General features: G+C 40.5%; 2 protein-coding genes and 2 pseudogenes across 2 annotated transcripts; 1 reads left to right on the top strand and 3 right to left on the bottom strand.

The window, feature by feature from the left end:
* Positions 1-11,443: 11,443 nt before the first annotated feature.
* Positions 11,444-12,991, bottom strand: DEFB132 (defensin beta 132). The gene is made up of 2 exons (XM_035005619.1): positions 12,940-12,991; positions 11,444-11,721 (listed from the first exon to the last, which is right to left on the bottom strand). Exons 1-2 carry the CDS (start codon positions 12,989-12,991, stop codon positions 11,444-11,446), a joined length of 330 nt encoding a protein of 109 aa, XP_034861510.1.
* Positions 12,992-37,568: 24,577 nt separating this feature from the next.
* LOC118011041 lies at positions 37,569-40,240 on the bottom strand (annotated as a pseudogene).
* Positions 40,241-43,540: 3,300 nt separating this feature from the next.
* On the bottom strand, positions 43,541-45,989 carry DEFB129 (defensin beta 129). The gene is made up of 2 exons (XM_035005678.1): positions 45,932-45,989; positions 43,541-44,004 (listed from the first exon to the last, which is right to left on the bottom strand). The coding sequence occupies exons 1-2, from the start codon at positions 45,987-45,989 to the stop codon at positions 43,541-43,543; spliced, it is 522 nt and encodes a 173-aa protein (XP_034861569.1).
* Positions 45,990-68,542: 22,553 nt separating this feature from the next.
* LOC118011122 lies at positions 68,543-70,556 on the top strand (annotated as a pseudogene).
* The last annotated feature ends 1,533 nt before the right edge of the window (positions 70,557-72,089 follow it).

Genomic DNA, 72,089 nt, shown 5'->3' with positions numbered 1-72,089 from the left:
CTGCTCGGCGGGAAGCCTGCTTCTCCCTCTCCCACTCCCCCTGCTTGTGTTCCTGCTCTCGCTATGCCTCTCTCTGTCAAAAAAATAAATAAAATCTTAAAAAAAAAATCCAAATATTAAAGCTTTTCAATTACTTCTTTTCTCACTTTTGATTTTTTTCATTCTTCCTTTCACTTATAATTTGTTACTTTTTTTTTTTTTTTAAGTATTATCCCCAACATGGGGCTTGAACTCACAATTGGAGATCGAGTTGCAGGTTTTGCTTACTGAGCCAGCCAGGCCCCCCATTTCTGTTACTATCTTAAATCTTAGTTACTATCCTGTTACCATCTTAATGTTATCAACATTGTCCTATCAAACTATGTTTAAATTGTAACATTATTTAAAACTTGAAAACAATATTCATTAAAAACACAATGAGGTCTAATTTAAACACATTATTAAGATAATACCTACAATGCACTATTTTAATTTGGACTTTAGAAAAGTCAAGGCGTTTATATTTAGACTATTTGTACCGATAAAGCTTACACAGAGACTATGGGGTGACAGTATATCCTTTTAACTTTTTCTAATTTGATAGCTTTAGAATTAAAAACCAATTATAAAAAGTCTTTAGATATACATGGATACTTATCAATGTATTAACATTCCAAAAGGCATTTGAAAATAGTGGACACTGTAACATCTCAATGCAAATAATATTAATGCTAAATATTACTATAGAAATTTTATTTTGTTAAATCTACTCAGAAAATTTTAGTGGAATTTTAGTTCACATAATTTTATAGTATAACCTGGGTATTTTTATATGTGAACCAAGTTGTAAGTCATTAGTTCATTATTCATACCAGCCAGAGAAAACTGCTTCTGAAGGCCTCACCTGATTGGGTCAGGTCTTTATGGTTAATCTCCATAAATTAAGGCCACTTTGACCTAAGTCTTTAATTATATCTGCACAATCCCTTCATAGCTGTAATTAGATCAGTATTTGATTGAATTACCAGGGGACAGAAATCTTGGGGTGGGAGTAAGGTTAAAATTTTGCCTTCTGCAAAACCCATGTTGTTATTACATTTGCATATCCTCAAGTGTCATCATAGGTAATGAAAGATCTAATGTTGTATAGAAAGGTAAAGGAAATTAAAAGGTTATCGGCAGTTTGCTTTAGTATAAAAGTCTAATTTAAAAAAACAGAATAAAACGTGCCATCTCTGTATTTTCAAGACTTTTGACATTCTGTAATCAATGCATCATTATAAAAGAATTGAAGCATGTCTACATTCATCTTCTCAAAAACAATTACAACTATTTGTCAACTTTTCTTTTTGCTAATTGGTAAAATTAAGTATTGAAAGCCCCAAAACTGAGTGTCGTGGGCTGAAAGTTTGTGTCCCGCTCCAAGATTCATAGGTGTTGGTTTCCAAACCGGGGAATTCCCGGGGCAAGGGAGGGGAGGACCTGGAACCCGCCCCCAACCCAGAGGGCAGGGAGAGACTCCGAAAAAGAGGCAGACCCCCCCAGATGGGTAGGTGGCAGGTTCAGTAAGCGAGGGAACTTACCTCCAACGCTTGTCCTGAGCCTCGCGGGGTCCGCAAGGCTCCGAGTCCAGATGGTCTCATCAATGGAATGCTGTCAAAGGTGTGCCCTTGAAAATGGCTCCGGCTGTGGAGCTGGTGGGCGGAACGAACGTTCCAAGCCCCGGGCAGGGGGTGAGGGACCTCCAAGCGCCCGGGCTCAGCTCCCGGGTCAACCGGCCATCGTGGCCTCTCGATGATCCCCTCCAACGGCACGTCGCAGTCCCAGCCCCCAGTGTGGCTGTACTTGAAGGTGGGGCCTCTGAGGACGTGATGAAGGACAAACGAGGCCGTCAGGGTGGGGTTCTGATCCTTCAGGATTAGTGTCCTGGTAAGAAGAGACCGCAGAGCCAAGCTCGCTGTGCGCCCTGTGAGGACACAGCGGAAGGATTGCCAGCCGCAAGCCCCGAGAGCTCTTCCAGAAACCCGCCCTGCCAGCCCAGGATCGGCGCCTTCCAGCCTCCGGAACTGTGAGCAAATAGACCTCTGTCGTTTAAGCCACGCAGTCTATGGGATTTTGTTAGGGTGGCCTGAGCAGACTAATGCCCTGAGAAATACCAACATTTGCAGCGTGATTATTTCGCACATTTTATTATTTGCCTTTACATTTGGAAATAAGATGATAAGTATTAAAATGTGAAAATCGGCGCTTAGCTGGCTCAGTCCGTAGAGCATGCAACTCTTGATTTCCAGGTTGCAAATTTAGAGCCTGATGGTGGGGGTAGAGATTACTTAAAAATAAAAACCTTAAAAATATTTAAAAATCAATCCCTACATAGGCTATATTAGAAGAGTGGTGGTTCATTCTTTTCTCTGCAGCTTACAAACCAGGGCCACAGAATATAGTCTTTTTAAAAGGAAAATAAACATTTTTTTTTTAAGATTTTATTTATTTATTCATGAGAGACAGAGAGAGAGAGAGAGACAGAGACAGAGGCAGAGGGAGAGGCAGGCTCCCAAGGAGCAGGGAGCCCGATGCGGGACTCAATCCCAGGACCCTGGGATCATGACCTGAGCCGAAGGCAGACGCTTAACCGACTGAGCCACCCAGGCGTCCCGAAAATAAACATTTTATTTTCAAAAACCTCAGTATTTCAGCTTTAGAAGAGAATGCCTTGAAAGTAGCTACTGTGCCATTTGTCTGGGCTTAATGCCGTGTTATATACGTTATTAGTTTCATGACTTGCTGCCAATTTGTAGTTTGATAACTCGTAAGTTCAGTTTCTTCTGTGAATACGATTATACTGAAAGATGGAGTATTAAGGACAATTCAGTTTCATAAGAGCATTTTGGTTTTATTGATTAAAATTCGTCTTGAAGTGGATTAATAGTACAGTCTCTTAACATATTTTCCCTCCTCCTTCTCCCTTCCCTCCCTCTCTCCTTTCCTTCCTGGCCAAGAATACAATCATCATACGGTTACCCTTGAAACAAGATTCAGAATTATTTTTCTTCTTTGCAAGGAAAAAAAAAACCTGGCAAAGAAATGGGGGTAAGCTAAGCACATACCTATTAAAATAGTGATTGAGACCGAGCATATTTAGAGCTCTGGGTTCATCTTTCCGAGCATTCCTGCTCCTCACAATTACTGTTTCAGTTCCATGTAGCAAAATGACAGAGAGGAAAAGGGAAGGCAAGAACCCTTGTCTTTTCGTAGGAGAATTGTTTGCTTAAGGTATATGTTTAAGTTATACCTCTTGGGTACTTACATTTTAATATTTTATATTGAGATTTTATTTTATAAGAAGTCCATATTGATATAAATTAAAAGTTCTCGGGGCGCCTGGGTGGCTCAGTCGGTTGGGCTTCTGCCCCGGGGTCCTGGGATTGAGCCCCATGCCGGGATCCCTGCTCAGTGGGGAGCTTGCTTCTCCCTCTGCTCCTTCCCCTGCTTGTGCTCTCTTGCTCTCTCTCTCTCAAATAAATAAAATCTTTTAAAAAAAAGTTCTTTATTGTCTCCTCCCCCATATGACATTTTTGTAATTGTGTATTTTACTTTTTAATTTCAAAAATTACCATATAGTAAAATGGACCCTTTTGGGTATACAGTTGTCTGAGTGTTAACTACCACCAAAATCAGGATGCAGAACAGTCCTCCCACCTCCCCAGATTCCCTTGGTATCCTTGACTACCACAGGAAGGAATTCTTTCATTTTCTGCCCAGGAAATCAAAGCCTGGCTGGCAGGCCAATTGAAGCGGAGAGGGGAAAAGGAACCAGGTGTCTTCTAGCCAGTTAGGTGCTCTTTTCAATCCTTCTAGAGTGGCTTTCAGCTCCTCCGGAGTCCTTGAATCCAGCAGCTCTTTGTTCATACTCTCTCCAGAGCAGACATTTGGCTTTCTCTTGATACTAATTTCTCATTTTATTTTGCTTTGAGTAAAGACTGTGAAGTGTCTAATTTCTGCTTTTAATTTTTTTAAAAAATTTTTGATTGCAATTTAAAAAGACTTTGCCAAATTTTGTGAATCTCCACAGGTTTTTGGAAAGAAATGTTTATTTTTTTTTTTCTAGTCATGCAGAATGTTCTGTATTTTAGTTACTAGCTTGTTAATTGATTGGTAAAAATTTTCCATGTCCTTATTTTTTTTGCTTTCTGTACTTGATATATTGATTTCTAATAAAATTGGAGGTCGTTTACCTAGAAGAAATTTTAGGAGAGACATTCTGGAAGGGAGAAACTTTATAAGTAGAAATGTTATATACAGGGGTGCCTGGGTGCCTGGGTCAATCATTAAGCATCTGCCTTTGGCTCAGGTCATGGTCCCAGGGTCCTGGGATCGAGCCCCACATCAGGCTCCCTGCTCAGCAGGAAGCCTGCTTCTCCCTCTCCCACTCCCCCTGCTTGTGTTTCCTCTCTCGCTGTGTCTCTCTCTGTCAAATAAATAAATAAAATCTTTAAAAAAAAAAAAGAAATGTTATATACAGCATCTTCTCTAGGATCCCCTCCATGCACTGTGGGTGAAGGGGGTAGACAGGGGTTGTGGCTCATCCTTTGATGGTTCACCGTTAGTAACACCATAAGTAATTTTGGGATTGTGCCTTAGGGAAGCAATTTACCTAAATTTTGTGTATCAGTGGAAGTGTTCTTTTTTATAATTATATATATATATATTTAAAAATTGAGGTATAAATGACATATATTAGTTTCTAGCATACTTTAAAGCAACTTTCAAATATATAATACAATATTATTAATTGTAGTCACCATGGTATACATAACATCTGTGGACTTATTTATTTTATAATTGAAAGTTTGTACCTTTGATCCCCTTCACCCCTCCCTCCCAACCACCAATTTGTTATCTGTATCTCAGTTATTTATTTTTTTAAGATTCCACATTATTATAGTTACATTCTTAATTATTTGGGATGACAAGGATAATAAATAAAACATTTATATATAATTTATATATTATATACATATAATATAAATATAAAAAATATTTTTGACCATTTCTAGTTATTGTGCCACATGGATCCCTGTGAATCCTTGACAGAGAGTGAGGAAATGAGTAGGAAACTGGAAAATGTTATTATTATTTTTTAAAAGATTTTATTTATTTATCTGACAGAGAGAGACAGCGAGAGAGGGAACACAAGCAGGGGGAGTGGGAAAGGGAGAAGCAGGCTTCCCGCCTAGCAGAGAGCCCAGTGCAGGGCTCGATCCCAATCCCGGGATCATGACCTGAGCCGAAGGCAGATGCATAACGACTGAGCCACCCAAGCGCCCTGGAAACTGGAAAATGTTTTGCCAGTTTGAGTCGTGATATGCTTTATAATTATCATGATTCCATTAGGATATTACTTTTTCTTGGTATTGTGTTTACTGTAGAAAAATTAGAAAGTAGAAAAATTACATGTATAAATAATAGAAAACATTGTCCATGATCCCATATCTTTGTATATCCATTTAGGGCCTCTTGCTATCAGAAATGTTTTTATGATGATAGAGAAATAATTTACTTGCAATCCCATGCTATTTTCTAAAGAGATTAAGTGCTAAGGAAGGTCATTATCTGCTGACTTGGTTAGGGAGGGAAGGACGTGAAGGGAAGAAGAAGCGAGAGGGCAAGATGGCCTTCACATAGGGAGCGGGGTTTGTGGGAGAATTATAGGGAGCGGGTTGAATCCAAGGTGTGGGAAAGAGCTGTGATGAATGGAGGAGTGGAGTGACTGCCAAGACCCAAGGCCTGTGGGCTGAGGTGTCAGTGACTGAAAAAGAACTTGGAAAAAAAACCAAGGATTTTTAAAGGGAGGGGTTGTGAAGATTTGTTGGATAGGATGATGGAAAAGGTCTTCTGTATTTCCCCATGAAATCTTCGGTAAAACATTTTTTTCTCATGACTGCGTTGTGGAGCTGAATCTACTTTGGGACGTGTTGCATTTCTTCTTTGAGGAAGTCATGGAACAAAAATAATAGCTGTTGATAGAACCCCATCCAGCATTTTGGGTACCTGTTTGTACGTGTGCATGTGTCTTTGCTATAAAATGGGATCAGTGTGATTTTTATAGTGCTCTTTGAATTAATAACACAGTTGGATTCATTCTGTATGACTGAAGAAAGCTCTAAATTTATCCTTTTTAAAGGATGCATAGCATTACACGTTATGTATATATCTACTTTATTTAATACCTCTCATTCCTGGATATTTAGGTAGTTTCTAGTTTTTCACTCTTCTAATCTATGCTGTTGGGATTATGTTTGTACAATACATTTAAAAAAACATGGATTCTTGGGGTGCCTGGGTGGCTCAGTTGTTAAGCGTCTGCCTTTGGCTCAGGTCATGATCCCACGGTCCTGGGATCGAGCCCGGCATCAGGCTCCCTGCTCCGCGGGAAGCCTGCTTCTCCCTCTCCCACTCCCCCTGCTTGTGTTCCCTCTCTCGCTGTGTCTCTCTCTGTCAAATAAATAAATAAAATCTTTAAAAAAAACAACAATATAGATTCTTAAAAACAAACAAACAAACATGGGTTCTTGTTATTTCCTTGGAATATAGTCATTCCTAAAATCAGAGTCTCTGAGGGGGAACGCCTGGGTGGCTCAGTTTGTTAAGCGTCTGCCTTTGGCTCAGGTCATGATCTCAGGGTCCTGGGATCAGGCCCTGCATGGGGCTCTCTGCCCAGTGGGGAGCCTGCTTCTCCCTCTCCCTCTGCCGCTCTCCCTGTTGTGCTCTCTCTCTCTCTCAAATAAATAAATAAAATCTTAAAAAAAAAAATCAGAGTCTCTGAGCCAAAAAGCATGAACATTTCTGGGGTTTTTGAAAAGGATAGCTAAAATGTCTTCCAGATTTACCCATTTAGTCCTAAATAGGAGTGTCTGATGACAAGACTTGTTTCTGTCTATACCTTGACAAACTTGGGTTTGCAAATCTTGAATATCTGACAATCCCATAGATAAGAAAATGAGATCTCATTGTAGTTTTAATTTGCACTTACTTGTTTTAAAATTTTTTATACTTTATTTTATTTTTAAAATTATTATTTATTGGGGCACCTGGGTGGCTCAGTCATTGAGCGTCTGCCTTTGGCTCAGGTCATGATCCCAGGGTCCTGGGATTGAGCCCTGCATCGGGCTCCCTGCTCTGCAGGAGGCCTGCTTCTTCCTCTCCCACTCCCCCTGCTTGTGTCCCCTCTCTAACTGTGTCTCTCTGTCAAATAAATAAATAAAATCTTAAAAAAAAAATAAAATTGAGAATGCATGAGCCAGTTGAAGGGCAGAGGGAGAGAGAGAGAGAGAGAGAATCTCAATCAGGCTCCGTGCTCAGCACAGAGCCTGATGTGGGGCTCCATCCCAGGACCCTGAGATCATGACCTGAAATGAAATCAGGAGTCAGACACGTAACCAACTGAACCACCCAGGCGCCCCTCTATTTTATTTTTAACTGAAGTATACTTGACATATATCATATTAGTTTCAGGGGTACAACATACTGGTTGGACAGTTATATGCATTACTCAGTGCTCACCATGAGAAGTGTAGTTACTATCTGTCATAAGTTATAATAGCATTGTACCACTATTACAATATTATTGACTATATTCCCTATGCTATACTTTTCATCGTGGAAGTTTATTTTATAACTGGAAGTCTGTAACTTCTAATCCCCTTCCGTATTTTGCTTCCCTACCCCACAACTACCAGTTTATTTTCTGTATTTATGACTGTTTCTCTCTGTTCTTGTTCTTTGTTTATGCATTTGTTTTGTTTTCTAGATTCAACGTATAAGTGAAATCATATGGTCCTTCTCTGACTTATTTCACTTAGCATAATACCCTCTAGTCCATTCATGTTGTTGCAGATGACAAGATGTCATTCTTTTTATGGTTGAGTAATATTTCATTATGTACATATAATATTTGTTTAATTTGCATTTATTTGATTCCAAGTAAGATACTGTTTTCCTCATGTTCTTTGGCCATTTTAGACAGTTAAGTTGCTAGTTCATGTCACTTATCCATTTTTCTACTGGGGGTTTCATATTTTCCTTCTCTTTAAAATTTTGTTTTTTCCTTTTTTTCTTTAAAGATTTTATTTATTTATTTGACAGAGAGAGACAGAGTGAGAGAGAGTGCGTGCACAAGCAGGGAGATCAGTGGGTAGAGGGAGAGGGAGAAGCAGACTCCCCGAGAAGCAGGGAGACCGATGCAGGGCTCGATCCCAGGACTCTGGGATCATGACCTGAGCTGAAGGCAGACACTTAACCGACTGAGCCACCCAGGCGCCCCTCATGTTTTCCTTCTTACTTTATGTTAACTTACTATATTTTTAGGGTATCAGCACTTCATCATATATGTCTCACTTTGTCATTTGCCTTTTAAGTATTTATGATACTTTAATTTTTCTGTTTCACTTTGACATTTATTTTATTTTAATAGCTTTTTTTGAGGTATAATTGACATACAATAAACTGTATACATTTAAAGTGTCCCAAGTTGGTAGGGTTTTGCCTTATGTACACCCTGCTAAGCCATCACCACAGTCAAGGTAATGACCACATTCATCACTTCAGAGTATCCTCATGGCCCTTTGTAATTCCTCTCTCCAGTCCGCCCCACCCACCCTCCCTATTCCTGGGCAACCACTGGTCTGCTTTCTGTCATTAGCACTTACTTTGAATTTTGGAGAATTTTATATAAATGGAATAATACAGAATACACTTTTTGGGTAATTAATTATTAAAGAAATACAAATTAAAACCACAATGAGATACCACTACACACCTATTAGAGAGGTTAAAATTAAAAAGACTGACTATATACCAAGTGCTGGTGAGGATGAGGGGCAAGTGGACCTATACTGATGGTGGGAATGTATAATGACACATCTTGGGGAACAGTTTGGTATTTCTTTAAAAGTTAAGCATTCACCTACCATGTGATCCAGCCATTCCACTCCTAGGTATTTACCTAAGAGAAATGAAAGCATAGGTCCATACAAATACTTGTACATGAATGTTCATAGAAGCTTTATTTGTAAATAACTCCAAACTGGGAACAACCCAAATGTCTATCAGCAAATCTGGATAAATAAATTGTGGTATATTCATACTATGGAATAGTACTCATAAATCAAAAGAAGTGAACTATTGATACATGCAACAATGTGGATAGGTTTCAAAATGATATTTTTTGACATGGAAGTTAATATTTTATGCTATATAATCAACTTAATTTTACATGAATTTTTCCTTTATTGCCATACTTAGAGCTTCCTTGTTCCCAAATTAAGTATTTGACTATATAATCTTTTTTTTTTTTTAAGAGAGAGAGTGTGTGTGCATACATGTGAGCAGCGGAGGGTGCGGGGGTGCAGAGGGAGAGGGAGAATCCCAAACAGGCTCCACACCCAGTGCGGAACCCAAGGCAGGGCTGGATCACACAACCCTGAGATCATGACCCAAGCCAAAAATCAAGAGTCAGATGCTTAACCAACTGAGCCACCCAGGCGCCCCTCACTATATAATTTTTTATTTTTATTTTATTTTTTTAAAAGATTTTATTTATTTATTTGAGAGATTGAGAGAGGGAGAGCACATGAGAGGGGAGAGGATCAGAGGGAGAAGCAGACTCCCTGCTGAGCAGGGAGCCTGGTGTGGGAATTGATCCAGGGACTCCAGGATCATGGCCTGAGCCGAAGGCAGTCGCTCAACCAACTGACCCACCCAGGCGCCCTATATAATTTTTTAATACTTTATTTTTCACGCTGTCATTTTTAAACCATCTGGACTTAATTCTGGTTTGAGGTATGAGGTAGGGAATTGGCATATAAGTTTTTTGTATGGTTAGCTAGTTTCCAGGGTTGCTTGGAATTGTTTGGGCCTGAGTGTCCTGGTTTGTTTCTCTTGGGTGGAATTTGGCATCTGTCACATAAATGTTATACAAAATTAATGGACATCAAATGTAAGAGGAAACTTATGTATAATCCTGCTTTCCAACCAAAAAAAAAAAAGTCATAATTTTCATGGGTTTCATTGTATCATTTGAAGAGATAGTTTGACGTAATGGCAACCATAGCATAAGTGGTATTTTGGTTTTTTGTTTTTGTTTTTTTATAAGTGGTATTTTGGATACTGTTATTAGTGTGTACTGTATTTTATAAGTATTTTCATTTGTCCATAATTATACATATACATATTTATATACATAATTATACATATACATAATCATTCGTATATAATATTTCATCATTTAGAGTTTTCTCATTTTCTTGCCATTTTATTTTATTTTATTTTTTTTAAAGATTTTATTTATTTATTTGAGAGAGAGAATGAGAGAGAGCAAGCACATGAGAGTGGGGAGGGTCAGAGGGAGAAGCAGACTCCCTGCCGAGCAGGGAGCCTGATGTGGGACTCGATCCTGGGACTCAAGGATCGTGACCTGAACCGAAGGCAGTCGCCTAACCAACTGAGCCACCCAGGCGCCCATTTTCTTGCCATTTTAAATAACATTGCATTGCACACCCTTGTGCCTTTTTGCTTCTTTTGAATTAACTTAACAAATGGATAGATTCCTAGAAGTTATGTTTACTGGGTTAAACAAATAGAAGTTCTGTTTCTTTGTTCTTATTTCCACCTGGCTTTGCAACAGGGTTATGCCAATTTTATATTGTGGGTGGGCACGTTGGAGTCACAAGCATCATTGCAGAGCGTGTTACCATGTTGGATCTATGTATTTTGTCTATTTTATTACACAAATGAGTAAGTGAATGCCTCATCAGTCAGTCTACATGGCTGACCCGAACATACACTTTTAGCCCTTTCCTTTCTCACCTCATGCTCTGTGGCGGCCGTGGAGGAGCACCTCTCGGACCTCCGTTCCCGAGAAGCTGCTGAGAGTGCGGTTGGTGGATGGCCTCCAGCTACCACACTGCCAGGTCCACAGTAACATTCACCTCCAGGCCACGTTCTCCAGGGGCCGCTCCCAGCCATGACTTTGCTCCATGGGGTACCAGAGCTTGGTGATCTCTGCCCTGGGCGGGCCTCCTCTGAGGGGGCGATCCTTGCTTTGAGCCTTTCCGTTAGCCTTAGATCTGTAAACTCAGGCTCCTCCTGGGCAGTCCTCCTGTTGCCCTCCTTTTACAGGTCCCAGACCCGCATTGTGGTCTGAAGGCTCTCCTGCCTCCTTATGCCCCTCACCTTCCTCCATCACAGGCCTTTCCCCCACAGTGAGTCTTTTCATGTCCAATTCCACCTTGACTTCCGCTCTTGGAGGCCCCAGACTGACACATGCCGGGTGGATGAGCGCGTAGGGCAGTCATTTGCATAGGATAGATACAAACTCCAGTGTTTATTAAGTGAATGACGGAGTGATGTAGAAGACAGGAGCTTTGAGATGGGTCATAAATTGGAGCCGCAGAAGGAAGGAGCCTCAACCTTTTATAGGGGTACGGTAGTTATGTTGAATACTTGGAAATGACAGTGGTTTTGGTGGTATACCCATTTGATGCTCCTCATTTTGTCTTTTTGTAGTTTTTCTGCAGCGGTTCTGAGCTTTGTGGACAGGAGGTGGTGCGATGGTCCTTAAGGGGTCTTTGACACAGCACAGTTTGTACCTGTCGCACATGAATATGGATCTTTCCAGGGAGTTGCAGGACATCTTGCAGCGCCCCGGGAACTTGTGCATGCACCTTGCCCCGCCCCCGCTGGCTGCAGAGGAGAGGACAGGAGTGGAGGTTAAGGGTAGAAGCAGCCCAGGGACTTCCCAGGGGCCGGGGCTGTGTAGGAGTGTTGGGCGTTTTATTCTGAGATGTATGCTTGAGATAGCTGGCAATTGAGAGGTGGGGAGGCAGGGAAGAGGAGACAGAACTTGCCTTGACTGCTGGCCTTTGGGAACTCTAAGGAGCTCTCCCTCTGCCAGTCTTCGTGGCTTCGCCTCTGTAGTTAAAGCCCGCACTTTTCGCTGTCACTGCTACCACAGAATGTATGCGTGAAACCAGGTCTTCACGTCAGGGAGGAACTTGAACACTTGAAAGGGGGAATTAGGGCTATTCTTACCCCACAGCCCCACTTTATATGATGTTTCTGCCTCATTTGTTCTCAGGGAATATGAAACTAAATATCAGTCAACCCAGGGCAAAGGAAAAAAAAAAGTCGCATCATTCCCTAAGGCATTAAAGGGAAAGTGACTGTTGCTACTGACGGGGTATTTGCGCATTCATACACTGCCTGACACCAGGGGCCACTTTCTGGTTAAATCTGAGCGCTTTATCTCCGCTCTGTCTGCCATCACCTCAGCACAGGCATTTTCTGAGAACCCTCCTCCTCTGGCTTTCTACACACCCATTGCCTGGCTCTCTGCTTTCTCTCTCTTTCTCTCTGGCTCTGCATGCTCTCCTCACCCCAGGGTTCAAGTTGAGCACCTTGTTTACCATCCTGTGTGAACTTGCCCTCTGAGAGGTCTCTTTGCCCTGCCTGCCAGCACTCTGTTGGACACAGGGATGGGACCCCTGTCTTCCTCCCAGGCGTGGTCTTTCCTCCAAGCACTAACCCTGGGGCTGATCTTAAAGGATGAAAATGGCAGAGAGAGATGCCTTCTCAGCATCTTAGGAGTTTAGTAGATATAGGGAGCTCACGAAAAGTGAAAGAAAGATATTTTGGACCAGGTTGAGGCTGACTCTTGTTTTAGAACAGGAAAAAAGTTTGGGGGACTGGTTTTTGTATAAGGTCATATATAGGGTGGTGGCTGGGTCCAGGGTATTGAGGCTGGTGGTGAATATTGAGAGGTCCCCCACCTTAGGTTGGAACTCAGTAGGGTGAGTCCTGCCTCCAAGCCTCAGACTGACTTGTCTGTCACCAGGTCTGTCAACCAGATCTGCTAGTGTTCCTGGCCCCCAGCCCTCCTCCCTCTTCCTCCATCCATTTTACCTGGAATCGCCAGGAATCCAAAGGATGCAAAGACCAGGAGCAGGAGCTTCATGGCTGAAGGGGTGGTTTGGGGAGCAGGTGGTGGTTTAATGGAGTCTGGGCCCTGTTTGTGATATGCTTGGAGCTACTGCCTTTATAGGAGCCACATAATGCCAGGATACTGGGCAGTGAGCCAGGGAAGAGTTCTTTGCCACCCAGAACAGTCAGAGTAGATCATGATGTCTACTAGTCTGGAGCTTTGATTGATTTATTGAGCACCTGTATTCTAGGCTGTTGGGAGGGGAAGAGGCAGAATAAAGAGAACATCAGTTCCACAGCACCCATCTTTCAAACTCTGCTTTCTAGCCAGTGTTGGTGAGAATGAGTACTCTCTTTCACTGTTGCTGGGCGTGCTGATTAGTATTGTTTTGCTTTTGGAGAGCAATTTGGCAATATACATCAGAAGTCTTGAAAAATGCCTGTATTTTGCCTCAGGAACTATTCTTGGACTTTTGTCTAATGGAAATAATTGAACAAGTAAGTACACTAAGAGGTTTATCTCGACATTGTTTGCAATAGCAGAAAAACTGCAAGCGATCTAAATGATGGTAAAACATGAATGCAATTGAATATAAAATATAATCAAACACCATGCAGTGATTAGACCTATAGGAGAGACTCATTCACTAGGAGGGCAGCTCAGTAAGGACACTCCAGCACTCTTCATGTTTCAGTTAGAAATGTGTGAGGTTGCAAGAGACCGGCAACTCAGCTAGCAGTGGCCTACCTCATAGAAGTATCTAGTATTTATCCAACAAGAAGAAGGCGGGGATTTGGTGGTGGTATGAAGTCGTTCTTGGATCCTCCTTCTCTGCTCTCCTCAGCGTGTAGATGTGCTGATAACCAGTTTATTCTCTCCTATCTCCAAATCCACCCTTCTTTGTCCTGCTCTGCAATACTGGATTTGGGTCCTGGAAACATGCCTCTTTTGCCAACTGGCCCTGTGTTAGGTTTTGACAATAGAGGGTGTTGGAGGAATACCACAAAGCGATAATTCCCTTCTGGGTTCCGGTTTTCCGTCTTCAAATTCAGCCAAGGAGCCCTGTGGCTCTCAGCCGAGGCCCAGCCTTGCCCAGGCCAGACTCTTTCCACCTGGTGGCCAGTCCAGTAGCAGCGCTGGCTGTGTCCTCAGGCAACTGTCTGCCCAGTGACCATGTCTGCAGATCAGCTCTGGCCTGCTCCCTTGTCACTGCTCTGTGGCAGCCACATCCTCTTTGAAGAGAATGCGTGAGGTGTATGGGGCTCTTCTAAGCCCTTAGTTCCTCCACTGGAAATCAGAAGTAGGGAAATGTGTTCTTCCTCTGACATTAATATTGCTACTACTTCAGGTCCACAAGCATTTACCTTTTTTTTGTTGATTAGGCCATTTAGCAGTTTTTATTTAATTGTCTTTTTGGGGGAGTAAAGCAATAGACCCTTGAAGTAGTTTGACCCAGATGTACACTTTGTCCATTTCCATACCATGTATATACCCACCAATAGGAATAATAGCCATTAACTGATTGACCCTTATGACTAAATGGGACATTTTCCAGACTGGTCACTATATCCCTCCTGGGATGTTCTTCCAATTTGTAAAAATGACTTTTCTTGTTTGCCCTATGGGTACACGACTTGCACCCTAGAGGAGTCAGCAACCATTCCAAAATTTCTGGGACTCACCTCAGTGCTTCCACAGCTACTCTCAGGAGTGGGTCTGAAGGAGTGACTGTCTTGGGGAGGGTAAGAGATATCACCTTATTCATGGGGAGTGGGCATTTAAACTCTAAACAATAGTATGAAATCTGTTAGTCATGCTAGACAAAAATCACCAAGGAGGGGCGCCTGGGTGGCTCAGTCGTTAGGTGTCTGCCTTCGGCTCAGGTCATGATCTCAGGGTCCTGGGATCGAGCCCCACATCGGGCTCCCTGCTCTGCGGGGAGCCTGCTTCTCCCTCTCCCACACCCTCTGCTTGTGTTCCCTCTCTCGCTGTGTTTCTCTCTGTCAAATAAATAAATAAAATCTTTAAAAAAAAAAATCACCAAGGAAATCACCTTAGATATACAATAGACCAGCCTGAGTTCCTTGGCCTAGGTATCTTAGAGCCAATAGAATTCTCTTGACTCAGTTGGGCAGCAAGGGGGCATCTTCACATTGGCTAATATATCATGTTTTGTATTAGTCGATACCAGCTGACTAACTGGGTTAGAATAATAAGTTTCCTGCACAGGAATAGGTAGAATAGTTGGACTTGGCATGCTGTTTAGCACTCTAGAAACACTTCTCTTGGCTTGGTCTGGGTACCCTAAGTCCCTGGTTTAGGAAAGAACTTCAAGTGCTACTTATTGTTCCAGTTATCTGTTGCTACATAACAAATTGGCTTAGAACAATAACAGTCATTCATTTAGCCATGAATTTGCAGTTTGTTCAGGGTTCAGTAGAAGAGGCTCATCTCTGCTCCACATGGGCATGTCCACTGGGGCATGTCAGCGAGGGCTGGAGGATCTATTTCCAAGATGGCTCACTCATACGACTGCCAAGGTGGTGCTGACTGTCAGTTGGAAACTCAGTGGGCATGAGGGTCCTCTTCATTTAGGCCTCTCCATGTGGGCTTCCTTACAGAATGGTGGCTGGGTTTCAAAGGTGAGCATCCCAAGAGAAAGGGACTAACTTTCTGATTGCCTTGTCTTCAATAGGTGTAACTCAGAGAACATCAATCAAGGCTGAAGAAGCAAGTAATAAAAGTATAGACATATTTGGCAATGTAGAGATAACATTGAGAAAGAGTATTGTATTGACTCATATTGGATGGTGTTGGAAAGGGAGAAGAAAGAAAAAATATGCTAATTGTGTCATTGTTCTAGAAGGGAACTAGTAGATACTGTAAAAAGAGGAATATCTAAGGGTACTGTATAAAGTTTTTGTTACAAAGATGAGCACTCAAAAGTCTAAATCTAATTAAATGTCTGCAACCTAAATATCAGAAGACCACACACACATACTACGTAGTGAAGGACTTTTTAAAAACATAAAAAATACTTAATTTAAAATATTCCAGAATTCAGATTAAATATTTACCTGCCCTATCATTCACTTTGAAAATTTCATATTAGATCATAAGGCAAGCCCAACTCTACACTATATATAAGATAACTACATTTCTGTTTTAGAAAACAAGAGAGGTCTGGCTTGAAAAGTGTTACAAACATACCAGTGCTCCTATCTTGTCTGTACCCTTGGAACCTGGAGCAAACTGGCTTCTTCTGGAGTGACACCACTGCTCTATGAGCTGGAGCTTATGCTGGGGTCATGGAACCTTTGTGTTCTTGGCTTGCACTTGGAACCTCTGCCTATGAGGCGGGAGGGTGATCACAGTCCAAGTATTCTTCGCTTGGTGCGCCTGGGGTAGAGCCTCCACCCTAGGAGTGGGAGTTAGGTGGAGGGGAGGGAGGTTCAGTCTTTTGGACTGTGCTTGCCTTGATTAGAGCTGGGGTGAAGGCTGGAATGAGAGACACTTCTCCTGGGGTGGAACTATAACTCTATCGCTGGGGGCTGGGGGAAAGAGAGTCACTGTATTTTGAGCTGCCCCTGCCAGGAGTTCATGGACCTGCTGTGTGTGTGTGTGTGTGTGTGTGTGTGTGTATTGGGAGCAAGTGCTGGTCCCAATGTTACAGACTCCTACTGTCTTATTGAGATTTAGTAGTTTCCTTGAATAAGTGCTTCCTGATTTGCTGTATACCCTTAGGTAAATTTCCAGGGACTTAACTTTAAAACTTTTTTGTCCTTTCTTTTTCCCAGAGACTTTTAAATGATTGTTTTTGTGATTTTCACCAGTGAAATGGTGAGGATGGAGAGGGCCTGCTGAGTTTCTCACACAGCTGAAGTACTCCCTTTATAAGGGCTTTTAAATTTTATTTTATTTTTTAAAATTTATTTTATTTATTTATTTTTAAGTAGGCTCCACAACCAACATGGGGCTTGAACTCATGACCCTGAAATCAAGAGTCGAATGCTCTACCAACTGAGCCAGCCAGGCGCCCCATAAAGGTTTTTTAAATTTGATGTTTCAGAGACTCTTGAGTGACCAGTTCAGTGCAATAATTCCCTTCCATCCACTTCTGCATCCACTCATGTGTAGGGACCCTCCAGATTTGACAGCTGGTTCTCAGATCTAGTTGCCCGGTTTTGTGGTTTTCAAGCTGTAGCATGTATCCTAGTCACCCGGAAGATTGACGAAAATGCAGATTGCTGAGCCCCTACCCCCAGAGTTGCTGATTCAGTGGGTCTCAGGTAGGTCTAAGATGGGCATTTCTTTTTTTTTTTTAATTTCTTTTTATTTTTTAGAAAGGGGAGAGGCAGAGATAGACTTTTTTTTTTTGAGAGGGCGAGTGAGCCAGTGGCGGGGGCGGGGGGGGCGGTGAAGGAGGGAGGGTAGAGGAAGGGAGAGAATCCCAAGCACTCTGCTGAGCATGGAGCTGGATGCAGGGCTCGATCTCATGACCCTGTGATCATGACCTGAGCTGAAATCAAGAATCAGATGCTCAGCCAACTGAGCTACCCAGGTGCCCCTAAGATTGGCATTTCTGAAACATTCCCATGGTGTTGATGCTGCTGGTTCTGAGACCACACTTTTTTTTTTTTAATTAAGGTATAATTGAATACATTATATTAATTTCAGGTATAGAACATAATGATTCTATATCTGTATAGAATTTCGATGGATTTAGAAATGATCACCACACTAATAAGTCTACTTAACACCCATTAGCATACGTAATTACAGAGTTTCCTTTTTCTTGTGTCGAGAACTTAAGATTTACTCTCTTAGCAACTTTCAAATATGCAATACAGTATTATTAAATATAGTTGCTATGTTGTATAGTCTATCCCCATAACTTATTTATTTTATAGCTGGAAGTTTGTGCCATTTGATCCCCTTCATTCATTTGCCCACCCCTCATTCTCACCTCTGGCAACCAACATTCTGTTCTCTATTTCTGTGAGCTTGACTTTTGTTTGGTTTAGATTCCACATATAAGTAAGATCATATTACATTTGTCTTTCTCTGACTTAGCATAATGCCCTCAATCCATGCTGTTGCAAGTGGCAAGATTTCATTCTTTTTTATGGGTGAATAATATTCCATTGCATATATAAACCACATCTATCCATTCATTCACTAATGGACACTTAGGTTGTTCCCATATCCTGGCTATTGTAAATAATGCTGCAGTGAACAAGATATCTTTTTAAATTAGTGTTTTTGTTTCCTTCAACTAAATACCTAGAAGTGGGATTGCTGGATCCTTGGTAGTTCCATCTATAATTTTTTGAAAAACTTCCATCCTTCATATTGTTTTCCACAGTGGCTGCACAAAGCCTCCTTTTTTGGAGACCACACTTTGAGAGCAACTGGCTTAATCTTACATTCAAGGCAAGATATTCTCCTTGTTGAGGCACATGTTAGCACTTTTATTGTTGTGCTTGTAGTCCACTTTCATTTTTTTTCACTTCCACTTCTTTCTCTTTTTTTCACTTAGTTTTGTTAATACCATCTGTGCATGCACACGCACGCACGTGTGTATGTGTGTGGGTGCGTGTGCACATGCACATGTATGTTTGTATTTGCTACTGTTGGGGAGAATATAATTAAAAACAAAATCTCTTCTCAACCCATAAAACCTCCCCATAGAGGTAGAAGAGAAAGAAAACAGTTTTGTCACTGAATAGGCATTAAACCAGAACATGATACACATCATAGACAATCTGCTAAGAGATTGCAAAGACCGAAGTCTTACCCATATCTGTAGCCAAGCAGATACAACTCATTAGAGACATTTTCTCAAGATAAACGATCACTAGCCCTCAAGTAAGAGGATGTCAAAGTAGCATTTGTTACACATAGCTCATCCTAGATTCACTTGATCATTGGAGTGGCTATCTGTGTTTGCTGATTGGTTTCATCTAAAGGAAAAACAAAATTCTCATATCCTTGAATCTTGAAGCAAGGAACCCTAGGAATCTACTGAGTTAGGCTCCTATCTATCTGCAGAAACTGGGAGATGTGTGCCATCTTTCTTGATGACTACATTTCAAAGAGGTGGCTCCCAGGTCTTTGGAAAGACCTTCCCTGGGTTGTAAAGTGGTCAAGAGGTCTATTTACATTTTAAAAAGATTTGCATATGTTTTAAAGAGAAAGAACAAGTTTTCTAAAGTAAATATTCTAAGGAAAGGGAGGGGAAGTGTAATAAGTCTCTAACAGGGAGAATTAAGGCTCTTTTTTTTTTTTTTAACTTTACACAGATTTTTATTACACAGAAGTTGTCACATATTTGGATACTTCTCTACTTTGTACACGATTATTCTTGCTTTCCACAGAAAGGCTGCTCCTTAACTTTTCATCTGGTGATGGCAAGCACTAAAATCCTGATTTTATTTTATTTTTTTAATTTAATTTTTTTATTTTTTAAAGATTTTAGTTATTTATTTGGCAGACAGAGAGACAGCATAAGCAGGAGGAGCGGCAGAGGGACGGGGAGAAGCAGGCTCCCGCTGAGCAGGGAGCTGGATGTGGGACTTGATTGCCGGGCCCTGGGATCATGACCTGAGCAGAAGGCAAATGCTTACCTGACTAAGCCACCAGGAGCCCCTAAAATCCCGACTTTAATAGAAGAGTAGTACAAATGCCTCAGTGATTTAAGTTGAAAGCAGTACATTGGTACATGGCTCTTGCACTCGGTTATCAGGATTGTGTAAATGTCTTTTTGTTCAAAAATATAAGATAAATTGTAGTCATGGACAATGACAGTAGTAAACTGTTGTATGTTGTCACCTGAAACCAGTAAGTGATGGTTGTAGTGATTTTCTTAAACATCAGCCAGTCTTCAGTCATCTCCTTCAGCTGACTTCTTCAAAGTTATTATTGAGGAGCACAGCCTTGAGCTTCTTCTCACAGCTTATTAATAATGGTAAAGCACTATTCTAGAAATCAGAACATGCCACCTCCCATACCACTTCCCATACCACCCATCCCGCCCATTCCTGGGTCTTTGTGTTCTTTCAGAACTCTGGCAACTGCCACCTCTGCTGTAGTTGACAGAGAGGCCACTCCAGCAGCATCCAAGAAAGCAGTTCTTACCACCAGTGACTCCTTTTTCCACCACATTCGGAAAATCTCTAAAGCATAGTGTCATAACCAACTTCTGAGGAACTTTGCATAATTTTCTCAACTTTATCAATGATCCTTCAACACCTGCATTCTTAGCAGCAGTCACTGCAGGAATTTTGAGTGTTCTCTTAGTAATTTCTATACCAATTTTTTGATCTGCAGTAGCTGGAATCATTGACTCCAAGGCTGGAATGCACCGAAGCGGGGCACAACCATCTCCCAGAGCAATGCCTTCTTCAGCAGCAGCTCATGTAGCTTTGAGGGCATCCGTAATGCTGCCTTTCTTTTCATTCACTTCGTCACTTGTGCCACCAACCTTCAGCACAGCTACTCCATCTGAGAGTTTTGCCAGACGTTCATTCAGTAGCAGTCGTGGTGCCAGCCCCAGCCTCTTCATCTGTGTTATTGGCAACATCTTGAACAAGTTTAGCGCCAATATTTTCATATTTATCTTTTTTTTTTGAAAGATTTTATTTATTTATTTGAGAGAGCGAGAATGAGAGAGAGTACATGAGAGGGGGGAGGGTCAGAGGGAGAAGCAGGCTCCTCGCTGAGCAGGGAGCCCGATGTGGGACTCGATCCTGGGACTCCAGGATCATGACCTGAGCCAAAGGCAGTTGCTTAACCAACTGAGCCACCCAGGCGCCCCTCATATTTATCTTTTAAGTCAATGGACTTTGTGAGGGTCACATCATCTTTTGTTACTTTGGGACTTCCCCAATTCTGTTTATAATCACTGTTCTTCCCTTTGGCTTCATAGTCACGGCTACCTCATCTGCTAAAAGGTCTACATTTTGAAACTTTAAGGCTCGGGCACCTGCACCCAGTTTTACATCTTTAGCATAGGCCCAAGTGAGATGAGGGGCCAGTGCCCTGGACACTGGCCTAATTTGGCGAAGGACTGCAGGTAATCGAAGCATTTCTGCGGGGCAGTGGCTGGGTGTGTGTGTGGCAAGGCAGGCCGTCAGAGGCGAGTAAGGCAAGGCTCTTATTTTTAATTTTTATTTGCCCTTACGCTATCCTGCTTGCTGTTTGCTTTAGGGAGGATGTGGGTATGTGGCAAATCATTTTCATCATGTATATGCCTTTCTTTTAATTTCAAAAAGTTAATTTTGATGTTCTTTCTATAGGTTCTTAAATTGGCTGCTTATTTTTATCTTCCTTTTATGTGTTTGTGTTTTGTTTTAATCACATAAGTAATATATAATATACTTTCTTTTAATTCTATGACTTTTTCAAACAAGTGTATAACTGCACGTTGATAAGAATTACCAAAATAAAAATTCTCAACAACACTAATTGCTGGTGAGGATGTGGAGAAACTGGGATCTCCTGCATTGCTGGTGGGAATGCAAAATGGCACAGTCACTCTGGAAGATGGCTTGTCAGTTTCTTTTAAAGTTAAACATGCACTTACCATCCATTGGACCTAGCAATCCTACACCCAGGCATTTGCTCTAGTGAAATGAAAGCCTAGGATCACACAAAAATCTGTAAACAAATGTTTATAGCAACTTTATTTGTGATAGCCTAAACTGGAAAACCCCAAATGTCCTCAATGAGTGAAAGGAGAAAAAATCTGCACTGTATCTCTAGAATGCAATACTGTTCAGCAGTAAAGAGGAATTGGTTATTGATGCACACAGAAAATTGGATAAATCTCAAAGACATGCTGAGTGGGAGAAGCTAGTCACAAAACATCTTATTTAGGTGCCATTCTAGGAAAAGGAAAACCATAGTGATGGAAAGTAGATCAGTGATTGCCAAGGGTTGTGGTGGGATGAAAGTTTGAATAAGAAGGGGAATTTTTTAGGCAATGAAGCTATTGTATGTTCTGTTTGTGGTGGTGGTTGCATGAATCTAAACATATCAAAATTCATAGAACTGTACACCAAAAGAACAAAAAGCTAAATTTACTCAGTGATATTGAGCAAATTATAAAAAATAATTGTATCATTCTCTACTTAGGGTTCTTTAGCTTCCTTTCAAAAATTTAACATGTCCAAGAACTCTTTTCACACCTAAAAATGTGGATCTCCACAATTCTTTTCTAACTTTACATCACTTTACACATATGAATATACAGTGAGTTAGCCAAAAACTGTATTGTTTGATAAACATATATTTTATTTTTCCAGTTTCTCCATTTACAAAAATGAGAATGGTTATTTCCCATCACTTCAAATAGTTCTCATTCTTTTTTTGAGAGAGAGAGAGAGAGAATCTTTTTTTTTTTTAAGATTTTATTTATTTACTTGATAGAGAAAGACACAGCGAGAGAGAGAGAGGGAACACAAGCAGGGGGAACACAAGCAGTGTTCCCTTTCTCGCTGTGTCTCTCTCTGTCAAATAAATGAATAAAATCTTAAAAAAAAAAAAAAGAGTCAGATGCTCAATTGACTAAGCCACACAGGTGCAGGTGCCCCCAAATAGTTCTTCTGTTTGTGGTCATGCTGCCAGTTCAACACATGGGTTAATTTGATTTCTTTGCCTTTTAATTTTACTTTTAAGGTGTTGATTTTTTTTTTTTTTATTTTTCAACAGAGAGAGAGAGATAGTGAGAGAGGGAACACAAGCAGGGGAAGGGGGAGAGGGAGAGGGAGAAGCAGGCTTCCCGCGGAGCAGGCAGCCCGATGCGGGGCTCGATCCCAGGACCCTGGGGTCATGACCTGAGCCGAAGGCAGACGCTTAACGACTGGGCCACCCAGGCGCCCCAAGGTGTTGATTTTTTTTTTTTTTAATTTATTTATTTATTTGAGAGAGAAAGAGTGAGACAAAGAGAGAGCATGAGAGGGGGGAGGGCTAGAGGGAGAAGCAGACTCCCCGCTGAGCGGGGAGCCCGATGCGGGACTCGATCCTGGCACTCCAGGATCATGACCTGAGCCAAAGGCAGACACTTAACTGGCTGAGACACCCAGGCGCCCCAAGATGTTGATTTTTTATATTAGGTGAAATGTTTAAGTGATTCCGAAGTTAAATCTTCCAAATAGGGTATATTCAGAGAAGTCTAGCTTTTTAAAAAGGAAACCTGTCTTCTCTGCTTTATTTCCTCCTACTCCTGTAGGTAGATGTCCACTTAAATTTTTTCGTTTGTTTTAAAAATAGATGTATCTAATGCTTTTGTTTCATCTCCCTTCGCCTCCATCACTCTCTTCTCGATACGGAGAATTCCAGGTTACTTAAAGTCAATGAAGCCAGGAATAGGAGAGCAGCAAAAGCCAGAGGCAAGAACTTCATGCCTGAAGGATGGGGACATGTCTGGGGACAGCGCAGTGGAGTGGATGGGCAGAGGTACCTGTGTCACTTGCCTGGAGCTCTATCCTTTATACAACTTCAGATGAGATAAAAAGTTGGGCAGTGAGCAAGTAATAAAGTAAAATAAAGCAGAAATCTCAGCCATCACAGCAAATGGATTAGGCCAGACTATTGGCTACTGCATACATTTACTGAGTTCTTACAGAATATCTGGAAGACTAGCACTCAGTCTCTCTATCTCTCTGTCAAATAAATAAATAAAGTCTTAAAAAAAATAAAAAAATAAAAATACACTTTCTAGCTACTCTTGGTAAGGGTGAGGCAAAATGGGGACAACTGTGTACTCTGTGAGTTTAAATTAATGCAATATATTTTGGAGAGCAATTTGTAATATATATTCAGTGTCTAAAACAAAGTTAAACAAAATGAAACTATGATACCCTTTGACCCAGAATTAATACACATGGAATAAATGGACAAGTTCACAAAGATGTCTAAATACTACATTTCCTTCTTAGCATTGCTCATAATGAGGGTGTGAGAATCTAAATGTCCATCAATAGAGAATTTGCTAATTTATGATACATAACACATTAGGATTCCATGCAGCTTTAAACAGTGATAATAATCGAGGACTTATGAGATAAAAAGTTGTTAATGATATATTAACTGAGAAAGGAAAATTATGGGATAGTATGAGCTAGTCTTTGTTATATATATTTATACATATACATATATGTGTTTAAAACTTAAAAAAATAATCTGGAGGAATATATACCCCAAATTTTAAGGGTCTTTATCTTTGGGAAGGATTACTTGTGATTTTTAATTTTATTTTTCATAATTTTACGTTTCATATGAATGTTATAAAATTACTCTATGTAACTTCATAATTAGAAAAAGTCAATTTGGGAGGCGCCTGGGTGGCTCAGCTGGTAAGTGTTTGCCTTTGGCTCAGGTCATGATCCCAGGGTCCTGGGATCGAGCCCCGCATCGGGCTCCCTGCTAAGCAGGAAGCCTGCTTCTCCCTCTCATAATCTCCCTGCTTGTGTTCCCTCTCTCGCTATCTCTCTCTGTCAAATAAATAAATAAAATCTTAAAAAAAAAAAAAGTCAATTTGGGGTACCTGGCTGTTTCAGTCAGTAGAGCATGCAACTCTTGATCTCAGGGTTGTTTTTTTTTTTTTTGATCTCAGGGTTTTGAGTACAAGCTCCATGTTGGGTATAGAGATCTCTCAAATAAATAAAAAAAAAACTTAAAAAAAATCAAACTATTTCCATGTAGGGAGCACATCTTCTTTGAAAACCTTTTTTTTCTTAGTCCTTTATTTTATTTTATTTTAATTTTTCAAGTTTTTAAATTGTAGTTGACATAATATATTCGTTTCAGGTGTACAACACAGTGATTCAACAATTATATGTATTACAAAAAGCTCAGTGCAAAGAGTAGTTACCATCTGTCACCATACAAAATTGTTGCAATATTTTTTACTATATTCCCTATGTTGTACTTTAATCCCTGTGAATTATTATTAATTTTATAGCTGGAAGTTTGTATCTCTTAATGCACTTTACCTATATTGCCTATCCCCTCCACCATCCTGCCCCCTGGCAACCACCAGTTTGTTCTCTATATTTATGAGTCTGTTTCTACTATTGTTGTTGGCTTGTTTTATAGATTCCACATGTAAGTGAAATCATATGGTATTTGTCTTCCTCTGTATATTTCACTTGGTATTATACGCTCTATGTCCATCCAGTTGCAAATGGCAAGATTTCATTCTTTTTTATGGCTGAGTCATATTCCATTGTGTATATATATCACATCTCCTTTATCTTCATCTTGTCGATGAACATTTAGGTTGCTTCCATATCTTGGCTACTGTAAATAATGCTGTAGTAAACATAGGGGTCCATATATCTTTTGGAACTAATGTTTGTGTTTTCTTTGGGTAAATACCCAGCAGTAGAATTACTGGATTGTATGGTACTTCTATTTTTGTTTTTCAAGGAACCTCCATATTGTTTTCCAGAGTAGGTTTTTTGAAAAATTTTGAGATGAATATACTTACACAGCAATATTTGTTTTCTTTCCTGATTAACAAAAGATTGATTGGATTAAAATCAGATTCACAGGAATCAAAGATCTTTCCCGTGTTAAGCTTTAGTGACAATTTCAAGGATGTAAGTAATTATGAAGCACAGGGAAAACATGCACAAGTTCGGGGTGTCCACCCACTTCCCAGCTCCTATGTGTTTCATTAGAATGAGCTGTGGATTGGGTTTAATGTAAGAGATCTCTGAGTTGTCTAAGTGATGCGTGTGAGCATATCACACAAAGGGGGATGTTCCATTGAGAGACATTTCCATTTTATTCTCTGAAAATTACTTAACACGATAAACACATGACATTTTTCAAGGAGCCATGCCTTTGTAAATTATAGATTCCAGGTTTGTTTACTAGAAACAATTCTAGATGTGTTCAGAGCAGATGTATTCTGTTAGATAAAGACTATGCTGCTAGTGAATACCATTAGTGAGTTCGCCAGGTCTGCTGGCATGTTTATAAGGGGATTGGATAGAGTCAACTTTGTTTTTTTCCTTTCCTTCCAGGAGCATCCCTGATAAAGGGAGAGGGTTGACTGTAGGACTGTTGTTGACCCTTTCCTTCCCATCTCTTAAAATAGAAGCATATAGTATTACCACTGAATTAGTGACTTACAAAGTGTGTGTGTTTTTCTTAACAGCAGTTTTAAGTACTTTCATTATCATGGTTCCTATTCTGTGCTCTAATGCCATTTCTCCTAAATTCCTTTTACAGTAGGGTAGCCAGAAGGGAAGGCAATAATCCAAGTGTGAACTAACCAAGTCTTAAATTTGACAAATGCAGGAATTGTCCAAGTTTTGGGGGTTTATTAAGTCCTTTAGGATAGGCATATTTGCTCTTCCTCCTCTTTATGCTCAAGTCCTCTATAACTTCTTCCAAGCTATTGCTAAAAGTATCAGATGAGGTTATCCATATAGATGCCGTACTTTATAACTGGCATCGGGCACATGCTCCAAAGCTGTTGCCACTGGGAGTCAGGGTAGCATGGCAACTAAGTGTAGGGGCTCTGTTGTTAGACAGACATGGATTCAAGTCCTGGTTCTGCTACTTATCTGTGACCTTCAGCAGTTTAACTGAAACCTCAGATGTATTATTTATATAGTGTGTATAGGGTTTTTGTTAGGATAAAGGAGATAATACTTTCAAGGTTCTCAGTCCTGTATCTGGCACTTCAAAAATGTTCCATAACTCTTAAATATTCTCATTATTAGTATTGCTTTTCTATAGATCTTCTAGGTTTCTTTCCCTTAGTACCCTGTGGTATTATGATAGAGCACTTATTAATTCGTTGGGTTGCTTTTGAATTGAACTTTCATTTATTGATCTTGTTCACCAGGATTGATTTTTAATTCTCAGATTCTCCAAGAGTTAGAATGCATCAAGTGATACTCTGGATATGAGGAATCCGGAGTTATAAGGGATTCTTTGTCATATATCCGTAGAATCTCTAGAGCCAAAGTGATCTTACCATTAGCATCAAATGGTACTTTCACCATGATTATGTGTTTGTTTCTAGGATTGTGCTCAAAGCTGAAATTCAAGATGGGAGGACAGACAGTAGGAAGCACACTGAGTTCTGTTTTCTTTCTTTGCCCAGACTTAACTCAAGAGAGAAAGCAACTGACAGTATTAATGACTACTTGTCATGTAATTCTTTTTTTTTTTTTTTAAGATTTTATTTATTTATTTGACAGAGAGAGAGCATAAGCAGGGGGAACGGCAGAGGGAGAGGGAGAAGCAGGCTCCCGCTGAGCAGGGAGCCCAACGTGGGGCTCGATCCCAGCACCTTGGGATCATGACCTTAGCCGAAGGCAGACGCCTAACAGACTGAGCCACCCAGGCACCCTGTCATGTAATTCTTAAGCAGTTTGTTTTCACCTGGTAGAGACTGCAGTACCCTCTCATCATCTTGTCTTATTTTTTCTCCCTTAGATACACAGGAAGCTTGATAATCTTATCAGCTCAGAGGATGTTAACACAGGTCTGCACAGTGTGCTGATTGGACTTGGTGAAGAGAAAGGAGTTGGTAGCTTAGTTGCCTGCTACATATAGGCCAGGAAATGCAGCAAAACTCCATAAAAATAACGGAGACTTCCACTTCAGCAGAGTTGCTGTAGCTCAGCTCCATAGTCGGTTCCAAAGAGAAAGACAGTTTGCCTCCTGTACACTTACATGTTAGCTGAGCCTCTGAATTTTTGAAGTATATTGAGAATGTTCTCATTAAAAGCATTGATCTAGGGGCACCTGGGTGGCTTAGTCGTTAAGCGTCTGCCTTCAGCTCAGGTCATGATCCCAGGGTCCTGGGATTGAGCCCCACATCGGGCTCCATGCTCCGCAGGAGGCCTGCTTCTCCCTCTCTCACTCCCACTGCTTGTGTTCCCTCTCTCACTGTGTCTGTTTCTGTCAAATAAATAAATAAAATCTTAAAAATAAATAAAAATAATAAAAGCATTGATCTAAGTGGGTTTTCTGAGGTCAAAATTTTAATAGCTTTTATCTAATAAAAGCATTGCAGGAAGAAGCAGAATTGTTATAATCGGACTTGTAAAAAATATGTCTTTTAAATTGAAGGCTAAATTCTTCTAAGAATTCTAAATCCTTTTAAGTGTGAAATGTAAAGAAATTTATTTTTTAAGGTTAAGGCCAAGCTCATGAATAAAACCTTGTTAATGATGTCATTAGGTAAATTAGGAGAAATAAAATTAGATGAATTTAATTAAAAGAAACTTGCAGTTTTAAAAGTACTTGGCCCATATTTATTTTTTTTCTAAAACAGGGCATGTTTTAAAGAGAGTGTTTTTATGTGAATTGTACTCCAGGATAAATCGTATTCACAAAGAGTGATTTTTCTAGATGTAATCCATTGAGTACATGTCAAGATGGCATATGTGTTGTAACTTCCATTACAGAGGTAAATTGCTCTATTTAAAATGATTTTTATCCTTAGATTATTTAAATTCATTATTATAATATGTATTATGTCTCGATTTATATACCACATTTTAGAATATAGTCTATTCATTTTGAAAAATATGTCTTCATGACACCTTTGCAATACTTGAAATATGGTACGCAAGGAATTATTATTTGTAAGTAATTTGAAATTTTATTGAAACAGTGGAACAAATGTTTTATTTCTTAATTTAAATAAAGTATTTAATATACTATTAAAAAAAAAGAATGTTCTCTGGCTTGTGCCTTGAAGATTTTACTGTGGCCAAGAGTAGGCAAAAGCTTAATTGGTCTAAGCTGTAGAACAAACTACTTTGTCCCTTATTATCTATTCCTTTCACCCCCCCACCATTGTTTTGGATCTCAACTATGGAATTAACACTCTCCTCCATTCATGACACATAATCATTGGTCTGTGAAAGGCCCAGCTCTTGTTTTATCCATTCATTTCTCTTTCATTGTATACACTATTTGCTCGAATGAATTTAATGATTATCTTTTACTTGTTCTTTTAAATGCATTATTCTCTGCGTGTATTTTTAGTTTACATAAATGGTATTATACGTCTTTTTCTTATTTTTTTTCACTGAGGGCTATAATAGTTAATGTCCACCTACATAGCTGTGTGTATATTGAATCTGTTGCTCCTAACTTATGTGTTGTATTCTAAAGCATGCATCCATATAATTTTATTGATCCACTACTCCAGAATGGCTATCCAGATTGCCTTAGATAGTATTGGGATTACCAATACCAATAATGCTGTAACTAACAACATAGTACATGCCCTCTTAGGACTTGGGCAAGAACATCTTTGGGACATACAAAAGAGTCGGATTCTTGAGTCATAAGTGTATAATGAATTTAACTTAAGTAGTAGATTGTTCTCAGAAACATGAACTGTCCATACTTCTCCAAGTAGTATTAGAGGGTTCCTATGTCCCTCCATCTTCTCCAACGTGTGCCATTATCCAGCTTTCTAATTTTACCAATGCCATTGTTAGTTTGATTTGCTTTTCTTTGATTACGAGTGAATTTGAGCATCTCTTTGTATGCTCTGTTGACTATAGAGTCAACACAATCCCTATCAAAATTTGAGCAGGATTTTTTTTTTTCAGAAACTGACAAGCTGATATTAGCACTTATATAATAAGACAAAAAATAATAACTTTTTTTTTTAAAGATTTTATTTATTTATCTGACAGAGACACAGCGAGAGAGGGAACACAAGCAAGGGGAGTGGCAGAGGGAGGGGGAGAAGCAGGCTTCCCGAGGAGCAGGGAGCCTGACGCGGGGCTCGATCCCAGGACCCTGGGATCATGACCTGAGCTGAAGGCAGATGCTTAACCATCTGAGCCACCCAGGCGCCCCAATAACAATTTTGAAACAAGAACAGAGTGGCAGGGCTTTCACTTGCTGATTTCAAAACTTACTATAGGGGCACATGGCTGGCTCAGTTGGTAGAACATGTGACTCTTGATCTTGGGGTTGTGAGTTCGAGCCCCATGTTGGGCCCCATGTTGGGTCCCATGTTGGGCATGGAGTCTAGTTAAAAAAATAAATAAAAACAAAACTTATTGTTTAAAGATTTTTAAAAAATTGATTTATTTGACAGAGAGAGCACAAGCAGGTGGAGTGGAAGGCTGAGCAGGGAGCCTGACATGGGGCTTGATCCCAGGAGCCTGGGATCATGACCTGAGCCAAAGGCAGATGCTTAACTGAATGAGCCACCGAGGTGCCCCTAAAAACAAAACTTATTTTAAAATGACAGTCATCAAAACACTCTTAGCCAGGAAGTAGGAATAGAATGTAGCCCCCTTAATCTCATAAAGATCACTTGGTCAGCAAACTAAAACCACACAGTGTACATGTTCCCCCGCAAAATCATTCCTAATGTAATTTGTCCCCTAAAATGTGTCTTGCCCTGTCCTTTCTCTTTATTTCTTCAGCCTTTCTCAGATCATTAAAAATCACCCATGTGGACATATATAAGTTATCTAGAGAGAGAAAGACTGATGGGTAATCACTCCAGTTTGAGAAGTCCCAAAGTTGATGATGTCACAGACCACTGATCTGTATGACAAACCTAAGTCTCTGCCAACAGGCAGCCCTTTCAGAGCTCAGAAGTCCTTTAAGAACCCTGAACAAATTACTCTCCCTCTTCCCATATTAAAACGACATAAAGTGGGGCACCTGGGTGGCTCAGTCATTAAGCGTCTGCCTTCGGCTCAGGTCATGATCCCAGGGTCCTGGGATCGAGCCCCGCATCTGCTCCGCGGGAGGCCTGCTTCTCCCTCTCTCACTCCCCCTGCTTGTGTTCCCTGTCTCGCTGTCTCTCTCTCTGTCAAATAAATAAATAAATAAATAAATCTTAAAAAAACCCCAACAACATAAAGCTAAACAAAGTCAAAGCTGTACCCCTCCCAGAACAGGAGTTTACTTCGAGGGCTCATCTGCAGGGAAGAAAACTACTTACTGGAAAATGTTGTTACTGGAAATGTTGTTACTGGAAAGTCAAGTGGAGTCTGGTGAGACCCGTGGGGACAGTGCAGGGTGCTACAGGTGATGCTGACTTTGGAGGGCCAATGACACCTTTGGGTGCTTCATCAGACACAGTTTTGACTTTAGGCCCATGGAGCTGTCCTGAAAAGAAACATTTCTGATTATAACAAATTACTCTTGGGCCCTGTTCTTTCCATGGATAGTTAGATCCCAAGGGACTCCATGGTTTGGGTCCTGTCCCCTCTCCCATGCTTTGTTTTTTCTTACTCAGATGTTTTTCTTACCTTAACTGAGCTGCTGTGGTCATGTCCAGATGGGTAGGCTAGATTAGGAGAGGAAGTTTTGTGATGGAACAGTGCTCAGAGAGGCTGGACTCATGCATTTAGATTCTCACTTCAGCATGTATTTCTCTTTACAGCTCAGGAGATCCATGGTTGATGGAGGTGTTGATTTCTTTTGGTATCTGGAGCAGTCAGCTGTGAACTCCATGTGATGTGGTCCTTCATAGCACCTTGGATACTTCTCAAGAGACAGTTTCTTCCATCCTTGGACTGAGGGTTCCTGAAGGGTAGAAATGGTGTTTTTCCCATGTTGACTGTTAGCCCAGCTTGGCGTAAGGTAGGGCACACTCAGCCATGAGGGAAAGAGGGAAGCTGTATGAATCTGGCAAGGGGCTCCAGGCTACTTCTTCCTCATGCAAATTGGTATGGTCAGGATGGCCATTGCTGGAGGGTCAGATACACTCCACTGGAGGACCAGTTAACAAACCAGGAACTGAGAATGGATGGAAGAGAACAGTTCTCCCATGCAAAATAAATTCATGCCCAAGTGAGCAAGGGTTCAGAGACCCAGGGATGGAAGGAAATGCTAAGCACAACCTTACATGGTGTCATACATTGTCTTATAACAGCCCATGTGACCTTGGGTCGGCAGTAAACAGAAGACATGGGACCAATTAAAAGATATGCTTGTTTTACATCATAATATATTAATTTTTTTGAAGATTTTATTTTTAAGTAATCTCTACACTCAGTGTGGGGCTTGAACTCACAACCTTGAGATCAAGAGTTGCATGCCTACCAATTGAGCCAGTCAGGTACCCCTATTAATTTATTTTTTATGTCTGTCTTCTGCCATTAGAATGTAAATCCCATCAGAACAAAGCCCTATTTATCTTGCTCACCTTGGAGCCCCAAGAATTTACCACTTACCCCATACATACTAGGTCCTCATTAAATAGTTTTCAAATGAATGAATGAAAGACCAGAAATGTAACAGGAACACAGGACTGCCCCGATTTATGACATGGAAGGAAAAGAACCCATTTCTATTGAGTATAACTGTGGGCTACAGAGTGTTCCAGGGGTGTTACATAAGTGATATCATTTAGTACTTTTAGCAATTATTCCAGGCGAGGAATATTCTCCCCATTTTGCAGGTAAAGAATTGGAGGTAGTGGGAGTTCAAGTTTCTCAGGAGATGTCTTACTATGAGTAAGTAGCAGAAATAAAATTCACACCCATGTCAATCTGACTCCAAGGGTTGTGTGTTTGAGAGGCTGGCACCTTGGCTGGAGGAATGGCATCAAGGCCATGACTGGGGCAGTAACAGTAATGCTCTAAGGTGAAGCTGCAGCCACAGGATGCAAATCAGGAATCCTTTTTTATGAGGTAGCAGGAGAAGGACAAGCCAAGCAGAAGGGCAAGATCTGCAGAGGAAGCATGGACAGATGAGAGCCCCAGAGGCTAGTGGGGGACATAGCATTCCCGACAACATATTCAGTTGTCCCTAATTGTTCCCAATTGTCTTTTACAATTTTTGTTCCCTTTTCAAACCAGGATCCAATTAAGGACAATGCATTGTATTTCCTTGTTATGGCTCTTCATTCCTTTTTAATCTAGAGTAGTCCTCCCCACCCCCCCCCCATTGTCTTTTCAAGAGCCGAGGCAGTTTTCTTGTAGCAAACTTGATTCTTAATTCATCTGATTATTTTCTTGTGAGGTTGTTTAATTTGTTCTTCTGTTCTCTGAATTTTCTATAAACCTGCAGTTAAATGTAAAGAGTTCATTCAGTTTAGGTTAAACATTTTTGACAGTAATATTTCATGGTGTTGCTGTGTGTTTTGTATCACACGCCATTAGGCGTCACACATTTTCAGAATGTGCCAGTATTAGTCATGGTAAGTCTGGACACTGGATTAAGGTGGTGCTGCTTCATCTCTACCTTCTAATGTTACATCTCCCCCCTCTGTCACTGGCTAATAATCTGTGGGGTAAAACTTTGACATCAAGCAAATACCTAGTTCTCCATCAACATTTCACCTAATTTTTTAAGTATATATTATGATTTTTATCTGAATCAGTTGTTTCATTTGGGGCTGCGAATTGGTGATCTTCTCATTCTATCACCTGAGGAATGCATCTTTTTGAGGTCCATTACCTTATGTGTGATGAAATGATGCAGGCGTGCTACCTCTAGGGAGATAATCTTTCAGATAGTCCTGGCTGAGTTGAAGTAGCCACCCTTGTCCTTAGGTCACTTTTCTCTAGGCACCTTCCTAGCCTTCCGATCACTCAGTTTTTTACTTTGCACCTGGCAATCCTGGGATAACTGACCAGGTGTCTTAGCCTGTTTGGGCCGCTAAAATGGAATAACAGAACAGGTGATATAAACAGCAGACATTTATTTCTCATTTCTGGAGGCTGGGAAGTCCAAAATCAAGGCTCTGACAAATTCAGTGTCTGCTGAGGGCTTGCTTTCTGGTTTCTGGACAGCTGTCTCCTCACTATGTCCTCACATGGTGGAAGGGGTGACTGAGCTCTCTGGGATCTCTTTTGTAGGGTTACTAATCCCATTCCCAAAGGCCCACCTCCAAATACAGTCACATTGGGGGTAGGATTTCAACATATGAATATATATTTTTTAAGATTTTATTTTTATTTATTTTTTAAAAAGATTTATTATTTGAGAGGGGAGCTGGAGGAGAGGGGCAGAGGGAGAGAGAGAATCTCAAGCAGATTCCCTGCTGAGCATGGAGCCTGATGTGGAGCTCGATTTCACAACACTGAGATCATGACCTGAGATGAAATCAAGAGTTGGATGCTTAACCAACTGAGCCACCCAGACGCCCCTTAAGATTTTATTTTTAAACAATGTCTGCACTCAACGTGGGGCTCAAACCCACAACCCCAAGATCAAGAGTTGCATGCTTCACTTGACTGAGCCAGCCAGGCGCCCCTCAACATATGTGTTTGGAGGGGACACAGACATTCAGACTATCAGACTTCTAGTTCTGGCCCTAGCTTATTGGTTAGCCCAGCTTGAGCTCTGCAGGCCATCACCAAGGCATTTCAGCCAATCAGTGGTGGAAATGTCTGTCTCATGGAGTTTCTTACTGATTGAATTGAATGTTCAAATTTATATTCCAAATCCTTGGGGTAAGCATATGAAGCAGGCGCAGCCTTGTGGGAGATGTTTGTTTGTGTGTTAGGCAGTGAACACCACAGATAAACTCTGACTAAATATGGAGAGAGGGTAATTTGTAATAGAGAGAAAACCAACTCAAACCAGCTTAGGCACAAAAAGACATTTATCAGCGCAAGTATCTGAGGTGTCTAGAAATGTGACTTGTTCAAGCAAGCCTGGTCCAGTGATTGCAGTGTCATCCAGACTCTCTAACCATATGCTTCTTCTCTCTGGGTGTTCATCTTGTTGTCCCATTCTGCAGACAGAATTCTTTGTGTGATGGAGAATGGGGTCCAAAGCAGCACCAGATTCATTCCTTTGCAGGATGAGGTCCTGAGACAAGATCCTAGTTCCAAATGGATTTTTTTTTCCTGCTTTGTCAAAGATTATTTGACCATAGAGTTGAGGGTCCATATCTGGGTTCTCTATTCTGTTCCATTGGTCTATATATCTGTTTTTGTGCCAGTACCATGCTGTCTTGGTGATCATTGCTTTATAATATAGCTTGAAACCAGGCAACGTGATGCCCCCAGCTTTGTTTTTCTTTTTCAACATTTCCTTGGCGATTCGGGGTCTTTTCTGATTCCATACAAATTTTAGAATTGTTTGTTCCAGCACTTTGAAAAATGTCATTGGAATTTTGATCGGGATGGCGTTGAAGGTATAGATTGCTCTGGCTGGGTAGCATAGACATTTTAACAGTGTTTATTCTTCCGATCCATGAGCATGGAATGTTTTTCCAATTTTTTGTGTCTTCTTCAATTTCTTTCATGAGTGTTCTGTAGTTCCAGGAGTATAGATCCTTTCCCTCTTTGGTTAGGTTTATTCCGAGGTATCTTACGGTTTTTGGTGCTATTGTAAATGGAATTGTTTCTCTAATTTCACTTTCTACAGTTGCATTGTTAGTGTATAAGAAAGCAACTGATTTCTGTGCATTGATTTTGTATCCTGCCACATTACTGAATTGCTGTATGAGTTCTAGTAATTTGTGGGTGGAGTCTTTTGGATTTTCCACATAAAGTATCATGCCAAATGGAAATATCCTGGGAAAGAATTCTGATTGGTCCAACTGGAGCTACATGTTACACCATTCACTTTGGCCAGGCCAATTTCAATTAAAAAAAATATAGGTGAGGCATGGGTTTGAGCACCCAGCTTGTGGTCAGGGGGAGGAGGTAGTGTGATTGATGGAGTCAGAAGATGATTTGGTTTGGGAGACAAGGAGAGAGCTAGACTCAGAAAACAGCAACTATTCATTCTATAATGGAACCGGTAGCTGATTTTCTTTACATATTCCTTTGCCAATCAGTCAGCATTCAAGAAGGGTTGGTTAATAGTTAAGTGGTTGTAGGCTTGCAGACTCCCAGATCATCTGGGTGAGAGAGCAGGGCAGGGGAGCAAGAGGAAATAATCTGCCCTGGCTAAGGGTGGGGACGGGGGTTGAGATGGAGGGTGTGGGTAGGGAAAGGGAGGGGGGTGGGGAGATGTGCTCTGGGAGCAAAGATTTCCTCTGACACTCCGTGTCCAAGAGAGCTTACTCTGGGATAAATATACTTTTTTTCTGGAGGTGTGGAAGGGTGGGTCCAGAGCAAAGGTTGAAATCACCCTGTTGAAATTAGACCCCTATATCTCCCTTGAGACCAGAAACGCCATTAGCATCTTCTCTGAGTTCAACAGACAGTGAATGCATCTCGTTTGTAAAGGATGATTTGAGTGCTTCCCAGTAACCTTGAGGAGGTCAAGGATGAGGGTCCCTCAGGTCTTCTTGCCACTGACTTTGGGCCTTGGATTGCTACATCGGCTTTCCACATTCTCTCCCACTCAAATCCCAAAGATCAGATAAATCCACCCAGGTTCTCTGGCAACTGAGAGTACACATTCTGTTGTCCCACCGCCCCCACACCCTTAGTCTCCATGGCGTTGAGCCTCCCTGCCTCCCTCCAAAAGTCCTACCTCACACACAGACACCTAACTCTACTCAGTCTTTAAGAGCCGGTCAGGTATTGCCTCTTCCTGGAACCCACCCCTGTTTCCTCTCTTCCACAGCCTCAGCACATAACCTCTGCCTACTCAGGGCTGGAGGCCCTTTTTTTTTTTTTTTCTTAAAGATTTATTTATTATTTGAGAGAGAGCTAGCACTCGGGCTGGCGGAGGGAGGTGGTGGTGAGGGGGAGATGGAGAGAGAATCCCAAGTAGACTCAGTGCTGAGTGTAGAGCTGGATGCGGGGATCCATTTCACGACCTGAGTCGGATGCTTAACTGACTCTGCTGCCCAGGCACCCCTGGAGGGTCTTTCTACCTGCAAGTGGCAGTGAGCGCTTTTACTGTGGCCTCTCGCTGTTCCACGGTCATTTACTTTCTATTTCTCTATCTTGGTTGACTGTAAATGTTTTACAATACAAAAGTAATCAGAGGTCATTCATCTCCCAATCCTTAGTGTCTTGCCCAGAGACCAGGAAGGAGTAAATACTAATAAATATTTGTTGAATGGCTGAAGAAATGTAAAGAATGTACTTAAAAAAATGAATACAAAAAAGTTGCCACCCCCTTATTATTGACCTGGCTTACTTACAGTTAAGTGGAATAACATTTGTAGACCATTTTGATTGAAACTTTGAAAGCACAGAGCTGTATTTGCTCAGTGTCATTACCACTGTCAAGAAGAAAATCAAGGTATACCTGAAACTAATATTACGCTGTATGTTAACTAACTGGAATTTAAATAAGAGCTTAAAAGAAAGAAGAAAATCAAGGTCATTAAATGTTTTCCTAGATTGTATTAAGAAATTAATGTAGCTGAATCATAGCCAATTTACATTCTAGGTTAACCAATTAATATGACAGTGTGGTAATTTTTCTTTGAGTCTTACAAATACAATCTGCATATACATGATTTTGAGAATAATTTAATATGTGAAGTTCAACATACAACTATATTCTAATGTCATTATTTTAAATTTAAAGAAATAGAGCCTTATAAGATCAAGATAACCCATAAGCCTGAGGTTGGTTTTTACTTTTTTCCTTATTTTTTTAAAAAGCAAATAAATTTTAAAACCACAATGTTTTACATAAGGCAAATGCTGTGATGTGAAACTTGCAGTTTGCAAAGAATACAGGGAAGTTGACTTAGACAGTAGTGGTGGTCATGTTAATTAAGCAGTCAGGTAACATGACAAGTCCGTTTGCAACACCAAAAAGTTTCTTTTTTCCCAACGATTAAAGGTCTCATGTTGTCTCCAGTCTCTGTTCTGTTTTGTGTGAGCCCCATCACAGAAACTTTTCAGAACTTTAGTAATGGCAGTGTACGGCTTTATCGCCCAAATCCTCCATATCAAAAGCATGTAGTATCTTGGGGCCTTCTTTCTGGATGTGAAAACTTACCATAGATTTGCTGCAGGGATCTTTTTTAAGTTTCTTTTTTTTTTTTATTATGTTATGTTAATCACCATACATTACATCATTAGTTTTTGATATAGTGTTCCATGATTCATTGTTTGCATATAACATCCAGTGCTCCATGCAGAACGTGCCCTCTTTAATACCCATCACCAGGCTAACCCATCCTCCCACCCCCCTCTCCTCTAGAACCCTCAGTTTGTTTTTCAGAGTCCATTATCTCTCATGGTTCGTCTCCCCCTCCGATTTCCCCCCTTCATTCTTCCCCTCCTGCTATTTTCCTCTTCTTTTTTTTTTAAACATATAATGTATTATTTGCTTCAGAGGTACAGATCTGGGATTCAACAGTCTTGCACACTTCACAGTGTTCGCCATAGCACGTATCCTCCCCATTGTCTATCACCCAGCCACCCCATCCCTCCCACCCCCCACCACTCCAGCAACCCTGTTTGTTTCCTGAGATTAAGAATTCCTCATATCAGTGAGGTTATAGGATACATGTCTTTCTCTGACTGACTTATTTTGCTTAGCATAATACCCTCCAGTTCCATCCACGTCATTGCAAATGGCAAGATTTCATTCTTTTTGATGGCTGCATAATATTCCATTGTATATATACACCACATCTTCTTTATCCATTCATCTGTCCATGGACATCTTGGCTCTTGCCACAGTTTGGCTATTGTGGACATTGCTGCTATAAACATCAGGGTGCATGTACACCTTTGGATCCCTACATTTGTATCTTTGGGGTAAATACCCAGGAGTGCAATTGCTGGATCGTATGGTAGCTCTATTTTCAACTTTTTGAAGAACCTCCATACTGTTTTCCAGAGTGGCTGCACCAGCTTACATTCCCACCAATAGTGTAGGAGGGTTCCCCTTTCTCCGCATCCCCGCCAGCATCTGTCATTTCCTGACTTGTTAATTTTAGCATTCTGACTGGTGTGAGGTGATAACTCATTGAGGTTTTGATTTGGATTTCCCTGATGCCGAGCGATATTGAGCACTTTTTCATGTGTCTGTTGGCCGTTTGGATGTCTTCTTTGGAAAAATATCTGTTCATGTCTTCTGCCCATATCTTGATTGGATCATTTGTTCTTTGGGTGTTGAGTTTAAGAAGTTCTTTATAGATTTTGGATACTAGCCCTTTATCTGATATGTCATTTGCAAATATCTTCTCCCATTCTGTCGGTTGTCTTTTGGTTTTGTTGACTGTTTCTTTTGCTGTGCAAAAGCCTTTTATCTTGATGAGGTCCCAATAGTTCATTTTTGCCCTTGCTTCCCTTGCCTTTGGCGATGGTTCTAGGAAGAAGTTGCTGCGGCTGAGGTCGAAGAGGTTGCTGCCTGTGTTCTCCTTTAGGATTTTGATGGACTCCTGTCTCACATTTAGGTCTTTCAACCATTTTGAGTCTATTTTTGTGTGTGGTGTAAGGAAATGGTCCAGTTTCATTCTTCTGCATGTGGCTGTCCAATTTTCCCAACACCATTTGTTGAAGAGACTGTCTTTTTTCCATTGGACATTCTTTCCTGCTTTGTCGAAGATTAGTTGACCATAGAGTTGAGGGTCCATTTCTGGGTTCTCTATTCTGTTCCATTGATCTATGTGTCTGTTTTTGTGCCAGTACCATACTGTCTTGATGATGACAGCTTTGTAATAGAGCTGGAAGTCCGGAATTGTGATGCTGCCGGCTTTGCTTTTCTTTTTCAACGTTCCTCTGGCTATTCAAGGTCTTTTCTGGTTCCATACAAATTTTAGTATTATTTGTTCCATTTCTTTGAAAAAAGTGGATGGTATTTTGTTGGGGATTGCATTGAATGTGTAGATTGCTCTAGGTAGCATTGACATCTTCACAATATTTGTTCTTCCAATCCATGAGCATGGAATGTTTTTCCATTTCTTTGTGTCCTTCTCATTTCTTTCAGGGGTATTTTATAGTTTTCTGAGTACAGATTCTTTGCCTCTTTGTTTAGAGTTATTCCTAGGTATCTTACGGTTTGGGATGCAATTGTAAATGGGATCGACTCCTTAATTCCTCTTTCTTCTGTCTTGTGGTTGGTGTATAGGAGTGCCACTGATTTCTGTGCATTGATTTTATATCCTGCCACTTTACTGAATTCCTGTATGAGTTCTCGCAGTTTGGGGGTGGAGTCTTTTGGGTTTTCCACATAAAGTATCATATCATCTGCAAACAGTGAGAGTTTGACTTCTTCTTTGTCAATTTGGATACCTTTATTTCTTTCTGTTGTCTGATTGCTGTGGCTAGGACTTCTAATACTATGTTGAATAGCAGTGGTGATAGTAGACATCCTACTGCAGGGATCTTTAACACAAAATCTTTTGTAAGCTACATAACCAGTTGTAGCTGTTCCAGCAGCAATGGTAACCGCTGTGATCCACTCAACAAGTGTGCTGGAATTGGAAGTCAGACTCATGGCTTGCTAAGTGTGTACATAGGACACTGAACACAGATATACTTCCCTCCCCTCCATAGCAATTTTTGATTTATTAGTAAACTCAAGCCCAGTGTATGTGCAAAAATCCAAATTATTTGACAACAATTAAGTAATCATTCCAAGCTTTTTGCCTTCCACTGTGCATTCTGTGAGTTTTATTCTCATAATTAACAATCAACAGTCACATCTGACCACAATTTTTATAAACTGATCTCTTGGGTTTGAGTATAAAAATCCTAGTAGGTTGTTCAGCCTTGCCCAGAGTCAGTGACTGACAAACCCAGAACAAAGGCTCAGGGTATTCTCAGAGGCACCTGTGTGTGGTTCCTATGTCTTTTTACCTAGAGCTCAGAAAGGAGGAGGAAAAGGGTGTCGTCTCATTTATGGACTGTATCAATCTGCTTGGGCTGCCATAACACAATACCGCAGACTGGGTGGCTTCAGCAACAGAAATGTATTTTCTCACAGTTCTGGAGGCTGGAGTTTAAGATTATGGTATTGGCAGGTTTGATTTCTGCTGTGACTTCCTTCTTGGCTTGTAGATGGAGCAGGATATTCCCTGGTATTATTCATCCCAAGAAGACGGGTGAGTTCTATGATAGGACTCAAAAGAAGGCCTTACATTTATATGAGAAAGAAATTTCTCTTCTTTTGGAGGGTAGACAATGAAGAGGGCACTCCAACTGTGGGAAGGTAAGCTGGACATTCAAGAGTTTGGCAAATCGCATAGCGGAGAGGGAATCTCATGCCCGTAAGATACTTGGGGTTCTTCAGGGGACACATGTTTAGCAGGAGTTGAAGTTATTCTTTGTATGGCAACTCTTTCGTGTTGTACAAAAACTTCCAGAAACATACTTTATTTTTATTTTTTATTTATTTCAAAAAAATATTTTAAGATTTTATTTATTTATTTGACAGAGAGAGAGAGAGACAGACAGTGAGAGAGGGAACACAAGCAAGAGGAATGGGAGAGGGAGAAGCAGGCTTCCCGCTGAGCAGGGAGCCCGACGCGGGACTCGATCCCAGGATCCTGGGATCATGACCTGAGCCAAAGGCAGACGCCTAATGACTGAGCCACCCAGGCGCCCCAATTTTTAAAAATTTTTTATTTAAGTTCAGTTTAATTAACATATACTGTATTATTAGTTTTAAAGGTAGAATTTAGAGATTTATCAGTTGCATATAACACCCAGTGCTCATTCCATCAAGTGCCCTCCTTAATGCCCATCACCCAGTTACCCCTTTCCCCCACCCACCTCCCCTCCAGCCAACCCTCAGTTTGTTTCCTAGAGTTAAGAGTCGCTTATGGTTTGTCTCCCTCTCTGTTTCCATGTTACTTTATTCTTCCTTCCCTTCCTCTATGTTCATCTGTTTTGTTTCTTAAATTCCACATATGAGTGAAATCATATGGTATTTGTCTTTCTCTGACTGACTTCCCTTAGTGTAATACCCTCTAGTTCCATCCACGTCATTGCCAATGGCAAGATTTCATTCTTTTTGATGGCCGAGTAATATTCCATTGTGTGTGTGTATGTGTGTGTGTAACATCTTCTTTATCCATTCATCTGTTGGTGGACATATCTGGGCTCTTTCCATAGTTTGGCTATTGTGGACATTATTGCTACTATAAACATTGCGGTGCAGGTGCCCCTTCGGATCCCTACATTTGTATCTTTGGGGTAAATACCCAGGAGTGCAATTCCTGGGTCATAGGGTAGCTCTATTTTCAACTTTTTGAGGAACCTCCATACTATTTTCCAGAGTGGCTGCACCAGCTTGCATTCCCACCAACAGTGTAGGAGGGTTCCCCTTTCTCAGCATCCTCGCCAACATCTGTCGTTTCCTGACTTGTTAATTTTAGCCATTCTGACTGGTGTGAGGTGATATCTCATCGAATGGTTTTGATTTGTATTTTCCTGATGCCGAGTGATGTTGAGCACTTTTTCATGTGTCTGTTGGCCATTTGTATGTCTTCTTTGGAGAAATATCTGCAGGAACAAATTTTAAAAAGATTGTGGGAAAATCTTTGCCTTGTTTAGGGTGACACTGTAGTAAAGAATCAGTAGGTTAGGGAAAGGTGGTCTTTAAATTGAAGGAGGTGCTAGGTAGTAGAGAGGAACATACTCAAAAACTGGAATAGGGGTCTGTGCCATTGTAATTTGGGCAATAAAAGAAGTGTGACCTGGGACAGAAGAAGGTAGATTCTGGGATGTAATGTCATGTTTACATCTCTGTTTTGTGAATGATTAACAGATGGTCATATGCCCTTAGAAACATGGCTGCCTTTTGATTAGCATCATCTCCTTCGCCTAACATTTCAGTAGCTGCTTGTGCCCTCAAAACTCTCTAACCTGTTGCTATCCAATATGGTAGCCACTAGCTACATGGGACAATTGAGCACTTGAAATGTGGCTAGTATGAATTGAAATGTGCTGGAATGGTAATATACATGTGAGATTTCAAAGACTTAGTGCAAAAATAGAATGCAAAACATCTCAAATAATTTTTATATTGATTATATGTTGAAATGATAATATTTTAGATTTACTGCATCAAAGAAAATATATTATCAATATTCATTTCATCTAGTTTTACTTTTCTAAATGTAGCTATTAGAAAATTCAATGACTTATATGATTTGCATTTGTGGTCTGCATTCTGTATCTGTTGGAAACACCACTCTGCCTATTGCCTATTGTCCCTTGGGAAATGCTTTGGACTAGAGGTAGAAGTCCTATGCTTCTCCCTTACTGCTCCTCCCTTCCTCTATTCCCCCATATTTTTATCTTAAATGGTTCCATGAACTGGGTTATGTTCTTCTGTGGGGAAGGTAGACTTGCCCCCCCCCCCCCAATTCTGTTTTTGGCATTTGGGCCTTTTCCACAAGATCTGTGAAAAAAGAAAATAGTGTCTCTTGCTGTTTTTTGTCCTGTTACCTCAAGGAAGGCACATCATATGAGAATCATAAATCCTTGTTACAGAGCTTAATCTGAGCTCTCCGTGAGCCAAATTCAGTGCTACAGTCACCATTCCTGGTGCTTGCTTTTTCTTGGGCGTGCAAACTAAAATTCCATTCCTCTCCAGCTTTACCTCCTCTGTGAGGTTTCTGTGAGAATGATAACATTATGTAAACTATAGGTGCTTAAACAGTATTTATTGAATGACTGATGACAGAGGAAACAGTCCTATGTTTCATTTTACAGCTAGCAAAGAAGAGAGGAACTTGGTGTTTTAAGGGAAAGGCCCACATCCCTGCTCATCTGCTTCCTCCAGCTCCAGTCACGTCGTTGGTAGTGTCTCTGGTGGTGGTGATGGTGGTGGGGAGTCAGCAGCTGAGTTTCTGCTTTCTTTGGTGTCTCTCTTGGTAGAAATAGCAGTATATGAAATCTTTCCTGAGAACACAGGGTTGGTGATGGCAGAGTTTACATTGGTGGCATTTGGGATGATGAGGGTGTTGATGTTGGTAAAAGGGCTGATGCTTTTGATATGGGGGAGAAGAGATAAAATCTGATTTTTTGTTTGTATCTCAGCATCAGAATTCTTGGTAGTTTGTAGGTGTTCTTGGGAGTCCTCTCCAAGTGTGTGGGATATTTCATTTTGCATGTAGTTTTTTATCATTTGAACCACTTTTGGTCCAATGCAACATTTCTTCTTCTTGCATTTCTGTATCTCTTTTTCATCCATGGCACAGTGGTCTTTGCATCTTCCAAAACCCATTAAACATCTTCTTAAGCCAAAGTACTCTGCACAAAGAAAAAAGAAAAAAGAAAACCACTGGGCTAAGGTTACTAGCTAGATATGATGTTAAGACTGCTGGAGGGTGAAGCATAGAATAAGAGGTTGTTTATTAATGCTAAGTTTTAAGTGCACTGTTTAGGGATATTGATGGAAGCACCTGGCAGGCCAGTAAAGTCGCTGTACACCCCTGAACTCCAAAATAAATCTCTCTAGTCCCCCTCATTGAGTAACTTTAAAAATCTAGGGGCACATAGACGAAGGAGAAAAGGGAACACATTTTTTTTTTTTTTTGCTTCAGGATAGGATTTTAGACCTCCAACTTAGACACTTAGACATCTTAGACACAGAGCATCACTATCTTTCTTCATGATCCTAGGAAATACCAACAAGAGCAAAATCTGTCATAAAACTAATCCAAGAAAGACTTTCAAAAGAGTTCAATAGGACTTTCAGGAGTGCTGACTTATTGCCAAACGCAGTGTTCCATGACCTCACCCTCCTTGACAACCACTTGACCTGTGGTTCCTGGGGCATGGTGTTCTATCATTTGTAGTCTCTCTGAACATTCTGTCCCTCAGAGGCTTTATTCATCATCACAGCCTTAACCTCATCTCTGTCAAGGTAACTCCCACATGGTTATCTATAGCTCTAAATTCTATGCTCACTTTAGTACTTCATCTTCATCTGCTGAATTTTTTTTATCCCAGGGTCTCACCTTTTTTTCTGAATCAAGAAAGTTCTCCCTCATTCTGTAATCTTAACAATTCAACTGATTTTCCATAAATAACAAGAAGCTTATGTAGCACCTAATATTCACATACATTTCAACATCATTTCTCTCCAGAGACAAAACAGTAAAATTCTTATATTTCAAGCAGCTACATTGATTAACCTGCTATACTCATGTGGAATTTGGGGCTCAAAGTGACTAAGTGACTTTACCCAAGACGACACAGCCATACTTGCTTATGTTACTACTCTTCTCTTAAGGTCCCAAGATAAAAACATTAGAAATATCTTGGGGCGCCTGGGTGGCTCAGTCGGTTAAGTGGCTGCCTTTGGCTTGGGTCATGATCCTGGGGTCCTGGGATCGAGTCCCACGTCCGGCTCCCTGCTCAGCCTGCTTCTCCCTCTCCCTCTGCCTGCTGCTCTGCCTACTTGTGCTCTCTCTCTGTTTGTCGAATAAATAAATAAAATCTTAAAAAAACCCCAAACAAACATTAGAAATATCTTGACTCCTTCACTTTCCCTTCTCTGACCCATTGCCAGTAATTCTAAATATCAGGGTGATTCTTTTATTCTGAAACAAATTTTCATGTTTCTCTATTCTTTCCAAAAAACAATGGCCAATCCTCTGGTTCAGCCTTTTGCCAAGATGTATTCCCAGATGCCCTGATGAGTGATTTGGGGGTTTCCAAGAAGACAAAGCCTGAGAAAAGGGATGAAACTAAAAATCTGAAAAAGTTGAAATGGAGAGCATAGACCTATTTACTGGATCTTTAGAGGAGATTTTTTGAGTGCAAGGGTAAGGACTTCCTACTTATTATACCAAGGTATAAACTAATATGAACATTTACTTCAAAAGATGGTTTAAATTAGAAATAGAGCAGAAATGAGGTAGACTTGGCTGAGTCCCAGATGATAGTGATGTAGAGGGCAGGAAGGTAGCCTTTATATGTTGGATAGTTTCTGAGTATACAGAAAACATCCTGCTTTCTCTGTAGCTCCCTGTGTATCCCCATCAGACAGAGTCTAGGGTTGGGGCCTATGGGGATGCATGGGGGATGGTGCATGACTGAGGCAATAGGTAAACTCTTAAGCCACCTGTTTGGGGATCTCCTCTTTCAGCATTACTTGGGGTCCCATTGTCATAGACAGCCAAATCCCTGCTTCCTCACACCGACCCCTTCTAAATGCAGGATTCCACATTACCTGTGTTCACCTGGTACTGTAGCATGAGGCTGGCAAAGATAGGAAAAAGGAGCTTCATGGCTGGGTGCCAGAGAGGAAGCCTTGGATCTGGGTTGGTGTTCTTGAGCTCCAGCCTTTATTGGCCTCTTCATGGCCTTAGGCCATGAGCAGTGAAGTGCAGCCAAAGCTCATAGCAGTTGTGTTTTCACTGATTCTGAGAACAGCCTTTCCTGAACACTTCTGTGCAACACATTCCCTGCTCTTGATCCTGGGAGAAACATAAGACATATAAGATATGAAAGGAAGTGCAAGCCCTTTCCATCCCTTCTTAATATGTGAGCATGGCAAGAGTAATATATTTGTTTTTCTATCTGTCAGCTAATTATGCCTAAGGCACTTAACGTGGGAGAGTCAGAAGCATAGAAATTGCTATAACCATCAAGTCTCAGAGGATTGTTTCTGTCTTTTTTGTACTGGTGTCTCCACTGTTTAGTAGGGGCACCGGGTCAACATTAGAGCTCAGTACATGCATGTTGCATGAGTTTGTTGGAGGCAGCTCCTGGCATAACTTTAACTTCTTTTTTATTGAGATATAACTGACATATAACATACTTGTTTCAAGTGTACAACATAATGATTTGATATTTGTATAAGTTGTGAAATGATTGATAGTAAGTCTAGTTAACATCCATCACCACACTTTTAAGACTTACTCTCTAGCAACTTTCAGATATACAATACAGCATTGTTAACTATAGTTATGATGCAGCATATTACACCCATGGGACTTAATGATTTTGTAACTGGACATTTGTACCATTTGATGATCTTTACCCATTTTGCCCCTTGCTCCTCCTCTGTACCTTGGCAACCATCAATCTGTTCTCTGTATCTATGAGTTCATCTTTTTTTTTGATGCTACATTTAAGTGAGATCATATGGTATTTGTCTTTCTCTTGTCTGACTTAATTCATTTAGCATATGCCCTCAAGGTCCATCCATCCTGTTGCAATTGGCACTGTTTTCTTTCTTACGGCCAAATAATATTCCGTTATATATATTACATTTTCTTTATCCTTCATTCATCAATGGACACTAAACGTTGCTTTCATGTCTTGCTATTATAAATAATGGTGTAATGAACTTGGGGATGCATGTATGTTTTTGAGTTAATGTTTTTGTTTCTTTCAGAAAAATACCCAGAGGTGGAATTGCTGGATCATATGATAGATCTATTTGTAATTTTTTGAAGAATCTCCATATTGTTTTCCATAGTGGTTGCATCAATTAGCATTCCCACCAAAAGTATACAAGGATCTTGTTTTTTCCATATCCTCACCAACACTTGTTATTTCTTGTCTTTTTGATAATAGCCATTCTAACAGGTGTGAGGTGATATTTCATGGTGATTTTGATTTGCATCTCCTTGATGATTAGTGATATTGAGCACCTTTTAATGAACCTCCTGGCCCTTTGTATGTCTTCTTTGGAAAAATATCTATTCAGATTCTCTACCCATTTGTTAATCAGATTGGTTGTTGTTGAGTTGTAGGAGTTCTTTGTATATTTTGGATATTAAGTCCTTATCTGATACATGATTTTCAAATATTTTCTCCCATTTGGTAGATTGCCTTTTCCTTTTGTTGATGGTTTCCTTTGCTGTGCAGAAGCTTTTTAGTTTAATGTAGTCCAATTTATTTATTTTTGCTTTTGTTGCCTTTGCTTTTGGTGTCAAATCCAGTTTCTGTGGTATCAGTTATAAATCTCTTTCATTTCTGATTTTATTTGAATCTCTTTTTTTCTTGGTGAGAAGATTTGTCCATAAACAAATTATCTTTTCAAAAAAACAAGCTCTTTTTTTTTCTTTTAAAGATTTTATTTATTTGACTGAGAGAGCACAAGCAGGGGGAGTGGCAGGCAGAGGGAGAGGGAGAAGCAGGCTCCCTGCAGAGCAGGGAGCCCGATGTGGGGCTCGATCCCAGGACCCTGGGATCATGACCTGAGCCAAAGGCAGTTGCTTAACCAACTGAGCCACCCAGGAGCCCCTCATTGATCTTTTCTATTGTCTTTTTATTCTTATTTCATTTATTTCTATTCCGATCTTTGTTATTTCCTTCTTTCTACTAACTTTGGGATTAATTTTTCTGGTTCCCTAAGGTGTAAACTTAGGTTATTTGAGACTTTTCTTGTTTCTTAAGACAGGCCTGTATTATTATGATTTTTCCTCTTAGGACTGCTTTGCTGCATCCCATATGTTTTTTTTTTTTTAATTATTATTTTTTTATTGTTATGTTAATCCCCATACATTACATCATTAGTTTTAGATGTAGTGTTCCATGATTCATTGTTTGTGCATAACACCCAGTGCTCCATGCAGAATGTGCCCTCCTCAATACCCATCACCAGGCTAACCCATCCTCCCACCCCCCTCCCCTCTAGAACCCTCAGTTTGTTTTTCAGAGTCCATCATCTCTCATGGTTCGTCTACCCCTCCGATTTCCCCCCTTCATTCTTCCCTTCCTGCTATCTTCTTCTTCTTCTTCTTCTTCTTTTTTTTTTTTTCTTAACATATATTGCATTATTTGTTTCAGAGGTACAGATCTGAGATTCAACAGTCTTGCACAGTTCACAGCGCTTACTAGAGCACAAACCCTCCCCAGTGTCTATCACCCAGTCACCCCATCCCTCCCACCCCACCCCCGTATGTTTTGATATGTTGTATTCCCATTTTCATTTGTCTCAAGGTATTTTTTTGATTTCTCTTTTTATTTCTTCTTTGACCCATTGGTTTTTCAGTAGCATGTTGCTTAATCTACACATATATGTGAATTTTCCAGTTTTCTTCATGTAATTAATTTCTAGTTTCTATACAATTATGGTCAGAAAAGGTTTGAGGGGTGCCTGGATGGCTCCGTTCATTAAGTGTCCGACTCTTGATTTCAGCTCAGGTCATGATCTCAGGGTGTGAGATCAGGCCCGTGTCAGGCTCCGCACTCTGAGGAGTGTCGGCTTCTTTCTCTCTCTCCCTCTTCCTTTCTTCCTGCTCACACTCTCGCACTGTCTCTCTCAAATAAAAATAAATAAATAAATAAATAAATAAATAAATAAATAAATAAAATCTTTAAAAAAAAAGAAAAGATGTTTGATATGTTTTCAATCTTCTTAAGTTTACTAAGACTTATTGGCCTAACATATGATCTGTCCTGGAGAATGTTCTATGTATGTTTGAAAAGAATGTGTATTCTGTTGCTTTTGGATGAAATATTCAGTATGTGTCTGTTAAGTCTGTCTGGTCTAATGTCTGGTTTAAGCCCAGTGCTTCCTTATTGATCTTTAATCTAGATTATCTATTCATTGATGAAAGTGGGCTATTAAAGTCTCCTATTATTGTATTGCAATTGCAATTTCTCCTTTAAGTCTGTTAATATTTGCTTTATCTGTTAGGTGCTGCTATGTTGCATAGACATTTAGAAATGTTATATCATATTGTTGGATCACTCCACCATTATATAATTACTTTCTTTGCCTCTTATTAGTCTTTGCCTTAAAGTGTATTTTGTTCGATTTATAAGTGTAGCTATCCCAGTTTTCCTTTGGTTTCCATTAGTATGGGGTATTTTTTTTTTCATCCTTTCATTTTCAATCAGTATGTGTACTTATATCTGAATTGAGGCTATTGTAGGCAGCATTTAGATGGGTCTTATTGTTTCATCCATTCAGACGCGTTATATCTTTAGATTGGAGAATTTTAGTCCGTTTATGATTAAAGTAATTATCAGTAGGCATGCACTTAGAGCCATTATGTTAATTGTTTTCTGGATGTTTTGTTACTCTTTGGTTCCTTTCTTCTTGCTTTCTTCCTTTATGATTTGATGATTTTCTGTAGTGGTATGCTTAGATTTCTTTCTCTCAGTCTTTTGTGTATCTATTGTAGGTTTTTGGTTTGTGGTTACCATGAAAGCTTACATAAAACAACAGATAACAGTCTAATTTAAATTGATAACAGTTTAAATTCAAATGCATTCTGAGACTCTCCAATTTCTCTCCCCTCCCCCATTTTGTCTTTTTGATGTCACAATTTATATTTTTTATTTTGTGTATCCATTAACAAATTATTATGGTTATGTTATTTTACCACTTTTGTTTTTTTAACCTTCATACTAGCTTTATAAGTAATTATAAATTACTTTACATCACCTTTACATTAGATTGTTCTGAATTTTACTATATACTTACTTTTACCAGTGATATCTGTACTTTCGTGTTTTCCTGTTACTAATTAGTCCCCTTTCATTTCAGCTTAAAGAAGTCCCCTTAACATTTCTTGTCAGATATAAGACCAGTTAAGGCTGGTCTACTTGTGATGAATTCCTTTAGATGTTGCTTATCTAGAAAACTCTATATTCCCATCACATCTGAAGGACAATTTTGCCAGGTAGAGTAGTTTTGGTTGGCAGTTTTTCTTTCAGTGCTTTACATATATTGTGCCACTTTACTCTGGCTTGCATAGTTTCTGTTTAAAAAATCTGCTCATTGTCTTCTGGTGAGTCCTTGTAGGTAACAAGTTATTTTTCTTCTGCTGCTTTTAAGATTCTCTTCTTGTCTTTAAATTTTGAAACTTTAATTGTAATGTGCCTGGTGTGGGTCTCTTTGGGTTCATATTTTTTGGAACTCCCTGGGCTGCCTGGATCTGGATGTCTGTTTTCTTCCCAGGGTTAGGGAAATATTCATTCATTATTTCTTCAGATAAATTTTCTGCCCTTTTTTCTTTCTCTTCTCCTTTTGGGACCCCTGTAATGTGAATGTTGGTCCACTTGATTTTATTCCACAAATCCCTTAAGCTTTCTTCTGTATTTTTCATTCTTTTTTCTTTTTGCTGTTGTGATTGGGTGAGTTTCCACTGTCCTTTGTGGTCACTGATCCTTTCTTCCATTGCATCTAGTCTGCTGTCAAACCCTCTATTGTATTTTTCAATCTGTTATTATATTCTTAAGCTCTGTGACTTTACTCTGTAATTTTTAATATTTTCTATTTCTTTGGTGAAATTCTCACTTTGTTCATCTATTCTTCTACTGAGCTTGGTGAGCAACTTTATGACCATTATTTTGAACTCATTATCTGGTAAATCACTTACCTCTGTTTCATTAAGTTCCTTTTCTGAAGTTTTATTCTATTCGTTTGTTTGGAATATATTCCTCTGTTTCTTCATTTTCTTTGACTCTGTGTGTTGGTTTCTATGCATTAGATGAAACAGACACCTCTCCCAGTCTTGAAGGATTTGCCTCATGTAAGAGATGAGTCCTATTGTTCAACCTTACCCTGGCATTGGTTGTCTCTCAAATCGTTGTGATTGTCCAAACAATCTACTTTATTTTTGGTACCAGTAGTTGAGGTGTGACAAGACCTGTCAGTATTCCAAAGGGAAGGAGCTCAGTCAGCACTTAGGTTCAGGCTGATTGGAAGCCTGACTCCCAAGCAGCAACTTTTAAAATATGTGAATATACTTTTTCCAGGAGAAGACTGGGAGATGGGCATTCCTGTCTGCTCCCTCTGCACTGAACTCTGGGGTAATAGCCATTTGAGAGCTATTTCTTTTTTTTGCTCCCATCCCACTGAACCTGTGAACACAAGCATCACTGGTCACCAGAGCCAGGCTTTCAAGGGATGTGTCCTCTGGGTGGCAAACATAAAAGCTGGGGCACAGATGTATACACAAGCTCCTTTCTTGGAGACACTGGTGACCTAGGGCAGGTCAGAGGGAGAGCATGAAGATGGCACCTCCCTGGTCTCTGGAGAGGATTGCAGTTGCCCCCCAGATGTGTGTTTAATTTGAAGCCTATCCGTCAGGCCACAACTGGGAAGGAAGCTAATAGGCCTCTTTCACAGAAAGACCAGGGATGCATTTCAGTTTGCTGTCACTGTGCTGTGCCCTGCAGGAGAGAGGGTGTAACTGGCTAAGAATTCTTTCTTCCTTTGTAACAGTCCTGCGGGCCCTGTGAGCACAAGCCCCACTGACTACCAGAGCCAGGTGATGAGAGATGTCCCCTGTGTGGCAGCTGCAAAAATCTGGGTGCCCTGTGAGTACACAAGCCTCTCCCTTGGAGATACTTGTGAGCCAGAGTGAGGCAGAGGGAAAGTGAAAAGATTGAGGCCACCAGCCTCTGCTCCCAGAGAGCACCTCAGTAGGCCCCTAGATGTTTGCCAAACCAGAAGCTCCAAGATAAGAAATAAGCTGCTTTCCACAGAAAGACTGGGCATGTGTTGCAGTCTGCTGTCTCTGCACTGTGCCCTGTGGGCTTGGTAGCTAGCCAAGAATGGTCTCTCCATTTGTTACAATCCCATGGTGCCCATGAATGCAAGCCCTGCTGGTCATCAAAGCCAGGCAATCAAGAATTTTCCCCTGGGTGGCAGCCACAAAAACTGGGGCACCAGATGTAAAAACCAGGGCACAGTACGTGTGTATAAACTCCCTTCTGGGCAGGCGTGGTATTCTGTAGCTGCAGAGGGAGAGAACAAAGTAAGTGCCTTTCTCTGAGGTCTCTGGAGAGGATTACAGTTGGTTCTTAGATGTGTGTTTAATTAGAAGCCTGCTTTTCAGCTGCAGCTCTGAAGATAAGCTCATAGACCCCTTTCACAGAGACTGGGCACCTGTCTGTTGCCTCTCTGCTCTGCCTTGGTGTTGGTAGTGGGTTAAGAAATCTTTCTGTTATTGTCCTGTGGGACCTGTAAGTGTAAACTCTGCTGACAACCAGAGGCAGGCAGTCTATTTTTTCTTTTTAAAGATTTTATTTATTTATGTGAGAGAGAGAGAATGAGAGAGACAGCATGAGAAGGGGGAGGGTCAGAGGGAGAAGCAGACTCCCTGCTGAGCAGGGAGCCTGATATGGGACTCGATCCTGGGACTCCAGGATCGTGACCTGAGCAGTCACTTAACCAACTGAGCCACCCAGGCGCCCAAGAGGCAGGCATCTAGAGGTGTCCCCTGGGCAGCAGCAGCAAACACTGGGGGGCTAGATGCTATACAAGCTCCTTTCTGGGAGATATTGGTGAGCTGAAGTGAGGCAGAGGGAGAGCACAAATATGGCACCCACCAGCCCCAGGCTTTGGAGAGTATTTCAGTAGTCCCCTGGATGTGTGTTAAAATAGATGCCTGCCATGCTGGGTTGGGATTTATAGTGAGATTGTATCTCAGCTTCTCCTACCTACTTCAGTGTGTAGGTCCATTTGTCCAATGTGTAGGAGTTGTTCAGCTAGGCCCCCGTCCCTGCGGAAATTGTTCTGTATGTAGCTGTAGATTCAGTGTGACTGTGGAAGGAGGTAAGTTCAGGATCCTCCTACATTGCCATCTTTATTTGGAACCTTCTTGCTTTTCTTTTGATTGATTAAATGTTTTTTACTTTAAATTTTTTCCCATCCCTTGTTTGGAAGACACACACTATATTTACTTGTTAACTTAGAAATTTTATTATACATGCTCACCTATCAAAATCTAAAGTTAATTAGTATCTTTCTCCTCCTTATAAAGATTTAGAGCATTATAACTCCATCTCTCCTGGCTTATTCACAATAGATATTGTGTATTTTAGTTATATATATATTTTTTAGTTATATAATTTTTAACCCAAGACATCAATATTATTGTTTTATAAATCAGCCTTTTCTTCTGGTATTATTCCATGATCTGAAGTCAACTTTGTTGGATATTAATATAGTAACTCGTTTTGTTTTTACTGGTGTTTGCATGGTCTATCTTTTCCCCTTTTATTTTGAGACTATATTTATTTTGAGACTATATTTATTTTGAGACTATATTTATTTTGAGACTATATTTTGAGACTATATTTATATTTCCATATAAAATATATGTATGTATTTATAAATAACATATAGTTTAAAAATCCATTTATGCTCAACACATCATTCATCATTAGGGAAATGCAAATCAAAACCACAGTGAGATACCACTTCACACCCATTGGGTGACTACTATTAAAAATCCCAGAAAATAACAAGAGTTGGTGAGGATGTGGAGAAACTGGAACTCTTGTGCGCTGTTGACGGGAATGTAGAATGGTGCAGTTGCTAAGGGTAATATAGTATGACAAGTCCTCAAAAAATTAAAATAGAACTACCATATGATCCAGCAATTCCACTTCTTGGGTATATGCCCCAAATAACTGATAGCAGGGTTTAGAAGATGTATGTATACACTCATGTTTATAGCAATGTTATTCATGATAATCAAAAGGTGGAAGCAACACAAGTCACCGAGAGATGAAAGGATAAACAAAATGTGATATATACATACTATGGAATAGTATGCATATTTTAAAACGAAGGACATTCTGAAATGTGCTGTAATATGAATGAACCTTGAGGACATTATACTATATGATAAGCCAGTCACAATAAAGATAAATACTGTATGAGTCCTCTTATATGAGGTACCTAGAGGTGTCAAATTCATAGATACAGAAAGTAGAAGTGTGGTTTCCAGAAGATGAGGGGAGGTGAAAATGAGGAGTTATTGTTTAATGGGTAAGGAGTTTCAGATTTGCAAGATGAAAAGAATTCTGGAAATTGGTTGCACAAAATGTGAATGTATGTAACACTGTTGAATTATACACTTAGAAATGGTTAAGATGGTAAATTTTTTGTTATGTCTGTTTTATGACAATTAAAAAATATTAAAATAAGCCCTCGATCTTCTATGGGTCACTAATTGTCTAGTGAAAAAAAAAAATCCATCCAGTTTTTAATTTGTGTATTTAAATCATTTACATGTACTGTGATTATCAATATGTTTGGATTTTGGTCTACCGTTTTAGTATTTGTTTTCTGTTTGTTCTCTTTTTATCTCCCGTTTCACCCTTTCTGCCTTCTTTTTTTTTTTTTTTTTTTAAGATTTTATTTATTTATTTGACAGAGAGAGACAGTGAGAGAGGGAACTCAAGCAGGGGGAGTGGGAGAGGGAGAAGCAGGCTTCCCGCTGAGCAGGGAGCCCGATGCTGGGCTTGATCCCAGGACACTGGGATCATGACCTGAGCCAAAGGCAGATGCTTAATGACTGAGCCACCCAGGCGCCCCACCTTTTCTGCCTTCTTTTGGATTATTTAAATATGTTTCTAGTATCTCTTTAAAATTTTTTTAGTTTTTTTTTTTTTTTTTTGACCATATAGTTTTATGGTGATTTCTCTAGGGATTACAATATATAATCTTACCTTTTCATAATCTACTAGAATGATTATTTTATTATTTCGAGTGGAATGTAGTATTCTTACCACTATGTAAGTCCCTTTACACTATCCTTTTTATGTTGTCATATGTATTACATTTACATATAATAAAAACCCCATGAGACATGTTACAATCATTGCTCTCAGTTGCTATACATATTTTAAAGCTCTTAAGAAGAAAGACTAGTCTATTATATTTACCAGAATATTTACCATTTCTGTTGCTCTTCCTTCATTGTTGAAGTTCCATTTCCCTCTGTTCCACCCTTCCTCCCCCACCCCCTTTCTTGGGAAGAAATTTCTTCAGCATTTTTTTAGAGCAGGTCTGCTAGTTTTCCTTTATCTGAAAATGGCTTTCTTTTTTTTAAACCACTTTGGCATACAAAAAGATGTATATACTTAATGTATGCAATTTGATGAGTTTGGAGATAGGTATACACCTATGAAACCATCACCACAATCAACACCATATGCTCATAAACATGTATGGCCTCCAAAAGTCATTTAGAATCTATTTAAAATCTTCTGACATTTAAAATTTATTTTTTTACATTTGAACATTTAATATTTTATCATTTAAAATCTATTTTTTATTATTTTTAATTAATTTAATTTTTTTTAAGTTTTATTTATTTATGTAATCTCTACACCCAACATGGGGCTTGAACTAACGGCCCTGAGATCAAGAGTCACACATTCCTCCAACTGAGCCAGCCAGGAGCCCTTAAAATCTGTTTTTTAACTTATTTTGTGGTAAGAACACTAAACATAAGATACACTGTTTTAGCAAATTTTTAAGTATACAATGCTGTATTCTTAACTGTGGGCACTGTGCTGTACAGTACTTATTCATGTTTGTATAACTGAAACTTTGTACTCTTTGACCAAAATTTCTCCATTTCATCTTCCCTCCAGTCCCTGGTGACCACCATTCTACTCTCTGCTTTGTGTGTTTGGTTAATGTAGATTCCTTATTTAAGTAAGATCATGTAGCATCTGTTCTTCTGTGTCTGGCTTATTTCACTTAACGTAATATCCTCCAGAATCACCCATTTTGTCACAAATGGCAGGATTTCCTTTTTTATTAAGGGCGAATAATATTTTATTATATATAAATACCGCATTTTCTTATCCATTCATTCATCAATGGACATTTAGATTACTCCATGCATTGACTATTGTGAATAATACTGCAGTGAAAATGAATGCAGATATCTCTTTGAGATAGTGATTCCATTTCCTTTGGATATATACCCAGGAATAGGATTGGTGGATCGTTATGGTAGTTATATTTTTAATTTTTTGAGGAACCTCCATACTGTTTTCCATAGTGGCTAAACCAATTTACATTCTCAACAACAGTGTACAAGGGTTCCAAATTTTTGCATATCCTTGCCAACACTTGTTAACTTTGTTTTATTGATAATAGACATCCATTTTTTTTTTTTAAGATTTTATTTATTTATTTGACAGAGAGAGACACAGCGAGAGAGGGAACACAAGCAGGGGAAGTGGGAGAGGGAGAAGCAGTGTCTCTAACTACAGTCTTTAGTTTAAAATCTAATTTGTCTGATATAAGAATTGCTACCCCAGCTTTCTTTTGAGGTCTGCTGGCATGGAAGATGGATCTCCATCCCTTCATTTTCAGTCTGGATGTATCTTTAGGTTCAAAATGAGTCTCTTGTAGACAGCATATGGGTGGGTCCTGTCTTTTCATCCAGTCTGCAACCCTGTGCTGTTTTATGGGAGCATTTAGGCCATTCACGTTGAGAGTGATTATTGAAAGATATGAATTAATTGTCATCATGTTGCCTGTGAAGACCTTGTTTTTATAGATTGTCCCTGTAAATTTCTGTTGTATATCACTGTTGGGGTCTTTCTCCTTTTATAGAACCCCCCCTTAATGTTTCTTGCAGGGCCGGCTTAGTGATCACATATTCTTTCAGTTTCTGCCAGGCGTGGAAGCTCTGCATCTTTCCATCCATTTTAAATGACAGCCTTGCCGGATAAAGTATTCTTGGCTGCATGTTCTTCTCGTTTAGTACCCTGAATATATCTTGCCAGGCCTTTCTGGATTGTCAGGTCTCTGTGGATAGGTCTGACGTTATTCTGATGTTCCTCCCTCTGTATGTAAGGAATCTCTTCCCCTCCCCCTAACTGCCCTTAAGATGGTTTCCTTGGTTCTAAGATTTGCGAGTTTTACTATTACATGTCGGGGTGTTGGCCTGTTTTCCTTGATCTTGGAAGGGGTCCTCTCTGCCTCTAGGACATGAATGTTTGTTTCATTCCCCAGATTAGGGAAGTTCTCAGCTATGATTTGCTCAAATATATCTCCTAGTCCTCTCTCTCTCTCCACCCCCTCCGGGATTCCAATAATTCTGACATTGGAACCCTTCATGGTGTCACTTATTTCTCTGATTCTATTTTCATGGATTCTGAGTTGTTTTTCCCTGGCCTCGTCTTTTCCCTTTTTATCTATTAAATGGTCTTCCAGGTCACTAATTCGTTCTTCTGCCTCACCCTGGCTGTTAGATTATCTAGATTAGCTTGGGTCTCATTGATAGCATTTTTAAATTCTGCCAATTCAGCTTTCATTTCTGCCCTTAGAGACTCTATGTTGCCATTAATTGATTTCTCCATTCTAGCTATTGTCTTCACAATTGCTAGCCTGAATTCCGTCTCCGACACCTTGGTTGTATCTGAATCCATTTGTACATCTGTGGCATAAGTCATAATCTCTGAGTTTTTCCTATTTTGGGGGTTCCTCCTCCTAGTTGTTCTGTTGAGGGTGGTTGAAGGAATGTACAGAGTCCAAATTATTGACCAGAACCCAAGCAAGATGCACCTGTTTTCTTGGGACCTTAGGGTTGCTGGCCTCTTGTTCTCCCAGCCTTTCTTCTGGGGGAGGGGCCTGCTGTGTTGTTACTCAGGCAACCCTGTTTGGGCAGAGTTGCCCTGCCCCCTGTGGCGGGGGATGGGCTCAGTGGGAACTGGTTTTTTTGGGGCTTTTGTTCTCTGGTGGTTTTCTGCATCTCTTTTGAGAGTCAGAGCAGAAGAGACTGTTTCCAACCCTCTACTTCAGAGCAGAGAGATCGCAGTCTGTTCTTCAGTGAGCTCTCCAGTCCACCTCTGTCCCTTTCTGTTTGTGCTGCTATAAAGTGCAGTGTCCTGGGTTTGTGCGCCCCTCCGTAGCGCTCCCAGTCCTCACCTCCAGGTCAGGGCAGGTCTTTGCCCTTTGTGCTTCTAAAACCGCCAGCCGCCCCCAGTTCGCACATGCAGCCCTGCTGCTCTGGTTTCCATCTGGGGGGCTGCCCTAAAGTCCTTTCCCCGCCGCTATCAGTTTGCAAGTCTGTGCCCAGTCCCCAGCGTGGGAGGCTGTCGCTCACAGGCGGTGCAGGATCCCCACGGCCATGCTCCCTCCAGCTGTCATTTATCCTCTGTTATTTGCCTGCTGAATCACGGTTCCCTACTTTGTACCTTGAAACCAACTGCCTGTGATATTCTGTTTGTTGAGATCCATATCTGTCTTCTTACACATCAGGCTGATTTCGTGGGTGTTCAGAGTGGTCTGGTAGATATCCAGCTTAATTCCAGGGACCAGTTGGAATAGGGTCCCCTACTCCTCTGCCATCTTTTCCTCTCTCCCCTCTTTTTTTTTTTTTTTTTAAGATTTTATTTATTTATTTGACAGAGAGAGACACACCGAGAGTGGGAACACAGCAGGGGGAATGGGAGAGGGAGAAGCAAGCCCCCTGCCAAGCAGGGAGCTCAATGCAGAGCTCGATCCCAGGACCCTGGGATCATGACCTGAGCCGAAGGCAGACACTTAACGACTGAGCCACCCAGGTGCCCTGCCCTCTTTTTTTTTTTTTTAATATTTATTTATTTACTTACTTATTTATTTATTTATTTATTTATTCATTCATTCATTCATTCATTCATTCATTCATTTATTTGAGAGAGAGAGAGCACAAGCAGAAGGGGCAGTGGGAGAGGGAGAAAGAATCTCAAGCAGACTAGTGCTGAGCATGGAGCCTGATGTGGGGTTTGATTTCATGACCCAGAGATCATGACCTGAGCCGAAATCAAGATTTAGACGCTTAACCGATTGAACCACCCAGGCATCCCGGGACTTTATTTTTTAAATGAAATTTTAGTTTCATTGCAAAATTGTTGCATTTGTTGCAAGGAAGATACAGAGATCTGTCATATACTCCCTGCCCCTGCACATGCATAGCCTCCACCATTATCAACAAACTCCAACAGAGTGGTTTACTTGCTATGATTGGCATATAATAATCACTAAAATCCAGTTTACATTATGGTTCACTCTTGGTGTTGTATTTTCTATGGCTTTAGACAAATGTATTGACATGGCTTCATCATTCTAGTATCACAGAATAGTTTCACTACCTTAAATACTTCCTGTGCTCCACCTACTCATCCATCCCCCCACCCCAATCCCTGACAACACTAATCTTTCTGTCTCCATAGTTTTTCCTTTTTTTTTTTTTTTAAGATTTTATTTATTTATTTTAGAGAGAGAGAATGAGAGAGAGAGTGAGCATGAGAGGGGGGAGGGTCAGAGGGAGAAGCAGACTCCCTGCCGAGCAGGGAGCCCGATGTGGGACTCGATCCCGGGACTCCAGGATCATGACCTGAGCTGAAGGCAGTCGCTTAACCAACTGAGCCACCCAGGTGCCCCATAGTTTTTCCTTTTAACAAATGTCATACAGTTGTAATCATACAGTTTGTGTCTTTCTGAAATTGGCTTCTTTCACTTAGTCATACGCATTTAAGTTTCTTCCGTGTCTGCTGATGGCTTAATAGCCCATTTCTTTTTGGCACTGAATAATATTCCATTGTCAAGATGTATCACAGTTGTTATCCCTTTACCTTCTGAAGTATATCTTGGTTGTTTCCACATTTTGGCAATTATGAATAAAGCTGCTTTAAACTTCTGTATGCAGGTTTTTGTGTGGGCATAAGTTTTCAATTCCTTTAGGTAAATACAGGTTTCCCCCACTATCCAAAAGTGGAGCATTCCTATGAAATCTTTTGTGAGATGAAATGGTGTAAAGTGAAGAGATAGTTATCATTAATTTATATTGAAAAATTTGAGGATGTTCCCAGAACTGAAAAGTAACCTTTCTTTTGGCTTTTCCGACACCTTTAGACACATCTTGTCAATGAATGCACAAATTAAATTGAGATAAGCACAGATGCTCACTGATCCAGTTTAAAGCCCTGGCAGCTTGATGCTGAGATGCTGAGTGTAGATCTGGGGGCAGGGGCTTGGCGGTGTCACTGTCGTTACTCAGGGCACGCCGCCTCTATAACAGCTTGCTGCAAAACAAACACTGAACGTTATTTTCATTTTTTGCCTTTTTTTGTTTTTTTTGTTTTTGTTTTTGTTTTTTTAAAATATTTTATTTATTTATTTGAGAGAGAGAATGAGATAGAGAGAGCATGAGAGGGGTAGGGTCAGAGGGAGAAGCAGACTCCCCGCCGAGCAGGGAGCCCTATGCGGGACTCGATCCTGGGACTCCAGGATCATGACCTGAGCCAAAGGCAGTCGCTTAACCAATTGAGCCACCCAGGCGCCCCAATTTTTTGCCTTTTTTTGTAAAAGCAAGAATCCTCTTAAGCTTTCTTTTGGTTAGTGAAAATAGTACTAATGGAGGTCTTTTGTCCAAGTGAAGTGGTATAACGTGAACTTTTGGGAAGTGGGGGATACCTGTACTGAGGAAGCACAATTGCTGAATCATTAGTTTTGTGAGAAATCACCAAGCTGTCTTTCAAATTGGCTGTGCCGGTTTGCATCCCCACCAGCAATGAATGAGGGTTCCTGTTGTTACACATCTTCACCAGTATTTAGTGTTGTCAGTGTTTGGATTTTGGCCATTCTAATAGATGTGTAATGATATATCACTGTTGTTTTAACTTGAATTTCCCTGACGACATATGATGTGTAACATCTTTTCACATGCTTATTTGCCATCTGTGTATCTTCGTTGAAGTGTCTGCTAAGGTCTTTAGCCCATTTTTTTTTTTTTTAAAGATTTTTATTTATTTATTTGAGAGAGAGACTGAGAGAGAGAGAGCATGAGAGGGGGGAGGGTCGGGAGGGTCAGAGGGAGAAGCAGACCCCCTGCCGAGCAGGGAGCCCGATGCGGGACTCGATCCCGGGACTCCAGGATCATGACCTGAGCCGAAGGCAGTCGCTCAACCAACTGAGCCACCCAGGCGCCCCTTATTATTGAGTTTTAAGAATTTTTGGTTGAGCGACTGCCTTCGGCTCAGGTCATGATCCTGGAGTCCCGGGATCGAGTCCCGCATCGGGCTCCCTGCTCGGCAGGGGGTCTGCTTCTCCCTCTGACCCTCCCCCCTCTCATGTGCTCTCTCTCAGTCTCTCTCTCAAATAAATAAATAAAATCTTTAAAAAAAAATTTTTTTTGTATATTTTGGATAACAGTCCTTTATCAGATGTGTCTTTTGAAAATATTTTTCCCCAATCCGTGGCTTGTCTTCTCATGTTCCTGACATTGTCTTTTGTGAGGGCAGAAGTTTTTAATTTTAATTAAATTTACCCTATCAATTACTTCATCATGGATTGTGCCTTTGGTCAGTCAGTCATGAAAACTTCCGCTCTAGGTTTTTTTGGGGGGGGAGGGGCAAAGGGAGAGGGGGAGAGAGAATCTTAAGCATTCCTAATGAACGCTGGGCTCTATCTCACAACCCTGAGATCGTGCCCTGAGCCAAAATCGAGAGCTGGACTCTTAACCATCTGAGACACTCAGGTGCCCCTAGGAATTTTTTTTAAAGTGATTTCTTTTTCTTTTTTTTGAACTTACTTTGTTTAAGTATTGTTTTCCTAATTTTGTTTAGTTGTCTATCTGTGTTTTCTTGTACTTCACTGAACTTCTGTAAGAGGATTATTCTGAATTCTTTGTCAGTCAATTCACGTATCTCTATTTTTAAGGATCAGTCATTGGAATCTTACTAGTTTTCTTGGGTGGTGTCATGTTTCCCTGATTCTTTGTGATCCTTGTATCCTTGTATTGGTGTCTATGCATTTGAGGAAGGAGTCATCTCTTCTAGTCTATACAGGTTCACTTTGGATGGAAAGACCTTCATGACTCAGTTTAGCCCAGGTTTCTTGATGGGTTAGCTCATACCTTTCACTGGCAGGTGGGGTTTGCCATAGGGTTTCTGTTTGGAGGGAGCTCTTGCTTATGCTGTGAGCTTTGGTAATGCTGCTGGCTGGGCTCCCATACACTGGCTGGGTTTTGTAGTTGAGCACAGTTGCCTGTTGGGATCTGTGGTCAGGCAGGGCCAGTTACTGGGCTCGCCGGGTGGGTGTGAATGCAGGCTGGGCTCCTTCTGCTGCTGGCTGGACTCAATAACTACGCAGGGCCACTGGCTAGTTCCTGCAATCACCCCTGATTGGATAGGGTTGCAATTTGTACTCCCTGGTGAAGTGGTGCTTCTAGCTGGATTTTATGTTTAAGTGAAGCTGCAGGCTGTGCTTCATTGTTTGGTGGGGCTAGTGGCTGTGGCCTGCAATTGGGTAGGGCTGCAGGTTGTGCACTGTGGTTGGTTGGAGGTGTTGGCTTGGCTTTCTGGTCCAGTGGAGTCACTGGCTGTTCTCTGTGGTTGGGTAGGGTCCCTGACTGTGTACGATGATTAAGCCGGGCCATAGTCTGTGCTCTACAGCTGGGTTGGACCACTGGCTGAGGCCAAGCAGAAATGCTGACTATGTTCTCTGGACAGAGGGACTGTTGACTTGGGTTCACAGGTGGGAGGAGCCACTGGCTGGCCTCTCTCTTTGGGCAAGGTCACTGGCTGGGATATGGTTGCAATGCTAAGATCCACTTGCTGGTCATTGTGAGCCCCACCCTTCTTTGTTCCAGCTGCCTTCCTGTGGTCTAGGTCTGTCAGTTGTCCCGTTGTTCTCCAAGATAGAAGGGGGCTTCCAGGGAGTGACCCAGAAATGCTGGGGAGGCTGAATGTCTGCTTCTGGTCCTCTTTTCTCCACTGGAGAAATCGTGGGCCCAGAAAATCACTCTTGGTGTGGCACTCTGTTGGCCTGGGGGAGGGGTGCTATGGTCAAAGTGAACCTGCTCTTCTTACGTTTCTAGAGTAGATTTTCTTGTTTTTTGTGCTTCAAAGGATGTACTTCAGTCTCACTCCCAAGTTCTGGGATTTTCACAAAGGCATCTTGTCTGTGGACACTTGCTCATTTGTATTTCTGTCAGGAGGACTTGATCCAGGGGCCTCCTATTCCACCATCTTGCTTACTTCAACAGCAAAAGTGCATTTGGTTGCAAGGTAGAGACTGAATCTGAGTGCATTCATAGGAGTGACAGTGGGGCTGGAGAAAATGGAAGAGCTTTGAGTAGAGAGAATATTCAGAACACTGTGTGTAAAGTAGGAAGGAGGGATCTTAGGAATGCCTTTCAATTTTCCGCTAATACTGTCCTTTCCAGCTCCTCTCATGAGCAAACTCCTACTTATCTCTCAAGTCTCTGCTTAATTGTAACTTCCAAAACAAGTCTCTTTATTATTTTTTAAATTTTATTATGTTAATCACCATACATTACATCATTAGTTTTTGATGTAGTGTTCTATGATTCATTGTTTGCGTATAACACCCAATGCTCCATTCAATATGTGCCCTCTTTAATACCCATCACCAGGCTAACCCATCCCCCCACCCCTCTCCCCTCTAGAACCCTCAGTTTGTTTTTCAGAGTCCATCGTCTCTCATGGTGAGACCTGACCCCATATCTGAGAAAGCAATATTAAAGGCAGTGACATGTTTGTGAATCAGAGTATCTAGCTTTAACTAAAGATACGTATCTTGTATAATAAAGCTGATTTAAAAAAAGACTTACTCCAGGACCATTTAATTTAGAGCTTTTTTTTTTTTTTTTTTTAAGATTTATTTACTTATTTGAGAGAGAGAGAGTGTGTGTGAGCTAGGGTTGGGGGCGGGGCAGAGAGAGGGAGAGGAGAGAAGCAGACTCCCTGCTGAGGGCAGAGCCCGATGCAGGGCTTGATCTTACCACCCTGAGATCATGACCTGAGCCAAAATCAAGAGTTGGATGCTTAACTGACTGAGCCACAGAGGCGCCCCTAGAGCTTTTTCTTAACATAGTTTTTGCTTGATGTGGGTACGCTAGTGGTGTGGTTGGGACAACTTGCCTCTCCTTTTATATGATTTTTAATTTCAGAAGATATTGTGTACATAAATTTGTTGAGAGTTGCCTACACAGGTAAAAACTATTTTTTGACTTTATGATGGTGCAAAAGTGATACATGTTCAGTAGAAACTATACTTTGATATTAAACTGTGATCTTTTGGGGACAGGGAGGGACAGAGGAAAAGGGAGAGAAAGAATCTTAATTCCTTTTGAATTTTTAAAGGTTTTCCCTGATATTAGAAAATTATTTTAAGAAACAAAACAGAGGATCATAGAGGAAGGGAGGGAAAATTAAAATAAGACAAAATCAGAGAGGGAGAGAAACCATAAGAGACTCTTAATATAGAAAATAGATTTAGGGTTGCTGGAGGGGAGGGTGGTGAGGGAATGGGGTAACTGGGTGATGGGCATTAAGGAGGGCATGTGATGCAATGAGTACTGGGTGTCATATACAACTGATGAATCACCGAACTCTACCTCTGAAACTAATAATACACTATATATTAATTAATTGAATTTAAATACAATAAAATAAAAAAACAACAAAAAAAGAAAATTATTTTGTTAATGTTTTAAAGTCTCTAGGTGTCCATGGATCATGCAGAACAATTATAAAAGCACATTGTTCATCATTTCTGGGGAGCTATCTTAAAGTTTTGGAATTTGGAATGTTTGGTCAGCTAGTGAGAGGAGTTTCTTTGGCCACTAGGTGATACTTGAAATCCAAACCACCTGAATTTTTAATTTTTATTTTATTTATTTATTTAATAAGTTTTAAATTTTTATTCCTGTAGAGTTTATAAATGTTAAGTGTTATATATTAATTTCAGGTGTATAATATAGCAATTCAACAATTCTGTATATTACTCAGAGCTCATCGTAAGTGCAAACTATCTGAATTTGACAGTGAAAATGGGGTAGGCATTCAAGGGGTTATGATGGAAGAAAGGGGAAAGGAAGCGTGACTGCCATGGGTTTTGCAGGGGCTGCAGGAATATTGAATGGAGTATTTCAACTGGGAAAAATATGCCTAACATCTTCTGTTGCCTCTTGGGCCGAAATGAAGGGAATGGATTAAGAACACAGTTTTGACTAACCTGAAAGTTTTTATGTGCTCTCTGAGGTGTATCAATTTTATTGCTCCAAAAATTTTATAATTATCTGTAACTATTGTTTTAAGCCTAAAATAATCAGGAGTAACTCTAGATGAAGTAGATATTTTGTTGACCCACTACCTACATACATAGTTTTCTCTCAATAGATGAGTTTTCAAAATGACATTTTTATACTAAAATTATTTTGATAGAAAAAAATGTTTTTCTCATTTTTTTCTGGACATCTGAAGGTGTGTATAAATTCCTTCTAGGAATACAAGCTTTACTCTGTAACTGGCTGTAAGTTGGCCTAGGGATACCTCAGATCTCTCTGGGCTATTGTCCTGTGTGAATCAAGTCTCAGTTCACAGTTTGGAAGCTTGCTGGCAAAGTATGTCCTTTCTGACAGTACATACTTTATTCCAGTCACTTGGCTGAGTCATGAAATTGTTCTAGATCACTGGAGGGAGTCTGAGGTGATGACATGAGATTGAATGTTGTCTTAGTTTCCTATTGCTGCTATTACAAATTACAAAAAATTTAGTGGCTTAAACCAACACAGCTTTACCATCTTAAAGTTCTGAAGTTAGTCTGAAATGGGTCTCATTGGGCTAAAAGCAAGATGTTCCCTTTGGAGTTTCTTTCTAAGGGAAAATCTTTCCTGGTCTTTTCCAGCTTCTAGAGGATTGAATTCTTTGGTCATGGCCTCTTCTTCCATCTTCAAAGCTAGCTATGTAGCATTGTCAGATCTTTCTTTGACACTGACTCCTACCTCTCCTTCCACATTTAAATGATCCTTGTTATCACATGAGACCCACCCAGATAATCCAAAATAATCTCCTTATTTTAAGGTCAGCTGATTAGCAACCTTAATTCTATCTACAGCTGTGATTCTCACTTGCAGGTAATATATATTCATAGCGTCGAGAATTAGAATGTGGACATCTTTTTTTTTTTTTAAAGATTTTATTTATTTATTTGACAGAGAGAGACACAGTGAGAGAGGGAACACAAGCAGGGGGAGTGGAAGAGGGAGAAGCAGGCTTCCCGCTGAGCAGGGAGCCTGATGCGGGGCTCGATCCCAGGACCCTGGGATCATGACCTGAGCCAAAGGCAGACGCTTAATGACTGAGCCACCAAGGCGCCCCGAATGTGGACATCTTTAGGGGACCATTACTCTTCCTACCATAAGTATTATTATTTTTTTTTTTTAAGATTTTATTTATTTATTTGCGAGAGAGAGAATGAGAGACAGAGAGCACGAGAGGGAGGAGGGTCAGAGGGAGAAGCAGACTCCCTGCCGAGCAGGGAGCCCGATGCGGGACTCGATCCCGGGACTCCAGGATCATGACCTGAGCCGAAGGCAGTCGCTTAACCAACTGAGCCACCCAGGCGCCCCCTACCATAAGTATTATTAATGCAATTTGTTTTTTCCACCTTTAGAACTCAAAATTGTACATACAGATGGTTCCTGACTTACAATGTTTTGTCTCAGGATTTTTTGACTTTATGATGGTACAAAAGTGATACATGTTCAGTAGAAATCATACTTTGATAGTAAATCGTGATCTTTTGGGGACAGGGAGGGGCAGAGGAAAAGGGAGAGAAAGAATCTTAATGCAGGCTCCATAGCCAGTCTGGAGTCAAACGTGGGGCTTGATCTCACAACCCTAAGATTGATCTCATAACCCTGAGAACATGACCTGAGCGGAAATCAAGAGTTGGACACTTAACTGACTGAGCTACCCAGGCGCCCCTTGAATTGTGATCTTTACCCAGGCTAGCGATATGTGGTTAGATACTCTCTCTTAATACTGGGTAGTGGCAGTGAGCTGCAGCTCCCAGTCAGCCACGTGACCATGAGGGGAAGCAACCGATACACTTACAACCATTCTGTTTTTCACTTTCAGTACAATATTCAATAAACTACATGAGCTATCCATGCTTTATTATAAAATAGGCTTTGGGTTAGATGATTTGCCCAACTGCGGGTTCATATAAGTGTTCTGAGCATGTTTAAGGTCAGCTAGGCTAAGCTATGATGTTTTAGTAGATTAGGTGTGTTAAATGCCTTTTTGATTTATGATATTTTCAGCTTACGATGGGTTTACCAGGATGTAACTTCATCATAAGTTGAGGAAAATCTATATAATGTATTGTTTTCACTATCGTCAGTTTTCTATTATTGAAGGAGGAGAAGAGAAATATTTAGCTGAGATCAACTTGGGCTTAGATATATAGAAAATGAAACATGAAAGCATCTGGCATGTCGGTTGATTGACAGATTGAGTTTCTTCATGTTTATTTATTTATTTTTTAAAAATTTTTATTTATTTATTTTTTTAAAGATTTTATTTATTTATTTGACAGAGAGAGACACAGCGAGAGAGGGAACACAAGCAGGGGGAGTGGGAGAGGGAGAAACAGGCTCCCCGCCAAGCAGGGAGCCCGATGTGGGACTCGATCCCAGGACCCTGGGATCATGACCTGAGCCGAAGGCAGTCGCTCAACCGACTGAGCCACCCAGGCGCCCTCTTCATGTTTATTTTTAACTAGAGTTCCAAATAAAAGGATATTTGGACCATCCAGCCCTAGGCACAGCTTAATCATCATGGACCTGCATGTGATGTTCCCTTGGAGTCATACCAGAAACAGAGTCAATCTGAGCCATCTAACACTCTTTGAACTTAACTTTCAAAAAAATCACTTTAAGTTTTTCAATCCTTAATTATTACTAGAGACCTGTTTTGACCATTTCTAAGGCCAATCTGCTGAAAACAGATTCCGTAATTATCAATTGCCATTTATTTCTCATTACTAAATATGATCTTTTTCTTTTATCTTGTGTTCCTCTGACCTGAGAGTTTTCATCAACAAAAGACCGGAAAATCAGGCAGACATGGGTAGCCCTACACACACACACGTACACACACTACCCCCCCCCCCCCGCCCCCGGAGAAAATTCTTATTTTGGCATGCTGTGGAATGCTGCATCAAAGCCACAGGTGATATCTCTTCTATTTTAGATTCGCCTTTCATGGTATTATTTAACTATAAAAATAACAAAAACAGACCGGCTCTGGAAATTTCAGAAGTATGTCTCAGGACGGTGATTATGGGAAGTGGACAGTGTCCAGTAGTGATGAACATGAGGAGGAAAAGCCAAAACTAGACAAGCTATCTACTTCTTCCCTCCTGCATGCTGGGCAGGGAGCAGCAAATGAACTAAGATACACTGTTCTGAGGCTAGGAAAGCTGCCCATAGAAGAAAATTAACACCTGTGAAGTTCAGCAACACAGATTCACAAGTTTCACCTCCCAAAAGACAGAAGAGTGGTTCCCAGGAAGACTTAGGTTGGTGTCTCTCTAGCAGCAATGATGAGTTGCAACCAGGAACACAGCAGAAGCAGGCTAAGAACATGGTGGTCAAAGAGGAGAGTGGCATCTCTTCTCCCAAAGACAGTGCTGCCCAAAGCACTGGAAATCATGTCCCTCCCGCCCACCAGGGACTAAAAGAGGAGGAAGAGGAGTAAGAAACCTCAGGGGAAGGCCAAGACATTTAGGGCATGTTGGGAAAAGGGAAGCCCTTCCAATTTTACCTCACTAGAGTCTCGGGAATTAAGTCAAAGTATAACTCTGGAGCCCTCCACATCAAGGATATTCTGTCTCCTCTATTTGGGATACTTGTATCTTCAGCTCAGTTTAACTACTGCTTTGACGTAGACTGGCTCATAAAACAGTATCCACCGGAGTTCAGAAACCAATTCTGCTTGTGCATGGAGATAAATGAGACTTGAAGGCTCACTTACATTCCCAGGCCAAGCCTTATGAAAACATTTCCCTCTGCCAGGAAAATGATGTTACTACTGTAAGAAGAAGGCCTCCGGATTGTCACACACATCTCCAACCTCATCCATGCTGACTGGCACCAGAAAACTCAAGGAATACGGTTGAGCCCCTTATACCTATGGATTATCCATGGAACCCACAGATCTGGAGAATCAACAACACATTTTAAAGCTGATCTCATCAGCTACTTGATGGCTTATAATGCTCCTTCACTCAAGGAGTGGATAGATATCATCCATAAGCATGATTTCTCTGAAACCAATGTTTATCTTATTGGATCAACCCCAGGACACTTTCAAGGAAATCAAAAAGATAATTGGGGACATTTTAGGCTTAGAAACCTTCTGAAAGAGAATGCCTCATCCATACCTAAAGGAGAGTCTTGGCCGGATAGTAGGTCAGTTTTCAAGCATTGGGTCTATGGGAGCTGATGACTCGAAATGGTTGTATTCTGAGTTTATTTTTTTTATTTTTTATTTTTTTTTAAAGATTTTATTTATTTATTTGACAGAGACACAGCGAGAGAGGGAACACAAGCAGGGGGAGTGGGAAAGGGAGAAGCAGGCTTCCTGCTGAGCAGTGAGCCCGATGCAGGGCTCGATCCTAGGACCCTGGGATCATGACCTGAGCTGAAGGCAGACGCCTAATGACTGAGCCACCCAGGCACCCCGTGTTCTGAGTTTAAAGAAAGCTTGGTGATGCTGGGGCAAGAAAGCAGGACCCCAGGGAAAATGCCGTTCCTCTTCACCTGATTTGTCCTTCTGTGGAAAATGTGTGAACCAGCTTACAAGAATATCCAGCTGGGGGCTGTCTTCCCTATAGCACCCAGACAGCTGAAAAACAGAATTGGCTTCATTTCTGTTTTCACAAATGGTCAGCTGACACATCGGGCTGCAGCAATGCTATGCCACATATTAAAACATATATAAGACCTTCTCCAGAGTTCAGTTAAATTGCTTGGTTCCTTGTCACGAGCACAAATCTGTCAAGGCCACCTGGGGAGCATTAGAGAACTAGAGCGGCACCCAGCTGATGATCCATTCCTATGAGTTTGGGGTCCCTTTTCCTGCCGTCAGCATTTGGTCTGGACAGCTTCATAGTAAAAGAGAAATTCTTCTCAGGGAGCAAGGAGCCAGTGGCCGCCTTTCCTGTGCCATATGACCTGCCTCCAGAACTGTATGGAAGTAAAGATCGGCCGTGGATTTGGAACATTCCTTATACCAAAGCACCAGATACACATGGGAATATGTGGGTGCCCTGAGAATCTTAAAGCACTGTGAAATTTAGGTATAAGACATCAAGCCCCAAATAATAGATGTTCTTATTTGTACTGGATGTTCACCCTTAAAGTTTTATCTCCACCCCTAACAAAACTCTGCATAGCTCAAACAAAAACAAAACCAAAACAAATAAAACTTCAGATTCATTTTGATTTTATGAAATGATCTGAAACACACTGCGGCAAGGAGATAAAACTATGACATCATTTATTTCAAACACTTTAATCTTTTATTAGTTCTGGGGAAAAAGGAGAAAAATAGTTAAATGACATATATATTTTTTAAATTTTTTTATTAACATGTGATGTATTATTTGTTTCAAGGGTATAGGTCTGTGATTCATTAGTCTTACACAATTCACAGTGCTCACCATATTAAATGGCATATTTAAAGCTACTTAAAGCACTTACATCTTTAGGATTTAAGCAAATACAATTTATGAGCCAATATTAATTATGTGAGACATTTATATGCTTTTTGTGTAATGTTTTACAATTATTGTCCAAACACACACACATAAAAGGTCCAAATGTGCATTTCATAAAATATGACACATTTCGGGGGCGCCTGGGTGGCTGAGTTGTTAAGTGTCTGCCTTAGGCTCAGGTCATGATCCCACGGTCTTGGGATTGAGCCCCATATTGGGCTCCTTGCTCAGCGGGAGCCTGCTTCTCCCTCTCCCGCTCCCCCTGCTTGTGTTCCCTCTCCCACTGTCTCTCTCTGTCAAATAAATAAATAAAATCTTTAAAAAAAATATGACACATTCCTAGTATACTTAGGTCTCAAGAGTACAGTGGAAAGAGAAGGAACAGTAATACATAGCAAATTGCAACCCTAACTGGGTCCCACAATCTTACCCAAATAAATTTATTTTGTGAGACAATTTATGGATTACAAGCAGATTCTCTTAAAATGAATATTATATTTCTAAATTTATATCAACGTTCTGCAAGAGATGCATACATGTTGTGTTTCTATGATATTGTTTGCCTATTTTCTACTAGGTCATTTGTCATTTTGTTATTGAATTGTAAACATTCTTTATATATTATGGATTTTAATCCTCTTATGGTATATAATGCATTTACAAATTTTATTCTACTCTGATTATCTTTTAATCTTATACTGGTTTGAACCTTCTCCTGCATGCATTTTGTTATTAAGATGTACATTTTATGTAGTCAAATTTTATGATTTTTATTTATTTATTTTTAATTTTTTTATTTTTTAAAGATTTTATTTATTTATTTGACAGAGAGAGACACAGCGAGAGAGAGGGAACACAAGCAGGGGGAGTGGGAGAGGGAGAAGCAGGCCTCCCGCTGAGCAGGGAGCCCGATGCGGGGCTTGACCCCAGGACCCTGGGATCATGACCTGAGCCGAAGGCAGACGCCCAACGGCTGAGCCACCCAGGCGCCCCAAATTTTATGATTTTTAATAATTCTCTTCTGTCCTCATTATTAGCTTTATTTCCTTTGAGGTTATTCATCCTTATTGTTCATTTAAGTTCTTCT

The sequence above is a fragment of the Mirounga leonina genome, unplaced genomic scaffold (assembly GCF_011800145.1).
Source record: "Mirounga leonina isolate KUSES-001 unplaced genomic scaffold, KU_Mleo_1.0 Mir_150, whole genome shotgun sequence".
NCBI lineage: Eukaryota > Metazoa > Chordata > Mammalia > Carnivora > Phocidae > Mirounga > Mirounga leonina.
This window is presented reverse-complemented; position numbering and strand designations above follow the sequence as displayed.

What these genes read in the sequence shown, in the direction of transcription:
- DEFB129 (XM_035005678.1), bottom strand. Translation starts at nt 45,989, where the DNA reads ATGAAGCTCCTTTTTCCTATCTTTGCCAGCCTCATGCTACAGTACCAG. An exon ending in ACAGTACCAGGTGAACACAG is followed by an intron (nt 44,005 to 45,931) that starts GTAATGTGGAAT and finishes TTCTTTGTGCAG; the next exon opens with AGTACTTTGGCTTAAGAAGA.
- DEFB132 (XM_035005619.1), bottom strand. Translation starts at nt 12,991, where the DNA reads ATGAAGCTCCTGCTCCTGGTCTTTGCATCCTTTGGATTCCTGGCGATT. An exon ending in TGGATTCCTGGCGATTCCAG is followed by an intron (nt 11,722 to 12,939) that starts GTAAAATGGATG and finishes TCTCCTCTGCAG; the next exon opens with CCAGCGGGGGCGGGGCAAGG.